This window comes from Lepisma saccharinum, chromosome 22 (assembly GCF_977018435.1).
Source record: "Lepisma saccharinum chromosome 22, izLepSacc3.1, whole genome shotgun sequence".
NCBI classification, from domain to species: Eukaryota; Metazoa; Arthropoda; class Insecta; order Zygentoma; family Lepismatidae; genus Lepisma; species Lepisma saccharinum.
In genome coordinates, this window is record NC_139250.1 from 33,045,170 (window position 1) to 33,117,258 (window position 72,089).

At 38.1% G+C, this 72,089-nt stretch overlaps 1 protein-coding gene across 1 annotated transcript; it reads right to left on the reverse strand.

Moving 5' to 3' along the window:
- Positions 1 to 1,704: 1,704 nt before the first annotated feature.
- Positions 1,705 to 53,776, reverse strand: Cyt-c1 (Cytochrome c1). Its single transcript, XM_083144191.1, has 8 exons — positions 53,637 to 53,776; positions 45,546 to 45,593; positions 43,955 to 44,103; positions 37,181 to 37,313; positions 33,781 to 33,945; positions 32,269 to 32,397; positions 28,317 to 28,436; positions 1,705 to 2,798 (listed from the first exon to the last, which is right to left on the reverse strand). The coding sequence occupies exons 1-8, from the start codon at positions 53,709 to 53,711 to the stop codon at positions 2,691 to 2,693; spliced, it is 927 nt and encodes a 308-aa protein (XP_083000317.1). The 5' UTR covers positions 53,712 to 53,776; the 3' UTR covers positions 1,705 to 2,690.
- Positions 53,777 to 72,089: the final 18,313 nt, after the last annotated feature.

Here is a 72,089-nt window from a genome sequence, read left to right on the forward strand (position 1 = left end):
AGACTGCACCTCCCTGTGTATGGCTGTGTGTCAAATATTTTCTGCTGAAACTTTGGATGTACATGTTTCCTCTAAAAAAAAATATAGCTCTGATATTTCATTGCTTACCTACTAAAAAAAATATCCTATACATTGATTTCCCTTCAAAATTGGATATCAGTCAGTTTTGACCTTAAATTTCAGCCATTTGCATTAGATGTGGTGAAAAAAGATATGGAACATAAAATGTAGCCTGAAATGTACTGAAAACAATGTTTTTTACCCCAGATTTCTACAATTTTTCTTAGCTGAGTAATCATAATTATCGCAACAGTCTGCATAGGCCAAAAATGTTGCAAGTCATGAAACAAAACGGCCACCATTTTCAAACGAAGTCTAGTTTTAGAAAAATATTGCCCGTTTTGAACTACCCTTGTACAGGGGTTACAATGAAAAACAAATGAAAATATTAAAAATGGTCGAGCGACCAGTGTTGGACAATTTGGTACGGATTGACCCTGAAATTTTAGGCAATTTCCAAGAAAACGTAAAATTTTCGTTAGAAGGAATAAAAAACCAAAAATTTTATTTTTTGTAGAGAAAGAGCATGTCTTTGCAATGATTTTCAACATCAAAAGTTTTTTGTTTCCATCATACCCACATGATGAAAATTCAGATTTTGGTAACCTAGTTTTCTCAACACAAAAATTAGGCTACAAATCCATTATTAGTTTTTTTATAGGCATTTGTAAAATTTTTTGAGTGCTGATGTGTTTTTTTCTGAAATCCTCATTATTTCGTTGAACTTTGTGTAAAATTTCAGAGAGATCTGATGATTGGTAAAGGAGAAAAGAAATAAAATGTAAGCAAGGGTATCTTGTGTCGAGGGTCTCAAGAGTGACAAGACAACACTGATTTGATGACATTTCAGTGCTGCAAAATGAAAACCGTTTGAGATAGTGAAAAAAAATTAGGGGGTTTCTTTCAACCATAAAGGAAAGGTGTATACCAAATTTCATCGAAATCGGAGTTGGTGGGTGTCAAAATCTTAGATTGTTGCGTTGATTTGATGTGGAATGATCCAAAGGTTAATGCAGTTTACTTTCTTTATATAGACTATGCAATCTGAATCTAACGTAAAATATGTATATAATATACATAGGCAACATAGTAGTGTACATCGCTGGTTGTAATTACAATTATGTTGATGCACAAAGTGTGAAGGAGGTGCTTTTTCTTCAAATCTTAAAAGTGAGGGAAGACTTGGCATAGAAGCAGACTTCTATAAATTATGAACATCCTACAATCTTTGCTGGACCTTCTATTTCAGATTGAAGCAGATTTCTATAAATTATGAACATCCTACGTTCTTTGGTGTACCATCTATTTCAGATTGAATCAGACTTCTATAAATTATGAACATCCTACGTTCTTTGCTGTACCATCTATTTCAGATTGAAGCAGACTTCTATAAATTATGAACATCCTACGTTCTTTGGTGTAACTTCTATTTTAGATTAAATCACACTTCTATAAATTATGAACATCCTACATTCTTTGCTGTACCATCTATTTCAGATTGAAGCAGACTTCTATAAATTATGAACATCCTACGTTCTTTGCTGTACCATCTATTTCAGATTGAAGCAGACTTCTATAAATTACAACCTTTGATCTTTGCTGTACCTTCTATTTCAGATTTAGAAAAATCAAGGAAATAACCAATAAAACATACTACATATTTTATTATGTACATATATCTCTCAATTTGTTTTAACTATTTGCAATTCCTTACAGAGTCTTTTCCCTTCAACTGTCATGACCTGCATGGAAAATAAATAATGACCCACTATCAATTTCAACGTGAAAAAAATTGTTCAACTTTTGTTTACTGGAGGATGAAACTGAAGAGAAACGTTAGTTTCCTTAATGTTTTTATTCTGGCCATCTTCCTTTTTTGTCACAGTTTTGACATGATCATGTACTCGTAGTAACTCTCATTGTAAGCTTTGCAGAAGCAATTAAAAAAAATCTTTGCATGACACTATATGCATTTACAGGAAACTACCTTCTTTTATTCATTAAAAACAAAACTCATAAATTGACATTTTGTTACATCATTAACAAACAACAAATTATATCAGCTGAGCATATTTCATTCATTGTAGTATAAAATTGCACATATGTCACTGCACAATGTCATCTGATATGAATTCTCAACTACCAAGTGGCATCAAAAAGGCAGTTTTAGTGTTAGGTTCCACTTAACATATAATACACACAAATACATACAAACACACACAAAAAACACAGATGGCTTTAAGGGATAACTTGCGAACATTACCATGAAAAGGGCTGCTTTATTAATATTAACAATTAAACCAACCCTATACAGGCATATTTGTGTGTTTGTTAGCATCTGTGCATATATTTGTATAAGTAATAAACATACAGATTGAAGAAAATGTCTGATCTACATGACACATTCTATCTAGTCCTCGTTTTGCACCATTCCTTCTTTGATGTTTAGGTTAGCTTATGTATAACTAAGTTCTCTGCAGCTTTTCCAAATGTTGATTAAACTTTGAGAATACTGTGAATGTCATCATCATATACATGTCTCACATCAAAACCTGTTGCTTTATAAATACACTCCTGTCATATGAAACACCATGATAACTACATAATTACATTCTACGTATTATAACTGCCTATTTTGAAGGAGGTTTATATACTATCTTTCGACTTTTTAATACAGACCACTTGTGTTTCTTGTAGTAGTATGACACGGCGATCAGGAAAGCAAGTATGATGGCTCCCTGCGAAAAAGAACCAATTCATTAACACACTGAAGCCAAATATAATAAGAAGCTAGCAAAATATTTTTTTCTATGGCTGAGACAGTACAGATACCAATGTACGTATTCATACCAGTCAATACTAAGGTGACCAGATTTTAAAAAACAACAAAATTCAACTTTTTCATGTTTTCCTGAAGAGAGAACAGGATGGCAAAATGTACACATTTCAATGTAAAAAGTGCTTCATCAATAGGGAGCGGAAGTTGATGAAATGTCATCTTTTTTCTGACATCTCGGACACGATGCCCATCAAATATACTTCGTCTAGAACCCCAAAAAGGTAATTTTAAACTGCATTTTTTTTTTTGCCAATTTTCAGGTTTTAGGTCATTTTCCCCTATTTTCGGCATTTTTCCGTCATATTTTGTCACTTCTTTAATTTTGGTAATATTCTTGAGTATTTTCACCAAGGTGAATATATGCCTATATATATCTCGCAGGATTGCAATTTACGAGCAAAAGAAATGCTGAACTGGTGACAGTCTTTGTTGTGTCGGGGGAAACTTCTAGGTGTCCGTCTGGGGCAAACTCAGATTTAAGATAAGATTTTTCCATTGGAAATTCTCATTGTATATTTTAATTGAATGTGCATGTGGTATCATTTGGTGCTTTTTTTTAAAAGCAAGATTGCATTTTGTTTAATTTCCTTTTCATTTCAATTTTTAACCTGAAACTAACAAATTTAATGGTAATTTTTTGCATCATTTTCCCCCATTTTTTAGGTCATCAACTTCCGCTCCCTATTCAACACAAATACTTCAGTTTGAAAACCAATTACATAAATAAGCACTGCGTAAATAACTTGCAAAATATGGTAATATGCTCTGTCTTCCAACCAAGCAGTTCTTTACAGATATTCTGGTTCTGCACCGAGACGTGTTGTCTAAGGCGTCATGCTTTGGGCTCTATGGGAAGCATGTAGGTTTGGCCTAAGAACTTTTCTCCTGAGATATCGGACCAGTGGCTACCCACCATAGTGAAAAAAATTGTGGTGTTATGAGAGTAGCATAACCTGGCCATGGAAACCTACAACGACTGGGGGGGTTCAACGTGCTGACTACACGTCACCCCATAACTAGTTGGATGTTCTCGCACCTCAGTAGGTGGAAGTGAGACCAAGAGTCTGTGGGTAGGTCCTGGCCCTCACGGGCTGTTGCACCACGGGTTATTATTACGTTATTGATATGTTGCCAAAGAATGGATATTCAGTACATCCTCGTTTTCAAATAACATTTTGTAAAAGTTTATGCACATGTGATTAAACTTCATCTTATTAATGAACATAGCTCTCAAAGTTTGTACTGAAAGAGCGTTCTTGTCACTTGTCCACAAGCCATTCATGTACGAAACCACTCATTCAGTGGGGGCGTTAGTTCCAGGTAAAAAGAGAAGACACTCCAATATTTTAAGAAAACTGGAATATGGCTCATTGTTGACATTGAAATGTGAAATAATTTAGTTCATAATGATTACTAGAGAAGATGTACTGTTTGCAGTAATTCTATGCGGATAAGTCACTGTCACGAAAGGACATTTTCGCATCTCATTTTACGTTTAAAAACATCAGGACAGAGACTGAGACAAAAAAAGGGACTGTCCCAGCTAATGCAGGACATCTGGTCACCTTAGCCAATACAGCTGATACTTTTCCAACATGATGGTCTTTCACAAGTCCCACACAAATGTAATGTGACACTTTCATTGAATCAAATTATTAATTCAAAATGGCACCAACTTTGCATGAAAAACTGGATACATAACACTTATTTCAACATGACACATCCTTTCCTCTTGTACAAATGTTTATTGTTCTATTCAATAGTTATTTAGACCTATCACTGATAATGTCAGGATAGTGACTGACCTTTATGTTCATATCTTGTAAGAGCTGTTGCCGTGGGAATTATGATTGTGTTTTCTCTTGACTTTTAGTTCAGGCTTTGAGTTTTAAAGAATGGGCAAGTTGAATTGTAAGAAGCTGTTATTTCTTTGGGCGAAATGGATTTTATGGACATAAGTATTTCTTTTGTTAAGAAGTAAATGGGTAATAATATCTCTGTTCGTTCGTTGGTCAAATAAAAATCAAAGTCAAGTTTTCACTAAGAGAAAAAAAGTATATTTTACTTCTTAGCAAAAGAAATAAAGGATGTTCCATATAGGATGCCGAATTTGAATCAAGTGCTATTGTTTTGTTTCGAGGTTGACAGACCTGTTGTTCTTACCAATGTTGGCATCTGTTGTCATGCCGATTAATGTAGCCTCAATTGTTTTTGACTAGTTTGTTGTGGTTTCCTTCCGAAAATGTTCGAATAATCCGTAGTGTGAAATCCATCCATCCGCTGAGAACGACTGTGTGGTGTGGGTTTTGGCAGGTGGAGTGTGATTTCTTCTTATGGGGGTTTGTGAAATCACAGGTGTACGCCAACAAACCACAAACCCTTTTGGAACTGAAGGCGGAAATCATATGGGTGATTGGAGGCATCGGGACAGACATCTGCGAGAGGGTTATCAATGATTTTGTGGAGCGTATAACTGCATGCAGACTCAGTAGGGGTGAACATATGCCTGACATTGTCTTTCATACGTAAATTGGAGATGTTACTGCTTACATATATGTGAAATATACCCATTTTCATGATATTTTCCATATTTTTATTTAATTTTCAAATTTCGGCATGCTATACAGAACACACTATACTTATGTGCATAAAATCCATTTCACCTAAAAAAATAACAGCTTCATAAAATTCAACTTGCCCACTCTTTAAAACTCAAAGCCTGAACTAAAAGTCACGACAAAACACAATCATAATTCCCACGGCAACAGCTCTTACAAGATATGGACATAAAGGTCAGTCACTATCATGAAATATGAAATAACTAGGGCTCGGAATTTGAGGAAAAATCATTTTTTTTCTAGTGTCCCGAAGACGAGGCTCAACATAATATATGTTCATTTTGGGTCATTGTAGGCCAGAAAAAGGTGGGTTTTATTTGTCCTTTTTTGCCTTTTTCGGCATTTTTTTGCAACTTCACCTTCCTTCGACTACGTTTTTACTGCCCATTCTCAATTCGAATCATCATCAGTTCATCACCTCTTAAACATCCTTTCTGTAGTAAAGAAATAATAATAAATATATATATATATATATTTGAACCATCCCTGAAACGAGAGAAAAACATTTTTGGATGTCTGAAGCAGGTACGGTACAAGGTCCTTTAACCGTAACTTGTCTGGAAGGTGGCGCTGTAAGTGGCAACTTCCTCTTGATTTGAAGCTTTCAGTTTTTTTGCACTGTGTGTTCCATACCACCAGAACTTCGTATTTTTTTATTCATTAAATATGCAATTAAAACTGGAGTTATTAATTAATTTGGATCACATTTATATGTCCTTTTACCCATTTTTAGGTCTTTTTTTGGCAATTTATAGGTCTTCAACTTCCGAGCCCTAGAAATAACTATTGACTAGAACAATAAACATTTGTACAACGAGAAAGGTAATTATAAACAATAAATATTTGTACAAGAGGAAAGGATGTGTCAAATATGCTGATGTAATTCTTTAATATTTTAAAGCAGAACTCTGAGTAAATTGATGCATTCGAGTGGAAGAGTTACGCACTAAAAAATTGATATTTTGAAAAGCTTTTAAATATGTATCACAATTTTCAAGCCTCAGTATTTTTGGGAATTGATAACAGTATTGGCACAGACTTAATTTTTTTATCACCAGAAATAAACAACATTAACAATATACTGACAACTGATATTAATCTACTATAAAATTACAAATGTCCTTGACATCAATGAATGGTTCCTAAACCACCTCCATTAGAGTCGACGAGCGATATGACCTTGACAAGTCCGCGCAGAGAGAGAGGGAGATACATTTACGCTGTTGCCACCTACTCACTGTTCGGGGTTCTCGCCAGCTCTTACAAAATAAAAAAACAACGGCTTACATTCGAACATTTGTAAATTGCCACTGCACGGCTATTATTGCAATAATCGATACCAATCCAGCACGATTATTACCAAAAAAATTTAGACAATCGTATTGTGCTGTAAATTAAACGTGTAGAATCTTGAAAGTAAGTTAAAGAAATGAAATATTTTATTGACTATTATTGTATAGAGAAAAAGTTCTCTTGCGAGCCGATTTTTATTAAATTAGATTTGAAATAACTTCCAGTGAGAAAGTTACAAAGAAAACTCCAAACTTTAAGTTTGTATAATATTTACAGCGATATGTTATTTGGTTACTGAGAAAAGGAGAGAAGAACTTGATTCATTCTTTCGCGGCGCGGCAAAGGCAACTTTGTTTGCCGCAGATACCATGCGCTGGTCTTGTGGCTCTCGCAATAACGAAACAACTGTCTGGCATGCATAATATGAACTGAAAAGAAACATTAAAATGCCATTTACTTACATAACGCTCATTCCGTACTGTTGTCAACCTCGTCACTTGATTCAAGTTCTTCGGAATCCGTGTCTTGCAAATTTATAATGACCTGGTCGATGACATCGTCTCTGACTATTTCACGCTGGAAGTCATCATCTTGTATTTTCTCTGCGTGAGCCACACAATCTCCGCACTCGGAAACACCTATTCTGTCTATTGCTTCGTGAGTCAGTTTCTCTACGTCAGCAATTTTGAAAGTCTTGTTCTTGTCAGCTACGTACCCCCTTCACCTGGGACCAAATCATTTCAGTCGGGTTGTACTGACAATGATAAGGTGGGAGACGAACAACTCTGTTGCCATATTCTCTTGCTATTATATCGATTTCGTAACTTTTGTGCGTTGGTGTATGATGTTTCACCAACTGCAACAATTCTGATCGGGTTTGCATGCTTGTGTGGGGAATGTTCTTGTTACAGAGCCATGCCATAATATCTGCCTTCCTTGTGTTCGAACAAGGTGTTTTATCCACTTGCAAGGAATGTATGCTCGCGTTGTCCATTACAATCATGGATTCAGGAGTGAGAAACGGCAAGAACTGCTCACGAAACCACTTTCGAAACATGGCAGACGTCATTTCTGAATGATAGTCAGTACTGTTTTTTTGGAGCAGAAAACCAATTGACTTTGGGGCACAAAGCCTGTAGCAGCTGAACCAGCATCACACACTATAAGACGAGCACATTTTCCTAATGGCACCTTTAACCCACCAGAACCATCACTCATTCTCCAGCAGCTCGTCTTCGTGTGATTCTGGTTGACCCAGGTTTAATCTAAATAGTATATACTTGTATTTGCAGTACCAGCTTTCCTGATTTCGTGCATGGTTCTGAGGAACATCACTCTCGCAGCTACAACATAACCCCTCTCCATTAAAAATTTCCTCCCGTTGATGCCTTTCCTATATCTGAACCGCATGTTTAAATTTTTTTTTAACACTGACTACGTATTGCCTGCAAACCCGATAGCTTCCTTCAATTTAGCCCTAAGTTTCACTGCAGTAGGAAATTCGCCGTTTGAGTACATATCCAATATATATAAAGACCCAATCCCACCACTGACTCACTGACATAAATGTTCTCCATGAAGGAAGCCCCGGAGGCAAAAAATGCCCGATTACGAACCCCCATGAAATTGTCCCAAAAGGCCGATAAAATTAAAAAATCACTCAATCGGCCCTTCCTTAAGAGTGAAAATGCCCTTTTCTCACGTCCTTAGCAACTGTTGCCACGGACATTTTTTTGCAGCACACATTGTTTCCTTCAATTCTTAATTGTCTAGCTACATTCTATTTCTCACAGATCAATAGCACACAGATGAATGAACTCATGACTTTGAAAAGGTGCCTGAAACAAGGGTGACATCTGCATAATAAGGAGTTTCAGCCCAGATACAATTACGTATATATTGTTATACTCAATGCGTAAATATCTACATCGTGCTTGTTTTAACTAAATGTTTAGGGTGTATAATGACATGCAATTCCTTAGAGCTTGCCGTGCCTGTTGTTGTCCATGGAAACGGATGTTGCTAGGGAACTTAAATAATGTTTATTTTCACCCCGAAAACTACTGTAAGCGAATTATGCTAGACTCTTCGAATTTCAAAATGCGACCATCAGAATTTATTACAGAGGCAAGGTAGGCATTTTAGGGGAATGACGGAAAACAGTTATTATCCAATTACGTTAAAAAATGTGAAAATGACAAAAGAAGTAAATATAACATTTTCAATTTAGTGTCGCAATTTAATTCGTAAATGCAAAACATCCAACTAATTATCTTGAAACGGTTATTACTTACTCAGTTCATTATGAAGAAAATTGACAATAATAGTTTGAATGTTTGTACCTTATTAGAGCCCATACACACATAAAGTTACTTTGTAAACTTTTCAAAGCTATACATATGTTCCCCATCATCCAATACAACATGCAGACATTTTCAAAGTCATTAAGATCATTGAGGAACCCCATCTATAATGTGATTGCGCCCACAACGTGGCCGAAGATCACCAATGCGAGCGTACAAGACGTGGCCAAAGGCCACATCGGAAGTACGCGAGTCAATATAATATTACGCAATACCCCTTTATCAAAATCGTCCAATTGTGTAACATTCTTTCGCCGATTACGACGTTTGCAAAGAAACCGACCCTGTATCACCGATCGATGACCTGGCTTCCTTCGCAATAGTCTGAACTGTACGTAGACCTATCCCACATGCAGCCGCTGTACGCTCCTGACATTTGGCAAACACTGCTCCCTGATGAACACGAGGCACTGTCTGCACTGCGAGATTCACTTTGGAAGAGCTGATACACTTTGTACACCATATCTCGCACTTGTTTGTGTAGAACACGACGCTTAGGTGTTTCTGTTGCCATCTTGCACATGTATATTGACAATTTTTTGTGATCATATTGAAGAAACACGAACAGTTACAACGAAAACCGAACAGATTTTTACCGCTCGAAAAACAAAAGAACGACATCGTGCATTTTCCACGGCAGTCTATACCACCTCCTTTTGCTACTGCACATCGAGGCTTGTTCAAGGTCAGCCGCTTTCATATAGCTCTTCGACTCTAATGAATGTAACTGGATGACTGTAGCCTAATGGGTTTGTTTATCCTTGCAAAAATAAGATAGAACATGCAGACTTTAATTTTATATATATAAAAAAAGATTATACCTATACATATAGTATTCATAATAATAATTTCCTAAATATGCATACCGTTCCCAAAACGGATACAACAAGAAAAGTGTAAAAAGTATTTACAATTGTAATTGTAAATGCTCCTAACATGGGGAACGCGTCTGACTACCATGCTAAAGGTCCCGGGTTCGATCCCCGGCCGGTTCAAATCCGGGAAATTTTCTAACATTGGAAGCAGCCCCGGCGCCCACCCAGCGTCGAATAACATGGGTACCTGGGGGAAACCCTGGGGGGTAAAGGTGGTCAGGGGCATGATGCTGATCACATCACCCCCACTCACGACCAGATCAAGAAAGTGTGGGGTGTTACCCCCACACCCCCTATACGCCTTCACGGCATGGTGCTAAGCACAGGGGAGTACTTTACCTTTTACCTAACATGGGGAACCATGCTGACTACCATGCTAAAGGTCCCGGGTTCGATCCCCGGCCGGTTCAAATCCGGGAACTTTTCTAACGTTGGAAGCGGTCCTGGCACCCACCCAGCTCAACAGCTATCAACAGCCAAGACCTACATTCGAAGCTATGTATGGTAGAACCTCAATTTTATGTTTTTCATTGTTGTTCCCTGAAAAATGTGGAATCAAGGTTCCACTGTGATGTGACCAAACATCTAATAAACCTTGAAGAACAAAACATGTGGTTTTCAAAAATGTGGGCAACTTTTGGCAGAGCTCCAAACCATAAATGCTTCGTAAACTTTTCGTGGTGTATAGCAGCATGGGACAATTTTGCACTAACCAGAACATGCAGCTTGAAAATATAAATACAATATGGACATTTACATCAATCTATATACAGGGTGTCTCATGTAACATTGCGACCTGAAATATTTCGTGAACAACAACAAATATCGAAAAACTGCTTTCGCAGATATATAGGTATGAGGGGCTCATGAAATTAGTGGACACAATACGTTCAACTACGTAAGGAAGTACGATTTTCAACACAAACTTAGTTTTTTTAATGGAAACCCCATTTTATTTTCAGCTCATTTGAAAGGATGGAAAAAATCATTAAGAATGGCATTCGTTACATTGTAATACGTCAAGTAGTTCTCAAGTAAATGTAACCTGAAGTTGAGCGTGAAGGAGCATTCATCACTATGCCGGTCGGCAGAGCCGAGCACAAATGTTGTCACGCATACAGCCTGCACGCATGTGCTGCATTTTTTCCTACATTCGCCATAGATAAGTATCATCCCGGCCTTTTCAGAGTCTGAAAATAACATTTTCTCAGCAACAGTTCTGATGTATGTACACTATCACAATCATCTGGTTAATCAGTGTACTTTGTTACGCCCTTGCTTCATTTGATAAAATTTATAAATCAATTTGAAGGCAAAATGTATAAGCTGCAAGTTTCAAAGTTGAAAACTTAAAGATTTGTCATGACCAAACGAGAAGAGTTGATTGTTCCAATGTACTAAAAATTATGACGTAAACAAATGAACGCCAATTCGTAACGAACGATAACGACTCTGTGTGTTTCGCGAAGCAAGCGGTTGGAGCGTCGTGCAAGATGGAACGGAATTCACAATGTTGTTTATATTCCACTTGATATAGACTCTTCAAACACATAAAAAAAAAAAACCTTAAAAAAGTGCACAAGTAAGTACACGTAAGTAAGCATGCAAAACATTGTCACATCTCACTGTTTTGTCCGTGTGAAAACCTGATCATATCAAAGTGCGTATGTTTTACGAACTACGTAGCTAGTGCACTCCTAACATCGTTGAATATATGAACTTGCATGGCTGTGTTGCACATTCCAATGTAGTATTATACACTATTCAATGTATATAATTGGTTACTCTGATAACTGTCGCTGGTAAAAACTTAATTATAGCGTTCCATTTTCTCTTCTACATTAATCTGTACACTGTATACATATATATGGCTTGGTGAATACCTTTGTATGTCTGCACACACATAAAAAAAAATAATCTTGCAGTATTTTATCAACTGTCTACTCTGATTAAAAATATCAGAAAATGTTCAATGTGCAATTGTATTTCTAATTATGTACCATATTGGTGAAACACAATTAACTATTTGGAAAAAACATTTGCATAAAACTAAAGCATACTGTCTGCAATGTTTGAAAGTACTGTAGCTATGCTTGTTATAGCTTGCATGTGCAATTGGATATCCATTGTAAAAGCTTCTTCTTAAAACAAAAATATGCACTAATTGATGCACTGATGCTTGTCGCTTCCTTGCAGTAAAATGTAAACTTAAATGCATATAAAACTAGTTCTTATGCATGACACAAAACTGAAAATGTATATAAGGACTATGGAAAAGTACTGTTTCCCATAATGCATGTTAAATGACCAAATAGATACACATGATAGGAGCTCACATGTGTATGTGTAGAAACACTGTAGCACAATTCTGTAATTATTGTTTGTGACCAGAACTGCTGTTTGTAGAATGTATGTTTTCTCTGCTTCCTCTTCTTTCTGGATTGCTTGTCGTCTTGACTGCATTGGGGCAATGTAAAAATGTAGTAAATTACCCGTAAAACTTCGGAGATGGGGAAAAGTTGTTGTTTTAACTGCAAACAGTGTGGAGGGGAATTTTATTTAGCTCCATCACTAGGTGTTGTTGATAATGTGTAGTCCGCTATATTGGGAAATGTATGGTTGTACATCCTTCATGTAAAAGGTAGTCTCCGTGCAGTAATAAGTAAAAATGTCTGCATGTCTCCCTCAAATTGGTGGTGACGAGTCTCTTCTTGAAATAGTACTTAAAATATCTGCATGTCTCCCTCGTAGAATGATACTCAGTCTTTCTGCCTGGTAATAGTAGACTGCTTGCGGATGTCCGTCATGAAAAATGCCCATGGATGGTGTAGGCATTGCTTGTCCATGGCGTTCCGTATAGACAGGTTAGGTTAAAAGGGAAAAATTATGACAAAGAAAGGAAATTGCAATAGGATGGGTATATATAATTCAAGTACGCATGTACACAAAACCAACTAATTTCCACTGCCTTTTCTTTTAAAATTAAATTAAATTGTCTCATCAAAAATAAAATATGATTAAAATAAATTGATAAAATAATTGCCATAACTTTTTGAAAATAAATAAGGAAAATTTAAATAAAATATCCAACCGTAATTAAAAATATTAATGTCCATGATTAATGTGTTGCCTTAACCTATTAATTATTACTGCGCTGCTCTGACTTAATCTGTTTAGAAAGCTGATAATGTTTATACAAATAATATCCTAGGGTTGCAGTTAATAAAACATTCCAAATAATAAAAACTAATATTGACATGGGCAAAGGGTTTAGAACTAATTCTTGAAATGAAATGTTCTTACTAATTGATTGATTAAGTTGTTTTAAAGCAAGTTCAAGCGGAGTCCATTGGGGAATAGTGAAATCAGATAAATTCTTGGGAATATTAGGTAGTAACTCAATTTCCTTCATATTGACTTGTTCGAAAGCTAACATTCTTGTGTGTAAAATTTGTTGATCCACAATAATTTGCGAAAAATCCTGATAATTAAAAAATAAAAATTGGCCTTCGGTAAGCTGAACTGATCTGTGCGTGTTCAAATTATTATTCAAATTCTGAATAACAATAAATTGACCTGAACCTGATATTAAAATACCATTGCGTGTCCTAATAAACTGAAATAATTTATTGTCAGTAATAGATTTCACTTCAAAATTACAAAATGTAGAATTAATAAACAAAGATAAGTGTTGCAAGCATGTTCTAAATTCTGTTTCTGAGTTTCGTTGAAACTCCAGGTGGTAACAAATATAGCATTAGGGAATTAAAAAAGGTGATATTCAAATTTTAAACACAATAAGAATAATAAAAAACTTTCTCAATTACAAATTTCCTTTAAACAAAAGAAATGTATCCACTCAAAACTTCTTGAGTCCGCCGTATACCTCAAATCACTTGGTCGTGTAAACAGACCCGCCGCGGAAAGGTATACTTGACTCATATAAGAATGGTGTGTCAATTCCTTAGGTATGTTTAAACAAAATAGATAGAGAATAGTTATGCAATATATTAAAATATAAATACAAATTACTAATATTACCTACTGTACTAACATTAACATGAAGTTAATCAGTAAGAAGTAATGAATTTATTGCTGCATTGTCGAATAAGGTGCAAATTGGGTAAGTGAGCTAAATTTCATAATAATAAATATTAATAATAATAATAAATTCTCAAATTATAACATTTGTGGTAAACCACACTGTTTAAATTCGGAAAGGCTAACGATGCCGTGGCGACTTTCGCTGCACGTGCCTGTGCTAATCACCGAGGCTTAGCCTGGGCCTGTTGCTAATAATCTTGATTACTCTATGTGCATAAAGTGCTAAAATTGCCCTTTTGTAAAATTTCCCTGATTGTATCAAAATTTCGTTTATCTCTATCCTGATTCTAATGAAAAAAATGCGTCAATGTCCCAAAAATTTTTACTTACTATAAATATATCTATGAAAACGGGAAAATTTTGCAAAAAAAAAATTCGTCTTGTTGTTCCTTTGTAAAATAATTGGTCGTGATTAACCTGAAGTGCATAAATGCGACGTTTTACGGAAAAAATTAATCTATATAGAACAAAATATCCCTAACATTGTTGACATAACGTTCTATCGTAAAAATCAAATTCTGATGGCTATATGCGTAACTAAACTGATCCCCTAAAATTTTAATGGACGACCGCCCCTGGCTGATGTAATCTCAATGCTAAGTGTTTCCTAAGCTTCTAGCGTGTTCAAAAGTACTCGGGAGAGCGCTTGAGTGCAGAAAAGAATTCGCTGATACCAGACATTCTAAATTGTGCAAGGTTGCATTTGTGGTTGCTGGACGTAACTGAAAATTTCTCTATGGTGACAACGAAAGCTCTGTCAAGTTCGCTGCCGTGATCGGCGACTTCGGGGAAGTTCGGGTTCCGTTCGGGAGGTGGAGGGGAAAAGGTCGCTGTTTCGAGCAGCAAGCAAAGGAACGGAGAGAGAAAATGCAAGGCGATGGTTCGCTGATACATTGAATGACGCGTAACTGTTTACAAAACTTTAACTTACTACGAACAAAGTCTAGTAAGCGCTGCGGGAGTTCGAAATAAAGTCAAGGACTTGAAATGACGTAATAAATTGGATGAGAGAGAAAAAAAAAAAACTTCGTTGCGCTTACGATAGCGTGTTACTAGAACACTTCCGTGCTCGTAAAATAACAACAGTTGGGAAGCTGTTAGCAAACTAAATGACTAATAAACCTTGCATAAGGTACAATCAAACGTAAAAAAAAATGAATAATACTTAAAATTTGAATCGTAATTAATATAAAATTCTAGGTGAACATGAAGTCGTAGAAAATGTGGTCTGTAAACGAAACAACAGGTTCGGGAACCTGAAAATTTGGCTTACTTTCTGCTTTTAAAGTAACACTTGAAACTTTCTCGACTTTTACTGGTGACTGATTCGCAAATAACTCTTTAATTTGTACAACTGGCTGAACACAGTGTGAAATAGGCAATTCACTTTCCATTTTGCGACTGTTTGGAACAAAATTAGGACCCTTGCTTACGGCAAATGTCTGAACTCTATCTTTAACGGATAACATATTCTTCGGCAAATCTATACTGTCGTCTTTAGTGACCAAACTATTTCTGGATGCATCCTGAACTTCTTCTTGTACCCTAGGTTGAATAATAATGGACTGAGGGAGTGGAGGCGGCAGCGGCGGATTTATTGTTTTCAATGGTACCACTTCAACAATTGGTGCAATATCGTCGTAAATCTGCTCAATGGGCGGTGAATCATTAAGTTTGCTTAACGGTAATTCGTTGGTACACTCATGGTCATAAGTAATAGATTTCTTGCGGTGACATTGAAAATAACAGATTATGAAAATTATAAAAATACTAATAATAAATGTTGTTAATAATAAAATTGTAATTATATTATAAGGATAGTCAAAGGACTTGTTCAACAGATAAATAAAATTAGAAGCTTTTACGTGTGGAAGTAATCCGTTTAAAATAACTAAAATCGCAATGATTTTCATGTTGCTTAGGCAATCAAAACAAACAGTTCTTCAAAGCTAACACGTACTTTAAGCCTGCCTAGTCTAATTAGTAAATATTTTAACTCAACTTTTAATTATTTCTGACTCTAGGCTCAAATTATCTGCGTGATTTATTTATTTAATATAATTTATTTATTCTCTAAATTTATTAGCACTGGTTAACTTATCTTATTTTCAGGTGTGAACTTTATGTTTAAATTCTTTGAAATCAATCGAACCGTACTGAGGTACAAGGTAAGGAAAAAATTGAGACTGATTTACTCCTGACTACCTGAAATAAAATAATAACTATTATTTATGCGATCTTTAAATGCATTAAAATACTAACATCACTGAAACTTGAAGAATCTTTAATTCTCTCTACTCATTCTAAAATATGCTTAGCATATTATTGTGGCAAAGCTTTAAACTAAAACCGTTGTGGTTTAATCATAATCATTCTGCGATGGCAGAATGGATTTCCAGGATTATCGGTTGCAATCCAATATCCGAAGGAAAATACTTGTTAGTGGAGCGCAATAAATCTTGACGTCGACGTCTACATATTCATATAATATAAATATTCTCATAACTGGCGCTTAAAAATAAACTTTGCTAATATAATCATATACCTTCTTCTGAAGAGTAACTATAAAATTCTAGTGATGTATTCGCTGAGCTAGTATTATTACATACTGCAAAAACTTTTGTGCCTAAAGCACATTATTAAATAATAAGTCTGCTTTTAATTATTAATATTATTAGTGCTATTTTATTATAAATTATTATTATGTCACGCAAGTGAATTAAAATGTTAAATCTGTTACTTATATAAATTTTCAATTTTAGTGACCATTGTCCGCGCGTGAGTCCGCGTTGTCCTCTTGCTGATCTTCATCTTCACCTGCCAAATTTTCTTCGCCTTCACCGTCATCTGGCGCATAATATTTTTTGAGTCTCTGGACGGCAATAGAGTCCACTACTGTCTTTCCGCGCTTATTTTGGAATTCCACCAGGTATGTATTCGGATTCTCTTCTCGAATAACTGTAGCTGGGCCTTTATAAATACCTGAAAAGCACCGTGCGGTTCCAATTTTCTGGGTGCTGTCAAAAATTAATACTTGATCGCCTGGTTGAAACTTGATCTGTTTCCTCTTCTGATCATAATATTTCTTCACTTCAACATGTCGTTTTGCTAAGTTATCCGTAGCATTGGTTCTTGCTTTCTCCAATACTCGGAACCGTACATCATTCTCCACATTTTCACAACTTGGTGTGTGCAATGCAAGCTCCCAGGGCAAAGTAGGTTGGAATCCATGTACTAAAAAGAATGGGCTATACCGCAAATTCTGATTCCTGGTAGTATTGTAACTAAATACACTTGGCTGTAAATATTGGACCCAATCTGTATGTTTTGAATTAACATAGCACTTCATTATACTCTGTAAGACCCCGTGGTTACGTTCCGAAAGACCTATAGAGTTATGAAGACCGACTGGTGAAAACTTGATGGTGATTCCCAATTTAGTGCCAAGTTCCTGGAAAAGCTTAGATTTAAATGCAGATCCCCGATCCGTGTAAATATCCTTTGGGGCTCCGTAGCGTAACACTATCTCTTCGTACACAAATTCTGCTGCTGTACTGGCCGTGCAATCTGCAACTGGTTTGGCTATTAAATAGCGCGTCCCAAAATCTGTGGCAGCGATTATGTATCGATGACGAAGATTGGATGAAGGAGGATATGGGCCTGAAAAGTCTAGACAAATCCTCTGGAATGGCTTCTGTGCGGGAAAGGTGCACAGTTCCCCTGCTGGTAGACCTGGACGGCGTTTATTCTGCTGGCATGTTATACATTCCCTAATTTTCCTCTGTATAAATAACTTCATATTTGGAAAATAAATTCTTGGTAAGGCCACATTATAACACTTGGTAAATCCAAGATGAGAACCTCCTATGGGTGAAGCGTGGAGTGTCTCAATCACAGAATCACGTAACGTCATGGGAATGCATAATAATTTCTTGGTAGTAGCTCCTAATTTCTGCTGTCTATACAATAATCCATCTTCCAACACATGATGATAGACCTGCCTCTGGATGTGTAAAGGTAATGTTCCATCGTCCCTGTCTGGGTCCTCCAAAACTTTAATAATTGGGCCAAAAAATGAATCCTGTCTCTGATGTACTGCGACATCTGTGCTTGCATCAAATAAAGTAAGTGTCCTGGGTTCGGGAATGTCCTCTTCAGTGTTGCCATCCTCTACATTTTCTCCACATTCTCTGCTGAGGGGATCGGCGATATTCTCCGTAGTTTTAACATGGATCGGTGTAAATGAAAAATCCTCCAAAAGGTTGCTCCATCGAAGAAGCTTTGAGCTCAAATTACGGGATGTCCTAATGTACGTAATTGCTTTGTTGTCCGTGTATAAATCAAAATGGCGCCCAACAAGATAAAATCTAAATGATTTGAAAGCATATAAAATTGCTGTTAATTCTTGCTCAATAACACTCAATCTTTTTTCAGTGTCGGTCAACGTTCTACTACAGTACGCACATGGCAAGTACTCTCCTTCTGCATTGGGCTGCATTAATACGCCACTGACCGCATGAGATGAAGCATCGGTGAAAACCTTGGTGTTCTTCGCTGGATCGTACGGTAACAAAACAGGTGCAGTAATTAGAGCTTCCTTTAATTTCTCAAATGCCGATTGTTGTTCAGGACCCCATGTAAATTTCTTGCCCTTACGAATTAAACCCTGTAATGGTGATGCAATATCAGAAAAATTCTTGACATATTTCCTCACGTAGCTGCAAAGACCTAAAAACATTTTAACCTTCTTCGTGGTGGTGGGAACCTTATAATTCTTAATGGATGACAGTATTCTATCACTTATACGATAGCCATATTTGCCCACATTGTGGCCCAAGGCAATTGTCTCATAGTATCCAAATGAACATTTAGGTACAGCCAATTTCAATCCGGCAGATCGTAAACATTGAAACATTTTCTCTAAATTGACCAACATATCCTTAAATGTATTGGCAAAAACAAACATGTCATCGATATAAAAGGCGAAATTATTGTCGTTCATCCCCGCTGTAGCGAGCTGAACACATCGGGTCATTGCCGCAGGAGAAGTCACATGTCCCATAGGTGTAAAGTTCATCGCAAATTGTCCCCTGGCTGGTATAGTAAAGGCAGTGTACTTTTTCGATTGTTCTTCTAATGGTATTTGAAAAAATCCCTGTTTCAAGTCAGCACTACAGTAGTAGCTCTTACCGGCCATATTGTGCAATATCTCTGAGATGTTTCCAATTGAAACTGCGTCGAAAACGGACCTGGCATTCAGTAATCGAAAATCTTGCACCATGCGATAAGCTCCTGATTTCTTCTTGACAAGAAAAACTGGTGAATTGTACGGTGATGTCGTAGGACTGATGACCCCTGCTTCTAGCAAGTTGTCAATTTGCTGGTTAATTTCCTTACGCAGGTGAACTGGTATAGGGTAGGCTGGGACGTGAAATTCCGAATCGTCCTTTAACTTTATACGATGCGTATAATTAGTGGCACAACCAATGTCTTGCTCAGACCAAGAAAATACATCTACATACTTCTCTAATAATTGCCTAAGTTGCAATTTCTGATCGGGTTCTAATGCTGGATTTATGTCAAATTTAGTAATGTCGTGCACTGGTTTTGTCACGGTGCCAGTCTCCTTGGTCACCATAACGTTAGGTCCTTCGTCGTCTGCAATATGACGCGAAGCTGGTACTGGATTTTGCCATGCCTCTGCGGTACCTAAGCGTGCCCCTTTTCTAATTTTAACTTTGTAAGAATTTGGATTAGTAATCCAAATTAAAAATAACTCCGGATTTACAATGGCTCGAGGCACCATTAAGCCTGTGTCCATTTGAAACTGTAAATCTGGCTCCAAATAAGTTAAATTTTGATTACTAGAATTTGTCAATTTGACAGGAATGCACAAATGAGATCTAGGTTTGATTCTTATTTGTCTGGAAGTTACAAATTCCGGCACATATAAATCCCTGATCAGACTAGCAACTTTTATGGAAACGTCAAAGGTCTTTCGGTGTTCCGTCCTTAATTGGTTTCGCGGAGGAGTACCAAATCTCCTCAATGTGAGTCGATTTTGATCAAAATCCAAATTTGCCTTATGCGCTCTTAAGAAATCGTTTCCCAGGATTGTCCCATGTTCAAAATTTGGAATCATCCGAAAAGGATGGGTAAAATTGCGGCCGTTTATTGCAAAAGTTAATAGGACAATCTCTTTAATTTCAATCTGTTCTTTGGCAACTCCCCGTATGGCCGTATGAATTTTGAAACGTTTGGCGGTTGTAGGAATGCCTCGATCACTGGTGACGGATACTTGGCTTCCGGAATCCACGAGAAACCTCTGACGTTGTCCCCCTAATACTGCGTTAATATAAATTAATTCCTCATAGGGGAAAGTAGAGACTGATATCTGTTTACCAACGAAATCTGCGCATACGTCTCTTCTATGGGCAGTCATTGTTCGTTTAAAGCCTCCGTGTTCTGAAAACAAGTGGCTGCTGTGTGATTAGGGTAATTACAAATTGAGCAGCGTGGTCTCCCCCGTTGCTCTTCCCTGTGTTCCTGGTCTCGCCCTGCTGAAGACGAGGAACCCCGCGAGTTCTGTCCGCGGAAGTTTCCACGTCCTCGCCATTGTTGGGTATTACCGTATCGCCTATTGCGATCTGAGTTGTTACCATTATGATTACGTCCATTCCTGTACCCCCTGTTGTATTGTCGTCTATTATTATTACCCCGATAGGAGCCTCTATAGTTATTACTTGACTGATGATTATCCTTATAAAAAGGTTCTCTAAACTGTTGTGGAGTAGATGAGTCGGTGCCAGGGTTCTGTTTTTGATCCTCCATGCTGTTCAATCTCAAAGTGAGACTGGCTAATCTCGCTTCCAGACCAGTTTCCTGAGCCTGGACTTGAGCTTTGGTATTGTGAGGATTGTTAAATAACTTAAGTTGCTCAACCTCCTTTTGCAATGCTTTAAATTTTGCCTCAATGTCTGAAGTGGGTCGCGCTTGCGCTGACTCAGCAGTAGCCAGATTGTTACTCTGCAGTAAAATCTGCTGCTGTTGCGAAAGTGCTGGTGTATTATGCAAAGGAGAGAATAAACTCTCTCTTTGCTCTTCGTACCTCAATTCCTTCAGCTTGCGCTGTCTCATCAAAAATTGGAGTTTCTCAAAGGATTTTAAATCCTTAAGCAACCCATGCACAGACTCATACTCTTTATGGTGGATATCTTTCATGTAATCCACCTGTAAGCCTAATATGATCTGCTTGATCTGTTGTTGAATACTCATTTTGGGGTCTGCCTTGAGTAGAAGTAATTGTTTGTCCCGAACATAATTCGTAACTGGCTCAGTTTCTTTGTGTAACCTATATCGAATTTGCTCCTCGATCTGGAGTTGATCCAAGGACCCTGTAAATTCGTCTTTAAATTTTTTCTGTATCTCCTCGTAAGTAACTTCCTGATTGTCTGTACCATCTTTCCAGGATTGGTACCACCGTAATGCTGGCCCGGCCAGAAGGGCTGGAAATAATTCTAGTTTACGGGCATTATTCCATCCATTTAATATGGCAAGGCTATCTACTTTATCTAAAAATTTTGAAACGTCCTCCCCGGCTATCCCCTGAAATGGGATACCCTCTAAAATAGTTGGGGGAACAAACTGCGACTGAGCCATTGTTGCGAATTGTGTTTGGTCTAAATCTCTAAAATCCTGATCCTGTTGCTCTAATTGTGGTTCACATCTCTGTTTTTCCAATAATTCTCGCTGAAGGCGTCTAGTTAAAATTGGGCTACGTTTAAACTTGGGGGTGGAACTTGCAGCTGGGCCGCTGACATCTAAATTAAAACTTGTAGTTCCTCGTGCTATATCCAATAATTTGTCTAATGTTTCGTCGAGTTCGTCAGCAAGGTGAAAGCTCGACATCTATCATGGCACCAATAACTTCTTCTCCCCCCATAAATGCAAAAGCTTTAAGCCCTATGTATTTTCAAAATAAAATATGGCAAGGACATACTAACAAAACTACATAAATGAGCAAAATATTAGGGTGAGTTTGAATTTAAAACCATGTAACAAAATTTGGGGTGGGGTTGAATTTAAACTGGTTAAAACTTTAACTGTAACTCTTTTCATTTTCTGAAAAAAAATGAAAAGACCCGCTAATCTCCACCACGTAACGAAAGTTGGGGTGGGGTTGAATTTTTAAACTGGCTAACGAACTCTTTTCTCATCGCATTTCCGAAAAAATGCATGAGAAGCCCCAGCAAATCCACCACGTAACGAACCTTAAAGTTCGTGGGATCTGAACCAGTTAACTGATGGGGTGATGTAAACTACTCATCATTCATCCTCTTGATGAGACCACTCGTCATTGACATGACGAGTTATTGCTTGGCATGCGAAAGGTACAAATTACTCAAAGGAATTAAACTACTGAAAAGACAATGGCAACTCGTTGGATTTTGTGAACCGTTGAACCTGTATCATGGCTGGGTGTAGGATAATTACCTGTCTAACTGAAGTCTCTGAGCTGAATCGAAAATAGCGAAGTCCTCTGTAAGCTTCTCTCTAAGTGTTGACCAAAGCGTGCTTCCACTATCGACCTCCTGTCTTGCTGACCTCCTCTCTCTACCAACTCAATTCCCAAAGTCCAGTCCCTTCCCAGCTTGTCTCACCTCTATATTCCCTGGCCATCGAGCTCTTCCTCGATGCCGAATCGCCGAATCGTGTTTATTATCATAATTGCTACCATGCAAACCGCTGACACCAAACCCAGAAGTGTTACCTATTTCCTGAATGCTCAGGAGGTTTGCATGGCACAACACAATGCATTGTAAACATGCCTAAGAGGCTTGAGACAGCTGAGAGAAAAACAAGTGAATGCCCTGGTCAACATGAAGCGTTCAGAGAGACTTAATAAAATAAACATACAATCCTATGGATTGATACGAATTAAAAATTAGAAAGATGTTAATGTACTAACATTTATGTATGTAACTGATGGCGGAATGTTTAAAATTTATACTTTTTAATAAACCCTTATTTGATAACTCAGGAAGATGTATCAGAACCTTTTAGATAATTTGTCAGAGTTTACTTATGTACAACCCACAGTTGTTGGGAACATAACAACTTTCCTAAGCACAACGCATAGTATGCAGAAGAGTAACACATTTGTTATGATACATGAATGGCGTCAAAAGGGGTATATGCATGTTACGACACACGAATCAACTTGTGAGAATGTTTGTTTCAAGCGTCAACTTCAGATTACATTTTCTTGAGAACTACTTGACGTATTACAATGTAACAAACGCCATTCTTAATGATTTTTTCTGTACTTTCAAATGAGCTAAAAATAAAATTGGGTTTCCATTAAAAAAAAAAAACTAAGTTTGTGTTGAAAATCGTACTTCCTCATGTAGTTGAACATATTGTCTGCACTAATTTCATGAGCCCCTCTTACACCTATATATCTGCGAAAGCAGTTTTTCAATATTTGTTGTTGTTCACAAAATATTTCAGGTCGCAATGTTAGATCAGACACCCTGTATATAAAAATGGATTTATGTACAGTCAACTCTCGATTCTACGACCCCGGGTATAACGACCCTTTTCCCAGGAACCATGAAAAATTTAGAAAAAATTAGAAAAAAATTGGGGAAAAAAGTTGAAAAATTGAAGGAAATCGGCCGAAAAATGCGTTTTTTCCTCCACTCATTCCCTTTACGAGCGCTCTACCACTCACAATTAGGTCTGAACTAAAAATAGACACCACCACACTATGCTTGAGTGATATCCAATAGCACTTGACCTCTGCCCTCCCCTCCCTCAAGCGCACCAATGTTACCCCGCACCCGACGGCCGCTACCCAACGTGCCAGGCTTGCTCTTGGATACGCGAGAAAAGAAGATTGAATGTGCTTGGATGTTATTTTAAATCGACTAGACTTGTTTCCTTGTCCTAAGTGCTGCTCAAAACTCGCGGAGGAGGGGGGAGCAGCCTGAAATGACTGCTGGACTTGCAGACTTTGCCAATGTGTATGGCAGGTCAAGCTCTTTCATCGATAAATACACCACCTTGAGAAATAAGATCGCAGGAATGTTCGAAAATACAGATGCGTGGCACCTGGAAGTCTGGCCCATCTGTCCAGCTCTGACCTAGAGTTCAGCAGGTTCCCGTGAGTGAGCAACTCTCGGCCTTGTAGACGACAACTTCAGGTAACAGCTTTCATTCAAAAAGTGTTCTTTGTTTCCTGCGACACTTCATAAAAAAGCGAAACTTTTAGAGATAATCAAAACCACATTGGTGAACTAAAGATCGTCAAGCCGCTTAATGCGTTGTCATCCAGGTTTCCACAAAAGTTTACTTCGATCTTACGTGCATCATAACTCCCGTTTCCCACTTCATACGTTTTCCTAATTGTGTCGATGTCGTAACATCTGCCAAAAAAAGTGTTCCGTTGGCTGACTGACTTCTCCCTCTTTTCCTGTCAGCAAACATAGGGGGGGGGGGGATAGGTGCGATGCAGATTGTTTCAGCCCCGATTTTCTTGCTGATGCGGGCTGATTACAGGCGAGGGTGGAAAAGGACCCACCCCTCTTTCTTTCCTTTGACGTCTAAAATGGGGCGACCAGTTCTGGATATATTCTTGAAACGAACAAAAACCATAGAACAAGTAATAAAAAAAAGTGACCCAACTTCCTTTCCCCAGCTCATTCTCCGCCACTGGTGTGCACGGCAATGTTGATAATTGCAGAATTGTTTTTTTTTTTAATGCTGTTGTCTGCATAGGAAATATTGCCCCTATTATTGTCTGTTGCAATAATAAAGCAAGGGTCATTTCTTTCTTCTTTACACTGCTGTTAAAAGTTCCTGTCTTCGACAGTTGCGTTATCTTTAAAATGCTGGGACTTTTCTCTTCCGCCACCTGTTGCTCGAACTTCCAGCCGGTCTCCTTGTTTTTACGATGCAGCTGGCGCCAGTGTTTTTTCTAGCGTCTGCAAAGCTCTTGCTTGCCGATAACAGCGATGACTCATCCAGTGTGAAGGAAAAAGTTATTGTTTTGAATCTCGCAAAGCTGTTTTGATTTGACGATAACGAAATTCGATCTCCAGAAAGGAAAACAAGAGTTAAAATAACTTCATGTTCTGCGCCTTCTGATAAGCAAATCTTTAATTTAATTTGCATCCACTTTTTTTCAGAACCATTCATGTGGAGGAAAAAAAAAAAGAGTTCAATGTAGGAATGGTCGCTGAGACCGATTAAAAAGACATTATTCAAGGGGAAAACGTTTGGAGGGGTGGGTGTTTGACATCGAGAATACTCCTAAATCCAACTGTCGATTAACGTGAGAGTAAATAACTATCTACCATTTTGATATGTGAAAATGCGCAGTTTCATAAAGCTTGTTTTCAGTTCATTTTATGCTGATGGGCTAATCGGGACTAAATATACAGTTTAAAGTGACATTAAATTCCAAACCCGAATGATTATCGACTGCCACGCTGTTTAATGACGTGTCGTAGAATACGCATTGGGTGAAAACAGATCGCAAGTTGCGCGTTTCCTTTTTCACGCTGGATTACAATGCAAGTCAAGGAAGGAGTTTGGACTGCTCCATTTAATTGGGAAGGAGGGTGAATGAAGTTGGTTGAAGCAAAGAAAAGTGACTTTTTTACGATGTATTTTACACAGCCGAACCAGAACGAAAATTACAGCCCTGCCTTTATTTTTTTTGTCTGGTACCTAGAGAGGTTGTGTTGTTTCTCCGAGAGATCTAATCTTACCAGTTAATCTTGTAACAGACAATGCTCCAGTGAACCTGTATAAAATCCAACATTCATTCTGCCCGATTATCTCCCGACTTTTGCTGGCACCAGTCTGACTGGTGTCAAGATTCTTCGAGTTTCGCTTGCAATAAGCGAGAGATTGTTTTCCTTTCCATTGGTCTCGGTGCAAACGGGTTTCTCATGAACTAAAATTGTAAGAATTTCCTGGAAAAGCAACGACTGTGCACAATTGAAACAAAGTAACATTATTTTAAATTCTCGTTTGTGAAAACTTTTTCATGTTCTATTTTCCTTCTCACAACACGCATCCTGTGCATAACAGGTTGTATAACTACCAGGTACCAGGATAAATGGTGTTACCATCTCCTAGGCATCTTTCTGTCCGTTTCAGATCCCTTTAAGCTGAAAATTGGTGCAAATTCCAATAACGACCCCTTCGAAATAACGACCCTTTTCCAGGGAACTGTGAAAGGTCGTTGAATCGAGAGTTGACTGTATGTGTGTGTGTTTGTTCAGCAATAACTCTCGAACGCCTGGAGCGATTTCAACCAAACTTGGTACACGTATCACTTCCAATCTCGAAAGAAATACTGTGGGGGTGGGAAGGGGACATAAAATAGCATTCTGTTGCGTGGCATTTTCGTGCCATATCCTGCAAAGTTATGCTTCCTGCAACACAGCATGGCGAAGTTGGTTGCCTACACAGAAGGTGCGATATTGCTATCCTCGAGCAATTTCAACACATATCACTTTCAATCTTGAAGGAAAGAAATACTGTGGGGGTAAGACACCCCTGGGACTTCTAGGGGTGGGGGTGGGAAGGGGGTGACGTAGAAATAATAGAAAATGACCGATATTAGTGTGGAATCAATAGTTTTCGGGGTCACTAAGACGAATAGTGACACTCCTAATGCCGTTCAACTCCAAGTTAATTTTACACTATAGTGACAATTCATTATTTTCCTGTCTAATAGAATATTGGGATAAATAAATACTTGGGCAATACTGGACAATCATCTAGTAAACTAAATAAAATAAAAAAAGGAGCAAAAACAAGAAAATAAACCTGTGACAATCTCAACATCAGATCTATCACCTTCTTTATCACCTAAGGAGGCTGTTTGATATTGTAACAATATTGCGTTTAAAAGAAAACACCAATACAGGGTGGCTACTCTGGGATCTTGATAAAATTCAAGTATAATTCCCGGTTTTCAAGACTAACTTTCCAAAAATTCAAGGGTACAAGAAGATGTTTTCTCTGTTTCAACCTTACGTATTACTACTGTCTCTCACCACCCATACATAGACATGCACAAATATATTAACAATACAAAGGGTCTGCGTGATTCCAATTTATCCAAAAATTCTAATTTAATTTAACGGTCTATACATCTGTTTATATATAATTTAAGGTGCGGAGTTTACATTTGCCTTTTCACATACAATTCCCAGAGCCAATAATTCATGCATAATTCCTGGAATTCAAAGAATTCCCGGTGAGTAGCCACCCTGCAATAATAAAAATCGGTGGAAACTAATCAGTTTTATTCGTACTAATGTTGGCATAAGCAGTTTGGGATTGTAATGAACAAGACAAAGACAATGGTCACCAGGTAAAAACCCACAAGGTGAAAGAATCACATAAGTTGATGGATCCAGATACCTGGGACACATCATGAACAGTAACATGAATTGCAGTCAGAAATCCCAGGTAAAATAGCACTGTCAAAGGAGATCTTTAATATGAGTGTGACATTAGACCCGCAATATAACTAAAATAAAATTCTACTTCACTAATTACTAACGACAAGGCTCGTGTTACAAACTAAACATATATCTCCAAACATTATCCGAGACACAGTATGTTTCAAAATTAACATACTACTTGAAGGTACTGCTTGGTACAAATATGTCCAGCTCGGTGTTGGTGAACATACCTACTTGGTATACTCATTTGTGCCATTTAAAGGATAATGGGAAAAGGGTCCAGAAAAAATGTTGGCTAGCAGACGATATCACATTAAGAGACTTCTAGACTAAAATTAAGAGTTAATTTTCTTGTAAACAAATCTGTTCCATACAACAAAATCTACATTAAGGACAACAACAAATTTATAGATTTATATGGAAGTGAGTCACAAGTTTGTTGACACACACATCAGATTTAAAATTATACGCACATATCTTGTAGTGTACAGTTATTACAAGAATAAAAACACAGTTTCTCTTTGTGACGTTTTAGGAGAACACGAAACACTGTGTTTTTATGCCTGTAATAACCGTAGACTACAAGAGAAATAATTCTACAGTGCATACAAGAAAAATTATTATTAACTAATTGCTAACAAATTAAGAGGGAATAGAAGTATTTCAAGGATACGCACCTTCACAGCCATCCTCTTACGGTCATCATGTTCTGGCTCCCCAGCCCACTTGAGGAAAGTGCACACGTCTTTGGCTGTTTGACTGGCAGTAGCTGGAGTTCCATCTGAATACTCAAGTACCTGTTTGGAAGAAAACAAAATCAGGTTCTAATCACTTGCAAAAGTACTTACACAGGCTGGCTGCTTTATGGTTGGATATAATTCCGGATTTTCAAGGTGATTTTTCCAAACAATTCCAGTGAAAGCAAAAAAAAAAAAAAAGTATTAATATTTTACATGAAACATACATGGGTTGGACAAAATAATGTGAACACCCACCTAATATGGTGTGGGACCACCTTTGACTTTGAGAACAGCCTCAATCCTCCTAGGAATGGATGCATACAAATCCTGGATGGTAGTCAGTGGGATGCTATACCATTCCTCAACAAGAAACTGGTTGAGATTGGATGGCGGAGAGAAACAGGGCCCATACCCTGGTTTCCAATACGGACCACAATGGCTCGATAATATTTAAATCAGGCGATTGTGCAGGCCAGGTAAGATGTGTAAGTGGGTCATCGTGCTCATCAAACCAATCTTGGACAGCCAGCCAGCGCCATTGGATGGACATGGTCACCTAAAATGCCTTCATACACCTTGGCAGTTACCCTTCCTTTCAGTGAGACAGTAGGACCCAGTGAATGCCATGAAATGACCATCCATACCATTACACTACCGCCACCATGCTTCACTGTTTGCACCAGACAGTCTGGATTGTATGATTCGGCTGGTGTTCGCCATACGTAAACACATCCACTGGTGGGGAAAAGTGTGAAGGTTGATTTGTCGGACATCATGGCATGTTTCCATTGGTCGGTAATCAAGGTTTTGAGCTCCTGACACCATTGATGTCTCAGTTTGGCATTGTCCTGCGTTACAAGAGGTTTGGCAATAGCGGCTCTGCCATGGATATTCTGTTTATGCAGATGTTCAGCTCAGCAGTCACTTTGGTTGCGGTGGTCTTCCTCTGAAAGCCAATAATCCTCCTTAATGCCCTCCTGTCTCTCTCTCTCTGTCACTATTCTGTTTTGCAGACATCGTTTTCCCCTGCACTTTGTTTGCTGTCATGACGGCAGATACAGTAGATACCCTACTAACTTTGCGACTGTTGTTACACGTGCACCAACTAATCGGGCACAAAACAATTTGCCCTCGTTGGAAGTCTGTAAGCTCAGACATAATGGTAGCGCAACACAACACAAAGCCACTCACAGGTTTACTGGTGGCTCATACCTCTAGCAGAGGGATCATAGGCCACAGAGAAAACAAAAGACTTGTACCGTGCGTGCCAGTGCAGTCAGCACACAACTCTGAAAATAGGGCTCATCTAATCGGGTGTTCATATTATTTTGTCCAACCCCTATATATTAACAGTTCCTTGTACATTTACTATGCGTGTGAATACAATTTAAGGGCCTCCTTCCCACATACATTGAAAAATAACAATTAACATAAATAGTAAATTACAGTACAACTTTCTCCCCATCTAGCATCTAAAACACTCTTTCTGTTTACTTTCTAAACTTAAAAAATAAGAAATCACCTAACCTGAGTAATCTAAAACAAACAAAAATACCTTGCGACACATACAGTGCTTATCTTGATCAAAGCACCCAACTACCGTAGTTATGAGTAGGGCCTGGGACTTTATGTCCTATACAACTGTAAAATATGTATGTAATTATGTCATATAAATTGGAAAATAGGTCATGAAAAATTACAAATATGTCAGAAAAATGCAGAAATATTCCCAGTAAAGCCAAAAATATGCACAACAGTACTCTCGAATTTCTCCCATACCCGATAGAGTAGAGTAGGGGCTGTAATGTAGCTAATGTTATTTATACTTTTGACTGATTTTTGTGAAAAGCGAAAAAGGCAAAGAAATGAAAACGAAACTTCTTTACTTCCCGTGCAACAATGAGAGAGAACATTTTGCCTCAATAATGTTTGCATGGTTATCAATTGTCGGCGGGATAAAAAATTGGGGTATTATATTGTTCTGTACTAAGAAAAGACTGCACCTTTCTTCCTCCGTAATTTCCATATCCTGCCATCGACAATAAGAACTATATATTGTGCTAAAGCTACGAAGAAAAAAATTATGAAATAACCAATTATGCACGAGAGAATTACGAAATTATACAGAAATATGTCATATTACAACAAAATTGAAGAAATATGTTGTAAAAACACGAAATAGGTGAAATATGTCAAAATATGCTTTGTCAAGTTTTTTGGCTGATTTTCATCAGATATGTAAAGATCTCACCCCAATAATAGATCCGAAGCCAATTGAAAAATATGTTATAACATAAAGTCCCGGCCCCTAGTGATGAGTATATAATGCGCATCCTGGTTTTCGATGGGAAAAAGCAACCAAAAATTATATCTCGCATATAATGCACTGTACAATTCAGGTTCAAGAAATGGCTTTCTTAGTTGTAGGTTGCAAAGCTGTTACAAGAGCAAATAACATCATACCTGTTCAATGAGTCACTAATCCCCCCTTCCCGTCTACTTTGAATCCAAAAGCTTTCACTTTCGTAACCACCTTGTTTATTCTGTAGTAGAAGAAAGTGAGATCAAAATGTGAAACAGGGCAAGCTTTCCTGCTGCTTTCAGATTGAAAGTTCTGTGGTGGTATATGCAGGAAAATGACAACAAGGTTGTGGCTCAAAATCTCGACAAGGTGAGCCAAGTGTAAGAGAATCGTGAAAGCAAGAAAAGTTTAAGGCAGTTCCATCCAAGAATCAGACTTTTCAGAAGTGGAGCAGCAGCTACATAATTATGTTATGGATTTGCAGCACTCGGGAAGAACACTTGTAACTTACCAATGTAAACTTCAGGACGTACTCTTCAAACCATGTAAGTATTTCAGACCAATTATTAAAACTCTTCTTTCTGTAAAACTTTGAAAGTGTCTACAGTCGAACCTCGATTTTGAGTTTCTCAGGGGACCGGGCTGAAAAAACTTAAAATGCGGGAAAATGTTATAACATTTCGCTATGTTGGGACCATCAACATGAATGCATAATGTGGGAAAATGTAAAATCCTGGAAAGTAAAATTGGAATTCCACTGTTTTGGCTAACCCTGCATAATTCTGAATGACTGAAAATACAGCCACTCCAGAGGAAGAATGGCGGATAAGATAGCACATGCATTGCTGGGGTGAGAAGCTTAGCATATATGTTCACACATGAAACAGACTTGGACACGTTTGGGCATGCAGTGTTGTTACTGTTCCGTTTCAGTTAGATGTAAGTGTTGGTCATTTGATGCAATGTTGTAATTTGAACAGGGTATGCAGCAGCCATGAAATTAGGCAGGTGGCAGAAGTTCTGGCTGTTGCCACATCGGAGCACAATCCCTTGTGTTAGGAGATTTAAGAAAATGAAAGATCTCGTAGAGTTGGTCTTTGTAATCCATGTGATACAAACCGAGAGCATTTGCTCAAAAGGACAGGGATGACAAAAAGTGACCCCGGAGAGGTTGGTTTGATGCTGTGTGGAAAACAGCGACTTTTGTCTCGCTCTCGCCTTGCTTTTCCCATATGTGACACCAGCACAATTTTGCACAGCCACCCATTTTCATGGCTGTGCATTTAGTCACGCACCACTTATTATTCTTTGCTGACAAAATAATTTCTGTAACTGCTGAACAAGCACACTCTCTGGATCTCGTTCAGAGTGATTTTTGGCTGCCTTTTTGCTCTGAATATAAGCATCAAGGGGGACAGATTTTGCAAAAAATCGAATGTGACAGCCCAACTCTAGATTATACGAACAGAAGCCTTCCACCAGTGCTTCCAACAATGCCAATGAGAATGGTGGCAGCAAAAAACAGCTTTGCAGAAAAGTGAATATAGGTTCTCTGAGTTTATGCACTTGCTGTTAGAATTAACATACCTCATTGTACAAAGCTTTAGCCATGCTGATAGCACCACCTGGGAAGTAGGGATTGTAGTACTGTCCATCTCTTAATGGTACGCCTGCTGGGGCATCACAGTATCCTGTTAGTAGTGAAAATATATAGTCCTGCAAAGAAAAGTTACACAGATGATCATCTCAGTCTCTGGAAACTTACTTCTTAAAAGTAACTCAGATGCTTCATTCTAGACATTTTAGAATGCACTGCATGTAGTAACTGTAGTGAGCTCTTTACTTTTACAGATGACCATGTAAAATTTACACAAATTTTCATTAAGTTTTAAATATGAAAATCTAGAGGCAAGAAAATGTAAAGGAGTATGTATTTCCAACATTGGATTTATACTTACAGAGTGGCAAAAAAGGTCTGCGACTTTTCAAAAATATTTGAACAGCATAAAACTGCTCTATAAATACATGTGAATCTAAATCACTTTTCAAAAACTTTTATTAGACTAGTAATAACAAGGAAAAATAAATAAAAATTACAATAAGTGCTCAAAGTTGTTTCCTTTGGCTTCAATACATTTGTGAAGTAGTCTCAGAAAATTATGAACATTGGTGACACACTTTTTGACAGTAATTTCATCTCTTGAATGTCGTAAAGCTATTTGTAGTGTCTCTACTGATTTGTATGGAACAAAAGAATTCCAAAAGAACTCCTCCAAAATTGACCACATGGAGAAATCCACGACATTCAAATCTCAGCAAATTAGAAGGCAAAATGCCCTTGCCCCTAAAACCATGAAACAGCTCTTCACATACTGCAATTGTTGATCGAACGGAATGCACTGGAGTCCATTCTTGCTGAAGTGTGAATCCATCTTCGCCGATAAGGGATTCGATACTCGGTGGACACACAAGTGGTTTGGATCTTACTTTAAACTGTAGGTCCAGTCCCAATTAGCCTTATTGTGCATAAAGTGGACTTAAAACAACAAATCAATTAATCAATCAACCATCTTCGCCGAAAAGCTCTGCTGTCCACAGTTCTAAAATGTCATGGAGAATGATTTGCTGATGGATTTTAACATTCTGCTTGAGGAACACTAAAGGTATTTTTCCCATTACACAAATACTGCCCAAAACCATCACAGATGCCGCAAAATAACAACGAGCAACAGCTTTTGCAGCAATGGAATTCTTCTGACCCTTCTTCAGTAATTGACTGCAGTTTTGACATTTGTGCACACGATCCACGATAAAAATCTTCTCATCAACAAAAATAACTTTATGAAGACAGTCACCAGCAACCAATGACACGCTTTTTCCACCTGCTATTGTTTCATTTCATCGGCAAGGAAGTGAACATGATCACACTTTCTAGTTTAAAATTATATGGGGAATTGAAGAAAAAAAAAATGAACATTAAAAATAAAATCATGAGAAAAATAGCTCAAAACAAGTCTCCAAACTTCTTTGTCACCCTGCATGGTCATGCACATCATTCTGGTGTCTCAAAGAGAAAATGAAAAATGGGAATGTACTTACCTCCCCACCATGGCGTGCAAGAACAATGTAAGTAAGATCTGGTGGAAAGGCACCATTGTTGGCAGCTCTGGCAGCTTCCTCATTGGGATAGGGGCTGGGGAAGCGATCAGACAACTTTCCAGGTCTCTCGAACATATTGCCTTGCTCATCGGGACCATCCACAACCTGCATAAAAAACATACTCTTTCAAAACCAACATTAAATCAATAAAATTACTTCATGAAAAATTACTGAAACTCATCAGAAAGTGAGAAATGCAATGTAATACCGATAAACGTGTTTACATGCAATTCCTCAAAAAGGAAGTTCCACAGTGTAGAAAAACTTCCGTCGGTTCATAAAAGAAGCCAGCAGCATATTCTTCATGCCAAAACCAATTTTCCTCAAATTCTACATTATCTGTTGTCAAAATTGTTGGTTACAATATTATTCATGTGACCAATTCAATTAGTCACTGTGTATCTTTCCTCGGACAATAATGTTATAAGTTACAAGAAATTATTATACAGGGTGTTCATAAAGTCCCGGTATCATTAAAAAAAAAAAACTTAGCTTGAACAGTATCTTCTTCCTCAGTTGGAGGAATTACAGCCAAACATAATTTTTCAACAAGATGGAGCACCCCCTCATTGGTTCAAGGATGTTCAAGGTCTTTTGGATAGGCATTTCCCTGGCCACCGCACTCTCCTGATATCACACCCTTGGATTTCTTCTTCTGGGTGTATGTGAAACATTGTGTTTACCTTACTCCTGTTCCAGATGTTGCTACTCTTCGAAGAAGAATAACGGAGAGTGCCCTAACTGTTACTGGTGATATGCTGGGGCGTGTATGGGTAGAAGTGGATTACCGCCTTGATGTTCTGAGAGCAACTAGAGGGGCACACATTGAGGTGTATGGCATATAAACGTGGAGAGTTGTAGCTCATTTTGCTTGATTGAATTGCTTTATTTTACTTCACTTCTTATGCCACTTTTGGCTAATTTGCGAAGATGGGGATGAGTGATGACATGATGAAATTGATGAATGGACACAAACATCCATGCCCAGGCCAAGATTCGAACCTGGGACCCCTGGCATCGTAGCACGATGTGCTAACCACTCTGCAACGGGGCCGGCATAGCTCATTTTGCAATCAACAGCATTGTTCTATTGCATTGCATGTAGTTTCCAAGCTATGTTTTTTGTAATGGTACCGGGACTTTATGAACACCCTGTTATTTGTGTAAGAAGTGAATGTTGATTTTCCTGGTGTATTTCAAGGTTACTGTTCTTTCCTTTGCAAATACAGGCTAAGAAAGCAATTAATCCAACTAAGATAAAATATGAAATGTGATGTTAAAACTTTTAATTTATTAATTGATACAAGATTGGATGAAAAGTAATTAATTCTTGCACTGGAGTGACTTTCATAAGGATACATCCTACACAATACATTATAATCAGGGTGTCTACTATTTTGTGAAAACAAAATTCCCTGACTTTTCCAGGTATTTCAAAAAAAATTTCCAGACCAAGTTATTAGGGCAATTAATGTACATGAACATGTATGTACAGTAGCAGCAATTAGGGGAGCGTGGGGGGGATTATCCCCCTAATATTTGCCCCACCAGTATGGTCTCTTAATGCTGTCCCTTATCTACCAATAAAAAAAATAACTGTCCTTGCCCAAACCCCTAAGTTTTGGCACCCAGTCACAAAGATGATATATGCAAGAAAATGAGAGCACTTGGATGAAAATTCACACTCAAGTTTAAAAACATAAACTGTAGTACATCAGATTAATCTTTTACTCTTGTACCTGTATATGTATGGGAATTTACCAATATACTAGCAAGTTTTCATTATCACATTATGTGAAATTATTGATGGCCTCCCTTCACCCCTTATAGCCATCCGATCCACCCACACATTATAAAATAATAGTTTTACCAATTTTTTGGAGTTAATTTATTTCCATAACAATTCAGTAGTCACAATAAAAGTAATATATATGTTTATGAACTGAATGTAATTTTGCATAACAGTTTTCTTCCTTTAAAATAAATTTGAATACTTGAAATGTTTTTCTAACATATGTGTAGAATTAGCATTCATTAACATGTGAAAGTTTTAAAAGAACATATTACTCGAAAAAACACAACTACGCAATTTTCTTCTTTAATGCTTTCATCTTTTCATCAACTTCTTCGATTTCCTTTGCAGATCTCTCGAGGCTTTTAGCTTTCTTTGTACTCAGTTCTTTCATACTTCTTTTCCTCTCTTCTAAATGAGTCTTCTGAGTTTCTGTTGTCATAGGCGTAACTTTGTGGGGGCAAGGGTTTATTAAAATTTACAAGTTATGGGGCCTAAGGAGCAAAGTAATAAAATTGTACACTGCTCTTAAGAGTACCACTATGTTCCAACCAGAACTCTGAAAAGATGATTTGAAAGCACCATGAAGAACATGAAGTCTGCAGCTTCCTATTTCCAGCAATGTTGTACTTTCTAGCTCATTAATAGTTATGTTTTCCTTGAAAAAGGTGAGAAATTTCCAGTTAACTGCTGCACCATCCATGGATATTTGCACTTTGTTTTTCAAATTGATACCTTTTACACCTTCTTGAAATGCCAGGAGCAAGTCACTAGCTTTGGCATGGCCCAGAAACAAAAATACAAATTTTTCCAGAAAAATAGTAAATTTCCCTGACTTTTCCAGACTGGTCGACACCCTGATAATATATGGTAGCCTATCATATCACTGCAAATTTTAAAATTTGGCTAGCAATACTGCAAAAATGTATAATGATTTAATGATACGGAAAACATACAAACATTATAAAACACATACTGTACTCATTATTTTTTTTTTAAAATGAAAATTTTTGTAAGTGAACTCTCTCTCTCTCTCTCTCTCTCTCTCTCTCTCTCTCTATATATATATATATATATATATATATATATATATATATATATATATATATATATATAATGGATAAAAGCAAGGAGGGCCAAAAGGGCTAAGTAAAAATCAAATAAGGTAAAAGGAAACACTCACCGGACAGTAGGAAAATTCAAAATTTTCGCTAATTTATAGCATCATCGGTGTGAGAAGAAACAGAAGACGGAACCGGAAGTTGGGGTCCTGCAGAGTTGCCAGGTCCCTGCTTCTTTTTCAATGGGGACCTGGCAACTCTGCAGGACCCCAACTTCCGGTTCCGTCTTCTGTTTCTTCTCACACCGATGATGCTATAAATTAGCGAAAATTTTGAATTTTCCTACTGTCCGGTGAGTGTTTCCTTTTACCTTATTTGATTTTTATATATATATATATATATAACTTTAACAGCTGATACCAAGTTCCATCCCTATTTTTAAAATATTTCAACGAAATAACGTGGATAGTAATGTTGATGATCCTACCTGTACTTCCTCAGCCTCAGCTTTAGCCTCTGCCTCTGTGTGGGACACTCCAACCAAGTTTCTGTAGCACATGAACCTCATGCTGTGGCATGCTGCACACACTTGCTTGTAGACTTCGTACCCACGGCGGATACTGGGGAAAAAATATGAGAGTTACAAAGGTGGAAACAAGTCAAAGAGCGAAAATTACTGACACCGATATAATGAGCCTTGCATTCACACACTGCATCATATACACCTGGGTTATCAAGGGGGGAGAGGAAGTACCGTTTGTGTTTGTTCAGTTTATCAGCTATTTTGGAATTGGGTTTGTGCGCAACTTTGATGCCATACGGGAGAAAGGCTTTGGATATGCAGTTGGAAGTGGTGGGATGGTAGGGGAAGGCAAACCATTTATATTGGCCGCTGGGGGTTGGTTGTGGCTGGGTTGGTTGCGGATGGGTTGATTGTGGTTGGTTAGGATGTCTGACCTGTATTTCCGCTTTACTGCACCAAGTGGAAAGTTGTGATTCAGTGTAGCCATGTTTCAGGGTTATCGCCCAGAAATAGCAGACACAACCCCAGACGCACAGTTAACAACAGCGCACCTAGCGGGAGCCAGAGAACTACGAACAAAAGACTCACGCCAAGCAACAGTACAGCAAAGTCCCAACGAGGATGGTGGCAGTGGCCACTGAAATTAATCGAAAAAGAAGAAAAAACAGCTACGCGGATAAAAGTGAGTACTAGTTTCTCCGTATTTATATACTACCGCGTCTCTCTCTTCCCAATTATGAATAAAAAATAATGTGATCAAAATTTTTCTTATCTTAATTAAAAATAAAACAGACTGCTTCTTTTCACAGCTAGGTTGCTATATTACAACAATGTAACATTGACAACATCCATTATATAACGGATTCTTTTTGTTAAAAAAAAATTGTTAACCATTCTTATACCTGTATCTTAGTCAAAATGAAAATAAATGTCTGATGAAGGGAGCGTGTGTTCTCCTGAAACGTCACAAAGAAAAACTGTTTTCTTATGCTTGTAATAACCGTAAACTATAGGAATAACTTCTACAATGCAAACAATGCATACATACAAGAAAAACTAGGACTGATTTAAACGAAAATTTTGGGTGCATCAGCATTCAGGCTATTTCGAATCTGCCAAATTATATATTAAAAGTGCTCCCCTGTGTTTTGCCATTAAGGCATATAGGGTGTGTGAAGTTAGGGAACCACAATTTCTTGATCTTGGCCGAAGGTGATGTTATCAGCACCACACCCCTGCAACCTTTACCACAAGGTTTCCTCCAGATAGCCACTTTATACGATGCCAGGGCCTCTTGAGCAGGTGGAAAAAATCCCTATTCTTCCTTGCCGGGGATTGAACCCGGGTGTCAAATGCCTAACGACTGAGCTAGGGCAGCTACAGGGCCCAACTGTAGCTAAAATCAGCATGTCTCCCAGGAATATAAGCTCCTTACCTAATTATAAGCTGAGGCTGTATAGGGCACTCAGCCCACATAAGGACAAACACACAGCCTTACAGATGATTATACTGGCCATACGTCCAGATGCCAGAGACTCGTTGGCCAGGGTATACTATGTAGAAGTGAGGCTGACATTTGTGTGTCTTCTCAAATGTCGCTCCTTACACCCAGAAGCAGAGAAGCAACATGGCCCCAAAACATATTTAAATTTTTCAGCAATCAACCCAATCCACAAAAAACATCATGACACAGTAAGTCTGGGAAAATGAAAAAAAAAAAAATGCCTTAATTGAACTTAAAAAGGTATCATCTCAATGGAAAAGTATGTATCCTGCTAAATGCAATAACAAATAACAACAACAACAACATCTGAAAAAATCTACTGACTCCTCTCTGAAACTAATACAGTAAAACTTCTCAATAACAGACAGGCCTGGGGGGAAAATAAATATCTGTCATTAAGAAGTGTTCGCTATTCAGAAAAAAGTGTAGGACAGTACGTCCTTTACAAACATTTTTTTTCTTACATTCAAGGAACAAAATACTGTACTACATACGGTGAATTTAAATTTACTAAAGTATTCCTACATACATTAGAAATTTCAACAAAGAAAATACAGTACACATAGTGTAATCCACTTCTCAAGATAACCACAAAGAATACTGTCTACTGTCTGCACTTTTAAAAATAAATACATTGGGTGTAACATGAAACAATGCTTGCTAGTTCGAAGTACTGGCCATTGTTGTGTCGAATTCCAGGAATTGCAACCGCTTTCTTTCAGGCTGTCTGTTATTAAGAAGTTTTATTTGCGTTGGGGAAGTAGTTTTCAGTGCTTGCGTCCATTATTGAGAAGTATTGCCATTAAACCCCATGTATTTCTGCCGGGGAATTTAAAAATGTCAGTTAGGAGAAGTTTTACAGTAGTACCAGTATTAAGAATTACACCTTTTTACTTTCAGTATGGATAATGTTATAAGGTCATGTTCATAAAGAATGAGTAGGTTAAAAATAGAATTAAAAGCCAAAAAACAAAAATTAGGGCTTCTCCAAGGGCATAGTAGTAACGCTGTTTGCTTGAAATCACAAGGTTCCAGGTTTCTTTCTGGTGGAGGCACATTACACACTAGTTCAGATTCCTCTTTTAAGTGTAGCCTATCTGAGCATGAAGTGGACTTACACAAGCAAACAAGAAAACTGTGGACAAATAAGTGAAGAGAAAACATGAAAATGGAAAAATTGTGAATGTTTCTCGAAGAACATTATTGGGTTTTGAATTTGAGTCTGAATTATTTTTTTACATCCACTTTATGCACAGCTAGGCAAATCGGGACTGGACCCAGTTTAAAGTATAAGTATATGTACACTATGTTGCCATTCGTCACCGGACACCGCATACCATTACGCTAATCCGGTCGCAGCACCGCATCATTATTGTGTAGGGCCACCTTTCGCCGTAATGACGTCCGCAATCCTTCGAGGAAGACTTTCCACCAATTTGCGATACGTGTCGATGGGAATCTTGCCCCATTCCTCCTGCAAAGCGGCAAACAGCTCAGTGGTGTTTTTTGGGCAGCATGGCCTAGCTCTCAAGCGGTGCTCCAACTCATCCCAAAGGTGTTCAATGAGGTTGGTATCTGGACTTTGGGCTGGCCAATCAAGCTCTTGCACACCCATGTCCTCGAACCACGTTTTGATAATGCCTGCTGTATGACATGGAGCATTGTCGTGCTGAAACAGGTATGGGCCAATACCGAATTGTTCCCACAATGTCGGTAGCACAGAATTGTCCAGAACTTTTTGGTACGCATCGGCATTCATGTTTTCCCGAACTAAAACAAGAGGACCAAGATCATACCATGAAAAGGAGGACCACACCATGATGCCACCTCCGCCGAATTTCACTGTGGGTACAAGACAGTCCTGTAAACAGCGTTCACTGTGCATAAGCCACACCCACACACATCCATCGGACTGCCACATCTGGTAGTGCAATTCATCACTCCATCGGACGGATTTCAATTGTTCGAGAGTCCAATGGCAGCCTTCCTGGCACCACTGTAACCGGCGGATCGCATTGCGGGCTGTGATATGTAGATTGTGAACTGCTGCGCGACTATAAAAACCAAGTGCAACGATCTCCCAGCGGACAGTACGATCACTTGCAGCACTACTGGAAGCCGATCGAAACTCCTGTGCCACCATCTGTAACGACACCTTCCAGTTTGACTTCACCACACGTTTCAAGCATCGACAGTCACGATCTATTAATATTTTCTGTTTACTGGGTCTGGGTCAGCATGTCATGACCCCCTCTCGCTTCAACTTCACGATAACATCACTCACTCTCGAACGGGGTATCTGAAATTTGTTGGAAATCTCTCAGGTCGAATGCCCAAACCTATGGGCTCCAATGATCATCCCTCTTTCTGCCTCACTCAGTTCGCATCGTCTGTCCATATTGACTGGTATGAGTGTATTCTCAACCGGAAACAACTTTCATAGGTTGTATGACGTGTACAGATGATCTCAAGCACTTTTTGAGGGGTGTCCGGTGACGAATGGCAACATAGTGTATATGCCCAGGTGACTGAGGTGGACTTTGCTTGAAAATAAACATTTATACATTTTACAAAACCAAGACATACATGTTCATATTCAAAAAAGTAATAACAAAACGACAGAATTTTACACAAAATTACAATTACATGAGATCAGTAAAATTATAGGCAATTGTACCAATATACTGCTATACATTTGTCAGTCAATACTGATGGACTAGTACTTCATCCGCCCCCTCCCTTTTCATATTATTATTTAACAAGTATTAGCCAGGGTTGTTAGAGATTCAGGAACCTCATTGGTTCTACTAGGTTCCGCAACAGGACGTGACTCTTTCCTAGTTCAATTTAAATTCAGTCCAAGTTGCTTATGGTTTTATTTCACAGAACTTGGACTGGATTTAAATTGATCCGTAAGAAAGGTTTTTGGACTGTATTTAAATTGATCTGGAAAAAAGATTCCTGGATAGGGTGACCATAACATTTCGCTTCCAAAACGGGACATCCCAAGGAGCTCAGTTTAACCCCCCAACCCTCTGATTTCTGAAAAGTACGTTACATCTAATTATTAAATTATTGTCATTATTGATGTATTAAATATATTAATTATGGATTATATGAATACATTGATCACATCACAAACAATAAATAAAATATGATCTCATGTTGCAAAATTGTATTTACAATTTTTTTATAATAATTGTTTGGCTACTTACATACAGACATCCCTGGTCCCTTCGGATCACCCTTTGATATAAATATCACACAGAAGTTGAAGTTGAAGACTGCCAAAAGTAAAAAAGTTTCTTCAGAACAGCACATTATGATACGCAAAAACTCCTTCACTAGCGGAAACTTTCTCGTCTTGCACTTTCTCAAAGAGTGATGTGACACTAGTGGTGCTACATTTTCTTTTTCAGCCTCTTTGTGTTTCGTGAGAATAAGCAAAAAACAAAACCAGCCGAGGCACGAGCTAACTTCACAATGTAAGCTACTCGACGACAATGATTCCTTCCTTCTTAGGTTGAGGCTTACGGCCGATCGACGATTGATTGATTGATTTAGTTGATTTTACTTTGCGTTTTGTGCCTCTTGGGTAGTTTGCGAAGATGGGGATGAGTGATGAAATTGATGAATGGACATTCACAAACAACAAGCCCGAGTGGGATTTGAACCCGGGACCCTTGGCGTCACAGCGCGATGTGCTAACCAGTCGGCCATACGGTCTGGCGACCGATCGACCACAATGAACAGAACATTTCGATTGTTATGAAGTGCTTAAAAAACAGTCAGCTGTGTTGTCATGGTGCGGTGTTGCAATACTGCTATTGCATCACTTTCTTAGTTGAAATATCTCCCAAATTTAGAATTGGGTTTCACATTAACTTTTAGACTGTTATTAACACATTGGGGTCTCACGACGGGCAGAGCCCGCAGTGCACTTAAAGTCAATGTGGACGAACGACGGGCATAGCCCGTCCTGCGGTATGCAATCGCTTTGCCGATTGAACAACGGGCTATGCTCGTACTTCGTCATGCGCGTGTTCATTCAAGCCCCTCTGTTGAAATTCCGACCGCTAGGTGACTCATGTGCTATTTTTATCTGGCACCTGTGACTGTTTGTTGTCGGGTTGATGTACTGTGCATTGTTTAGAATGGCGTCGTTAGATCCAGACTGCATAGAGGATTCTGCCTCAGAGTTTGAAGTTAGCGACGATTTTGATGATCCAGATGAATTTGAAGATTTGGAAGGTAGGTTATAATCGTAATAATTATTATCGACAATATAAACAGTGTTGCAAACTCTAGTATTTTATGAATGAAGTGAGAAGAAGTAATTGTTTTGGGTCTATTCATCTTGCCTCTTGCTTGATTCTCCTACATGTACTGATGTATTTTTAGTTTTTCCATTTATTATTTTGTATAGTGTATGTAAAATGAAAATTTATTTTGTTTATTTAATTTATTTATTTATTTGTTTAATTTTTACAGATGACGCAGAACCAACTGATGCATCGTCTGGTCCTGTCCTGCAGCCACTTTTTCATACAAAAGATAATTACTTGTAATTTGTAATTATTTTTTGTTATTTGCACATAAGAAGTATTCTTATGCAAGATTCAAAAGATGTATTGATAGTTTATGTAGTTAATTATTGAAATTTCCAGATTATGAACATAAAATATCTCTATATTCACATTTGTTACAATGTTGTACTTTTTTCTTCTTCACAAAACATTGCTGAAAAAAATATTAAAAAACGTCTGAAAATGACAATAAAATTTAACAAATTTTTGTTCATTGAAAAGAGTAAGTTTTGTAGATTTAGGAAAAATTTTATAAATAAAAACAAATTAAAAATATTTTTTTCTATGATTTTTTGAAAAACAACGAAAAACCGCAGACCAGAGGTAACAATGCTGTATTATGAGGCCAGACCCAAATGTGTTAAACGAGACAAACAGCACTTTTTAAATAAAACGAACGGGACATGCCTCGAAAACGGGATGTATGGTCACCCTATTCCTGGACTGTATTTAAATTGATACGGAAAAAAGGTTCCTGGACTGAATTGAAATATTTTACACATAAAAAGGTTCTTTACGGCCCAGAACCAATTTACGCTGGCTGATTCTCTCTCCTGAACCAGAACTGAATTATTTTTAAAATTCCTGGATCTTTAACAACCCAGGTATTGGTGCATAAGTTGTTTGTAAATAATAGAAATAGTTTACCTTGCATGATCCAAGGCCTTGAAATAGCCATTATGATTCCAAGGGAACTGTTGAGGATGCAGCTCAAGGTCCGAAGCCTTCACTGATTGATTTAAAGCCAATGCAAGTCCGGCCGCTCCTCCAGAAAGAACTCCTAGAGTGGCAAGGAGCTGCAATGAAAACAAATGAGCATCTCTACCAATAAAAATCCAAGAATTTGATGACATCAGAAAAATCACAATTGAATTAATACTAAAACAAGAGAGTTAATATTATAAGGCTTGGTCACACCAAAACTGGAAATTGTTGCAGTACGTGCCTGTCGTTTGTATCCTTAAATAATCATGTGGTATTTACAATTGATGCACATTAATGATATAACAAACTCCTACCTTACTGCAACTATTATAGGTCGACCAAAATTCTTCTCCCTCTTCACTTCTTTTGATATATACGGTTTAATTATGAAGTAGCTAACATCATGCTTTTAATAATATACAGGGTGTTCATAAAGTCCCGGTACCATTACAAATATAATGTACATTTATGAACAGGTTTTATTACCTCTTGTCCTTTGGTTTGTGCAAAAAGTAATCACGTCAGCAAATATAAGAAACACTAATTTTTTAATTTATGATTACTTTTGAAGACAACTGTTTTCAAACTGTACCTTATAAATCATCTGGACATCAGATGAAACAAGAGAAATATGCAAGTAGGATTCTCTGGCATGGTAAACAATTAGGCCTACTGCTATGATCTGAAAATTCAATAATTTGCACAGAGTTTTAATTTGCTTGTAGAAATATGTAGCTATTTTTAAAAATATAAATTACACATAAAATGGCAAAAAAAGGCACCTAGCAGGGAATCTATCCACACCGCTTCCGCTGACTATTTCTTTGAATGGGTTCATTTCAATTTGCATCTCTGCCGCTTTTGGCTAATCACGAAGATGACCATGAGTGATGATATGGTGAAATTAATGAAGGGATATTCACAAAGAATACCCACGCCAGGATTGAAACCTGGGACCTTGGTGTTTTAGCCTGCTGTGCTAACCACTCTGCCACAGAGGCCAACTATCTCTCTTTTCATTTTTGCAATATGTACATAAAATCAATAAACTTGGTTATGTGTAACGAAAATAATCTCTCATAGTGATTTGGTGTTTTAAGTCCACTTTATGCACAGTAAGGCCAATCGGGACTGGACCTACAATTTAAAGGGGGATCCGAACCACCATGTGCCTCCACTGGGTATTGAACCCAGGACCCCTTGATTACAAGGCGACGACGCTATCACTGCGTCCCATAGGAAAAAGGAATTACACTTTAAAATATGTGGTGGGAGTTAGAATATAGAACATAACAAGAGTTTACCTATTAAAAAGTTATGAACGGATGTATCCATTAATAATAATAAAACATTGACAAAAGAACCTTCTAGTTTCTATTTATGACAATGCAGTATGCAAATGAAAGTCAAGTTAAATGTGTAAAAGAACAAGCACATGCGTACGGGCTTGGATAACTAAACTGAATATGAGACATTCCCTTGTACACAGAGTTTAAATTAAAGGAATTACATTCTACTGATTAATGGTACTTACCGTTTTACGACCCCTGGACCATCCTTTTGTTGTAGAAAAGTTGGCAGTCTGCAAAGAAATGTACATTCATATGAAGTACTTTCTCAGCAATGTTCCTTTTTTTTTAGAAGCTTTACTGTTACAAGCATATATGTCAGTGTGAGTACAGAGTTGCATACAAAATGTTTCTTTATAACATTTCAGTCACACTGTTGATAGTCATGTACTTTAAATGCACATATAACTGTAGTGATAAATAAAAAGTTTGTTATATTCTGTCCTGGGAATGTGTGGAGGCTGCACATACTGGTAGACAAGGGGAGAAAACCAGTGAATGGAGTGAAGCAGTACGACGCACTGCTCCTAATAGCTGGTAGCTGCAGATGCATTTCCCTCTTTATGCACTCACATCCCCAATCACATGTTCACTGGTTGAGCCCTATAAAGTCACTACTTGCGCAGATTTCTTTTTGTCTGCTTGCTCCAGAAATCCTGGGATAGAGTGTAGGACCAAACTCTAGTTGTGTAGCCATAAGGGGTCATTCTCACAAAATGACTGATACGGGATGGCTGACTGTTAAACTGAGCAAAATTGGCAATTTTTTAAATGCAGATTGAAGAGCGACTGCGACACATACATCATTGTACTAAGCTGGCTCCTGCTGAAAACAGCAGCTTGATAAGTTAAAATGTACAGCTTCCATGCTGGGAAATACTATAAGTGTGCCGGGCCAGGAACTGGTGCAGAGTGACCCCCCTGTTGCCATGTTTACCTGCGAAGGAACTTGCGGTCAAACAGCCAATTATGCCCACCACTTGGGCAATAAGTGACAACATTAAAATTCCCCCTCCCCAAAGCAGTCATTAGGGAAACAGGATTTTCGTCACAATAACCATTCTGCGCTGAGATTGCACACCGGTTAGTAAGAGCGGCTCCATAATATAGTTACTGCCAATGCATCAGGTTCGAAGGCACCGACAGACAATTCCACACAAGGAAAGGAGTGGAAGTGAACAATTAGGGGAAACCAGGGATGGGTCGACCCAGGGGTTTCTGAAAATTTTCACCTGGGACATGAATTTTCAAATTCAGTTCAAAGAAATATTTTTTTTAAAAATACTTGCTTATGGAAATTTCCATTACTTTTTTAAGGTTTGTGTGTTTTCGGTATCATGCGTATCATTAAATCAGAATAATAAACATTATAAATATTTTAATTGTTGCTAGACACATTTTAAAATCTGCAGCAATATGATAGAGCCAGTCATATATTAGAATGCATTGTATAGTATTTCATGTTGTGGTACTAGTTTACTATCCTTCGGACACATTTATTTATTTTTACAGAAGAAACTACTTACTGTAATAAGTTCCTGTAGCATTGTCGAACATCGGGAAGGTGTTTTGTGTGATGTGGGAATGTTTCATAGCTGAAATTCATGTTGTTCGTTGAAAATTAATTCTCCGACGGAGAATAGCTAGCCCCACGAACCATTGGCGCGTGGATAGGTTAGTTCTGTTAGGTTAGGAAACATAGTTAAAATTTGGTGTCGTGTTAGTATCAGTATCTAGAAATTGGAAATAATTGCGAACCATTGGCGCTAGCCCCACGAACCATTGGCAGGTTAGGAAACATAGTTAAAATTTCATCAAAACAACGTTGATACACCTTCAGGAATGTTCCGAGAAGCAGATACGTAAGTACGAATGTCAAAAATTGACGAAATGAAAAAACTAGAGGTGTCCGAAGGATAGTAAATTTTTACCAAAAAAAAGTATTTAAAAGTCATGTTTTAAAATGTGTAGTGTTATCTTAGTTGGATTCATGACTTTCTTAGCCTGCATTTTAAAAAGAAAATTGATGGCTCCTGTTTATTTCTAGTTTTGTCTACCCTGGTTGATCAGCTGGTAAGACAATGACAAGGTATGCTAGAGACCCAGGTTTGAGCACTGGACAAGCCTGCACTTTTTGCTTAAATTTCTACAAAGAAAGAGATAGTGTTGCAACTGAAACCTCGAATTATCAGACCTTTCTTCTTTCATAAAACAGTCAATGCTAATATCCTATCACAAAACTCACTGCAGAATGGACCTTTTGGTGAAAGAGTGTTGCCACCTCAGATCAATCCTTGTAATTATTTGCTTTGAGGATTCGTAAGAGAGAACCTGTTTAGTCGGAAATTTCACACACTGTTGGATCCTGGAAACCACATCGCGCAACTGGACAGCAGTTGAAAATCTGAAGGTCTAGTGAGTAGTGCAGAATGTGAACGTTCATCTTAAAGAGCTGGTGTCACAAAATTGTGGTCACATTGAACATGACCTTCGGTACAAATTTATATTTATCATGGTTCCATTTTGATTTACTTCTGTTAATACATACTGCATAGTTTTAGAGATTACTTAAAACTTTGTTTTTAGGTTAGGCAGGACAGGTTTGGTTCTCTTAGCATTAAAACAACATCTCTAAATGCATTCTACCAAGGTTCCCATTCACTTCTACATTAATTCCCACTGGTCTACGATACATGCAGTAGTTTGTCAACGAAAAATACATTGTCCATGGGAAGAGCGCATGTTTGCGTAAGGTAAGTTGTATTTTTCAACAGAAATAACTCTTTTCAAAATCCAAACAGTGCTCATTACTTTAAAGAAGGTTCAAATTTAGTGTGACAATGTGATTGACAAAGTTCTACGATAATTAGTCTTCCTGCTAGGAGAATTTGAAAAAAAATCATAAAAGAATCAGAACTGTTAACCTTCTCTGCATTGACAGGGTTTTTTTTTTACAATGCCAATACCAGACAAAATTTACTCAACCAGACTACAATCTAATGGACTGAAAAGTTTCTCATTCTCCCGTGAAATGAGAAACTGGGCGCCGCACACTTCTATCTGTGAGAGATATTCACAAAATAAGTTTCGCGAGTATTCATTTCCCATGATTTTCTTTCCGTTATCAGTAACAAAAGATACATACCACTTCTACTTTTCCACATAGTTTATGTGAACATTGGGACACATTTATCACATAACTGCATTAGATTCGAAAATCTGTTCTCATAAAACTCCTTGCACTGCTTACAGCGGAAGATGGTAATTGTGTATTCTGTGTACTGGTTAGATGTGCATCAGTGTTCACTGAGCTCCATTTTTAGGCTGGGAACAAGTGAAGTCGGTTATAAGAATGGTTTACAAGTTCCCAACCAAACCATAACAGAAGAGATGCTCTTTTGCCTACTTTGGGGGGGTATTGCAGAACACCAGAAGTCAGCAAGCCCGACCTTTTTGAATAATGATAGTTTTCAACTGCCTCATTTCATTTTTCATCCACCATCATCACTTATTGCACAAGTACGTTCTGAACATTCGCTGCTTACTATCACCTGCTCTTGTGCATTGTGCAGCATGTACCCTGGAGACCGAAGTATACTCGGTGAGACAGATGAATGGGTGTCCCTTAACCACACTAAACTTATTTGTGGAATCACCCTCGTATATACGAGATGAGTTGTGTAAACATATACAATAAACCTATTTACTTCACGGCAAACCAACTCTTATTTTCACAATCTCCCTGATCAGGCAACCCTAGTGTAATTTACTCTATACACATTTTCTTTCCATATGACAAGAAAATTTTGCAGCAAAGAACATGCATTGAATGATAAAACAATGATGAAAATAAAACACTGCTATCTGAAATAATAGTATGTACCCAGGCTAAGTGAAGACAAAACTGTAAATACCAAGGCAATCAATCCTAACCTACTGAAAATGTAAGATGAACTTTTCATAACACATTTCCTCATAAATTAATAGTTTCAGAGCTTTTCAAGTGTAAGAAATAGTTTCCCCAAATTTACTTCCACTTTTCACCTACTTCATCAATACCAAACAAAACATTACAGAACTGTCAACGTTCAGGAAAAAAATGGAGTGATTTTACAATACCGGTCCCTTCTTCAATTTCATTCATATTTTGCATACTCACTAATTTAGGGCTCCTAATGACGAATTTGAAGTAAAAATTTGGCGCTCACGTGGAACTTGCAAAATAAGGGGGTCAATGAACGCAACCGACAATTGCTCATTATTTATCGCAAGATTTTGCATTTCGAATACTTAAAGAACGAAATATATATTCCTGATATTACTACAACCCCAAAATTTAACTGTTTGCCTAACCTAACCTTGCCGTGCATGGTTTGTGGGGCAACCCGTGCATTGTTCGAGGGGTTTAAGGCTAATTGCGACCAGGCACCGTCAAAAAATGTCAGTTTCGTACCACTTGAGCGACAAATTTTAACCACAGAATTGTGATCAAGTGTCCTATATTAATGAGTATGCGAAATATGAACGAATGCACCAATATTATTAATATTTACCCAACCAAAACTGACTAAAATATGGCTTTTTCCAAAGCAAAACTTACAGAAAAATGTACACTACTTCCTTCCTTCAAAAGACACCATCTTCCTCACGTGAATAACTGACGAACTGAAGGTCTCGCTTATCGCACAGCACTTTATCAACCTTCTTGTGTACTGAACGCAACTTAATTAATAACGGGTCTCACTTTCTGAACGCAACGTAACGAGTTGTGAACGTCACTTGTTCACATGAGAAAACATGGCTTCTTCCTTGTTTATGTATCGACAATCACCGTGGTAATTCACAATGCTATTTTACAACTTCTACACGTTAATTTACAATTTCTACATGGGATAATTAGTGAGTATTAGAATTATTAACGAAATTATGCCTTTTTTCGCTATTGTAAAATTACAACCTTCTACACGTTTATTTGAAAGTTACACACGAGAGTGCCAAATTTTAACTGCAGATTCGTGATTAGGAGCCCTAAATTAGTCAGTATATGAAATATGGATGGAATTGGAGAAGGGTCTGGCATTGTAAAATCATACCAAAAAAATTATTGGTAAGACTGCAGAATATGGGCTGCTTAGGAGGAACGCGGTTCATAATTTTTTGGTAATGTTTTGTAGTTAGTTTTAAGGTGCAGAAATTTTTCTTTAACAAAACCAGAAAATCGTGTCCAGGTTGGGCGGTATTGAAATCGTAGCAACGAAGGAAAAGGCATATTCCTGCACAAATCTAGTGAAAGCAAAAAATGCCTATGTTGTTAGGTAGCTACGTTTAGTTCACTTAGCGTAAGTAATAATTAGTCACTGTATTTATGCTAATGAAACCTAACCTAACCTTGTAGGCATTCCTCGAAGAAATAATGAAAGAAACTGTGCGTAAACAATATGGCGAACGAATGGAAAAATGCATTTATTTTAGTAGCAGGAAAAAACATTTTTCATTGTGTTTATGCTATTGGAACCCAACCTAACAGGCCTAACCTTGTAAGCATTCCTCGTCTGAAATAATGAAAGAAACCGTGCATCTGTGGGTGGAATCTGGAGCGAGAAATCAACTTGAATGCCGCGAAATGAAGGGTCTCACTTATCGCACAACACTTGAGCACGTAAACAATATGAACGCGAACAAATGGAGAAATGAATTGCTTTTAGTAGCAGGAAAAACATTTTTTACGTGCAATAATATACTAGTAATCGTAAAAGGAACACCGGAAAATGGAAGTAGAAGGTACGTACTTTCAGGGGATATAAATTTTGTTAGTCTATTTAGAGGAAAAAATCCTTTAAAATCGAAATAAATATACAGCTAAAACACTAATTACTTAGCTTTTGTACAGTTCAAACTAGTTCTAGGGCCCAAGTTCTTTATATGCTTTCGTAGTTAGGTTAGGCAGGACAGGTTTGGTTCTCTCAGCATTAAAATAAAGTCCCTAAATGCATTCCACTAAGGTTCCGATTTACTTCTACATTAATTCCCACTAGTCTACGATACTTACAGTCGCTTGTCAACGGAAAATACATTGACCATGGGAAGGGTGCATGCTTGCATAATGTAATTTTTAAGTTGTAACTTAAATAATAACTTCTTCTCGAAATCCAAAAAGTGCTCATTACTTTATAAAGAAGGTTCAAATTTCAAATGACAAAGATTGCCAAAATTCTACAATAATTAGTCTTCCTGCTAGGAGAATTTTAAAAAATCAGAAAAAAGTCAGAACCGTTACCAGTTCTAGTTCACAGCAATTTTCCATCTGGATTATTATTTACAAATCTTCAGAATATTTTCGCCAAGAGTAAGTTTCCAAATCAGAGGTCAGCCAATAGGTCTCACTGCAGAACATGGGCTGCTTTTTTCCTATATAGACAAACAAAATTTATATCCCCTGAAGGTACGTACATTCTGCTTCCATTTTCCGGTGTTGTTTTTCCGATTACTATTATATTTTTGTGCGAAAAAAAGTTTTTCCTGCTACTAAAAGCAATGCATTTCTCGGCTCATTTATTCATTCTATCACGTCCATATTGATTACACACAGTTTCTTTCATTATTTCAGACGAGGAATGCCTACAAGGTTAGGTTAGGTTCCAATAGCATAAATACAATGAAAAATGTTTTTCATGCTACTAAAAGCTATGCATTTCTCCATTTGTTCGCGTCCATATTGTTTACACACAGTTTCTTCCATTATTTCGACGAGGAATGCCTACAAGGTTAGGTTAGGTTTCATTAGCATAAATACAATGACAAATTATTATTTAGGCTACAATGAAAAATGCATTTTATGCTACTAAAAGCTATGCATGTCTCCATTTGTGTACGTCCATATTGTTTACGCACAGTTTCTTTTATTATTTCGACAAGGAATGCCTACAAGGTTAGGTTAGGTTTCACTAGCATAAATACAATGACAAATTATGATTTAGGCTAACAGAACTAAACCTAGCTACCTAACAACGTAGGCATTTTTTTTTTTTTTGCTTTCACTAGATTTTTGCAGTGCCACGATTTCAAGAGCCCCCATCCTGAACTTGTATTTCTAGTTTTTTATCGAAAATTACACATTTCCGCACCTTGAAAGTTACTTTTCCCGATTACTAACTTCAAACCATTACCATAAAATTAGGAATCGCGTTCCTCCTAAGCAGCATATATTCTGCAGTCTTACCCAGTCAATAAACAATTATATTCTAAAAACATACAACAAAAAGCTGAGTATAGTGGTGATTTAGGGACGTATAACATTAGCTTGAGCGGAGGAAATTGATTTTATTGTAAACAGGATGAACAAGGTACATTATCTGGCAATTATGAAGGAAAATTTAAGCAGTGTACTGAAAAACTGGGGATCACAGATAATTTCAAATTCTATCAATACATTGACCTCAAGCACCAGTCATATTTGGTGAGGAAGCATCTGCTCTTTAACTGTAATAAGGTTCTAGAAACGACACTACAGTCTTTCGACATTAACCCCTTTAAACACTTGGAGAATGGATAAAAGAGGGAGGAAATATCCAACTAAGTCGAAAGCTGATTTACAAGGTGGGTATTGGAAAATATTTGATGGGATTTCACAAAGGTTGAAGAACCTATTAAGCAAAAGGGGTATGCTACAAATTATTGGTTTCATTTTGCTGATTCTTACATATTTATTTTACTCTGGGTGTCTAATATTAAAGTGATTGGGATATCAACAACAACGTTTTTATTTCCGACTTTAAATTGTATTTCTTTATAATTTTCATTCGTTCATAATATCCTAACCATATTTTTTTGAATATTAGTTCGTTTAAAATGTGCGCAACATGACTTAAAATGAAAATTTCATGTCCGTCCTAATATTTATATAAGCCACTGTACATTAAAAAAAGGGGGAGCAAAGCAATGGTTCATACTTAGAATGGATGCAAGGTACGAACAGCTGATAAAAGGTTCGAGTTTTCGTTAATTTAATAATTTTTAAGTAAAAATATTTAGAATTTAAATACATGGACATTTGCATCTCATAAAGTATATTTCGTTTATGACTATAATATGCCGATTACAAGTTCCCTCAATTTAGCATCCATCTAAAGCTAGGAGCAGTAACATTAGATCAGGAAAGGAGAGTTACACGAGTGTAAAACGGAAGTTATCGTAATGTTAACCATATAAACATTAAACTGTTTTTCCGATAAATATGCGATATTATACTGTTACTAAGGATTAAATTTAGCGCATACCTGACAAAATAACGGGCTGCGGGTCACTTTCAACATTCCAGCCTGGCTCACCTTGCCGACCGCAGCCGCCATCATTGGTAGAAGGTATCAATGTTGTCAGAATCTGTAGACAATTTTCTCTCGCATAGTGTAAATTCCTCCAAAGGTAAGGTTTCTTTCAGTTTTACGAGGTTTTCGTGCAGTTTTGTTCATCTACCATTTTCTTGACAATACGTAAAATGAAATATTTTCCCACGTATTATGAAAAGACAGTGACTGCGATTAGGAGGGGGCAGTTGCCCCTATACTTTTCGCCGCTTTTACACTGCTACAAATGGAAATATACTGTCTTTGCCCCCCCCCCCCAGTTTTGGCAACTTGCTCCCCGGTTTTGGAACCCAATCGCCGACACTGTAAAAATATATATTTCTTGATTCATCAGTTCCTGTATATTTAACGCATTAGATAAGATCTAGCGTTTTTGACAATATAATAAATTCACGTTTGCTTGAAGACCAGACGAGACGGTTGAAATATATCAAAATTGTAAGATAAATTTTATAAATTGCTTTTTGTCAAGAGGTTAAGACTTTATTCTCGCAGCTACTGTCGATTCGCGTAGATGCAGAGAAAGTTTCGATTTTTCCTGCCTCAGGAGTTTGTGGAGCAAGTGAATGAAAACAAATCTCCTGCGCAAGTAGTAACTCGGAGGGCTCGCTCGACCAATAAACAGTTCGAAGGAAGAGGATTGCTTTGAGAGGGCAACGCGACTGCACCTACCAGACGTTTGAAGCAGCTTTCACTTCTTTGCTCCTCTTCACTGGCTTCCAGTGACATGCACTGAGGAGTAGCTAGTCTAGCAGAGATAGATCAATCTTAGTCTATGGATCAATCAATCTCACATCTCTAATTAGTTTCAAATCACAATATTTATTGTCTTATTGAAGCCACAGTTAACATACAACACTTCTTTTGTCACGGACTTCTCGTCCCTCAGCGGGCAAGACTGGAAGGAGCTACTCTAGCTTGCTCTTCCTCCGCCTCACCAGTTACAGGTAGAAACAGCCGCCAGAAGGAAAAGGGAAGATTTTTGCCTCTACTTCCCTTGCACCCTCGCTCCCCGCAGCAAGTTGAAATGTCGTGGTTTATGGTACCCCAATATATCTCCTATAGGAACAGATAGGGGATTGGTTTCCCCTCGATTCCTTTATAAATCCTCTGAAGAACTCAGGGAAGAAATTTATTCAGTACTCATGTTCTCTGTATTTACACCACAACTTTATACACGTTGTATATGTATGTATAATCATAGACTATGGCATTACTGTTCATTTTTGGAACATAACCTGCGAAAGAAGAGGGGCACTTTCTGCTGAATCCTCTCATCATTTTGCAGGACAAACCTGTGGTTGATTTGTTAGCTCGATGGGGCTGGCAGATGCTCTACTATCCCCTGTGACTTTGATTTGATCACTAAGATGAAGCTTTCGAACTGTTCCAGAGATTCTTCAGGTAACAGACCGCTCCATTCAAACCATCAACAGAAAAACCACTGCTACAGAAATACTATGAACTCCACATCGCTGGCAACGGTTGTACACAATACTGGTGGCTACATCGAAGGGCTGTAAAAGTTTCACAGAAGAGGTATCTCTTTTGTATCATTTGAGAATAAATAGTTGGCACTATTAAATTTCCAACCCACGTATATTTCTTCACTATATATTGAAAGGAGATATATCAACCAGGAACACATTGATACCAAATGAGAAAAACAAAGGAGCTGCGATCATTTCAAGCAATTCACAACAATGAAATGCAATAAATGTGATGTAGATAGATCTACACAGGAAATGATTTGTGGTTTTCCACACATACAGAAATGTCACAAATGCCAATTTTGACTAATGTACTATATTGTTTATGAAGGAATAATGACATGGGCGCCCGCAATGGAAAATACCATGTAATTCGAGTGGTGATATTTAATTGCAAATAATACTGTTTTCTGTGATTTTCAGACTGTAAGTTGCAGCAATTACTGCCATGTCGAACAAAATAAGGAAAGAATGTTTTCATCACAGACATTAGAATAATCTTGACTCCCGTCCGTAACTATAGGTGTGCAGGACGAACATTTTTTGGTCGGAACGGGATTGGAAAGGGAAATTTTCATAATCCCGTCGTTGGGGACTGGAAAAAAAATCGCCATTTATGGTGTAGTTCCGGGACGGGAAACTTTCGAAATTTACGGACGCACTGAAACTTCCCTTCCCTTAAAGTGATTGTTTTTGCACTTCTGAAATACGCGTATAAACCATTAATTTCATTATTTTACACACTTTTAGAGCAGTGCAATAACTAACCTCTTTCCAATACGATCCCTTGGAACTTTTCGACTGTTCTAGATCCCGAGAAGTCGTAAATAATTTTCCAAAGTCGGCACTTGAGGTCGATAATTCACGCGCCGTCGTTTTGAATTAGTTTTTTTTTATACAACAAACATGGATCGTATATGCCATGATGGAGAGCAGATTCTGTTTGATATCTTAAAAAAGTACAATAATATAAGTAATTGTTTATCACCAAAGTGACAGATGTTTACAAGGAAACAAGGCGAATCCAGTTTCTATTTAAATAGTGGACTCAAGCCGGTTTCACTCAATTTCAATTTTAAGGTTTGAAAAATAAATCTAATAATTAGAGCCCGGAAGTTCAGGCATTTATTTTCGTTAAAATAGGCAGGCAAAATGGCATTTATAATGTGGAAAATAGGCACTAAAAATGAAAAAAAGGCAAAATAAACAAAAAAAAAGGCACATTTGGAAGTCACTTACTTTTATCTATAATTTCTGGCAAAATGTTAAAATCTACATTGGGAAGAGCATTTCAATTTTCTCCGTCTTTATTGCACATAACTACAAGGTGTTTTTTTTAAGTTCTCAACATTCATTGATAGTCGTCTGTCAGAGAGAATGTTTTTCATAATAGAAAATGATCTTTCTACTTCGACAGAAGTTATTGGAGCATACATAAAACAAGCTAATGTAGCTGGACTCATTTTGGTAACAGCATTTTCACCTTTTAGAATATCACAAATTGTTTTCAATTGTTTCAAGTCCTCATTTGCACTTTTCCGCAACAGCTGAGCCCTTTTCTCCTGGCACTTCCATCATCTGCTGCATAGATTCCTCGTACATTTTCATGGATGCTATAATTGTAATTGTCTCTGGCAATGCACCATACTGTGCAAAAATAAACTTCAATAGCACAGGAGTTCTCCCACTGAAGCCGCTTCATTTTCTGGAAGAGCATCTATCACCTCACTGATTTTTTCAAGGTCGTTAGCAATATATAACTGCTGATATCCAGGTTCCCCATCTGGTCAAGACTGGTTGCGGAGGTAAACTAAGCTCAGATGCAACTTCCTTAAATTTTCGGGTTCAAGAGGGAGATTTCAAAAATATCTTCTTTGTGTTCGAAATCAACCTGTCCACTTCAGCAGTCAATCATGCACAAGGAAATGTTAACCGAAAGGCAATATCCTAACTGAGCATGAAATACATTTTTTTCCACACTTTTCTCCTTCAGCAATGTTGAAACATGCATGAGTTCAATATTACTTAAATAAGACGAAAATTACTCACATAATAAACGGAACAAAAATAAATGCCGACAACGTTTTTTCAGAGGAAAATTAATTTATATACACATTTTTTTTTAAAAAAAATTCAAATTTCATTGAAAAAGGCAAAAAAAGGCATTATAATTAAAAATAGGCAGTGGGGTAGCAAATAGGCAAAATGAAAAGGCTTCTAAAACATTCGAAACAACATAAGAAACGTATATCCGGAAAAATTTTATCAATATATGCAGTAGATAAAAAAAGGCATTTTGCCAAACTTCCGGGCTCTACTAATAATAAACGGTAGAGTACAAGTTCTATGACAGAGGGGCAAGATATGAAATCTTACCCTGCTCCCACAGAAAAAAATCCTGCGTGCACCCTTGAACAATGACACAAGTTTATTGCTTAATTTGCTTAGAGGGATGTAAAGATTGTAAATGTAAATATAATATAGCTACACACACACACACACACACACACACACACACACACACACACACACACACACACACACACACACACACAATATGAACGCCTGTACCCGTCGCAACCGTGCTACTGACTGCTAAGATCCCTCTTCGGCATCTCTGAAGACGCAAGGGGACAGGGACCCAGCTATATTCCTTTTCCAGAATGTCTGGAGTAGCGACGCGCAGAGGCGAAAGCTTGTGGGCGGGGCCAGACTATGCGGCGCTCTCCTGAATGTAGAATTCCCACAGAACTACTGGACCGCGAATGACCAGTCGAGCCGTCCCCTCCCGCGCGACCCTTCCCCTCCCGCGCGACCCTTCCCCTCCTCGCGTTCATTGGACGAGGCACACATCGGAACATGCGCCCAGAACGCATTCGCGTCCGCTTACTCCAGACATTCCGGAAAAGAAATATAGTTTCGCGTATCATTTAGTGGCTACCCCACCCCTCTCAACACACACACTTCTGGGAGAATTTTAGAATTTTATTAACTTTAAATTGTAGATGTAACGTCTAACACGTTACTTATTGTTGCTTTAACATCTGAATGTGCATATATTTTTTTTTATTGTTTGGATCCAATAGGTATTATCAAAAATTCCGATCATATGCGTTGAAGAAAAGGTAACGAAGTAGTCAGTGGCGTACGCAAGGGGGGTTAAAGGGTTTAATAATAATAATAATGATAACAATACTAATAATAATAATTTGCAGCATGGAGAAAAGCACAACATTCCAAACACAATCTAAGCTGCCGCAAAGTTCAATTTTGCAATTTTTTGGCAGCAAGTCGCGCAGTGACTCTCGTGCGAATTATGAAAATCCCTTGCTTCGTCGCAGCGTGCCGACGTTATTGCGAACGTTCTTCCCGGTACTGATTTCGCATCCCCTTGTGAACTCTCAAGTGATGCACATCATTAAATAATGTTGAAGAAGTGCTTTGTGAATCACCTAGATGTGATAAATGTGTTGGAATGTCTATAAACTTACTTTGAATGAAAACATAGACTCAGTGGAATTTAGCAACACGTATTCTTGGGCTTCATTATCCTGGGTGAGTTCCGTAGGTAAAGGTAAATTTCCACGTGCATATAGCACCGTGCCATGAAGGCACATGTAGTGGTGTGGTGGGCCCCACACATTCTCGATCTCGGCCATTCTCGGGTGATGTGATCAGCACCATGCTTCAGCGTCCTCTCAGGTACCCATTGATATGAGGCTGGGTGCGGAGACAAGGCTGTATAAATTCCAACCAATTCCGGGAATCGAACCCGGATCTCCCACGAGGCTGTCAGACGAGACCACCGGGGCTCCTTGAATGAGTTTCATATTTTTATTATTTCAATTAATTTAATATATTTGCTTGTTTTTATGGATTTTCTTCACACTTAAAATGACTCACATATCATATACAAGCCGGACCCTGTGGCCGAGTGGTGAGTCTCGCGCCTAGTGCGGAACAGGTAGGTCGTGCCGTATGAGTTCTGTGCTTTGAGGAAAAGTGAAAGTTCAGCGCGATATCGGTTCGTACGTGTGGGAGAGGGTGTGCTGTTGAACTGTGCTAGTGAAGAATTGGACAAAAGTAAAGTATAGAATGGATCGCTAAAATACGATACAAATCAGTTTTGAAACGGGAACTTTGAAACCTAGTCCTTTGGAAGTACATGAATTTATTCATGATAAATTCAAACTGAGTGTGGACGAAATTGCAGCCATACAAATTCCCACGACGATTAAATGTGTATTTTTTAAATTAGCGCGTCCTGGAAAAATGAGAAAAATAGAAGAAAATACTGGTGAATTGAATTTTTATTATATTAGTGGAGCTGTGACACAAGTGAAACTGAGTGATGCGAATCGAATTGTGAAGCCGGTTCGAATGTTTAATCTTCCTTTGGAAGTGCCAGAACGACAAATTCGTGAAAAACTGAGTGAATATGGGACAATCGATGAATTGAAAGCAGAAACTTGGAGTGACAAATTCAGGTACAATGTGTATAATGGGGTGCGTCAGGTTTTGATGGCAATTAAGAAGCCAATTCCCTCCTTTGTGAAAATAGGCCAATACACGGCACACGTAGTATAAAATTGTCAAATCCCGACTTGTGAATGGTGTGGTAGTAGTGACCACATGCGGTTTAATTGTAACTTACGGAAACCAACAGTGTTCAAAGTCATGGGTCGTGCAGTTCGGTCCTATAACGAAGCAATTGCACCGTCTACATCTACACACGAAGGTATAAATGTGGGTCACCATAATACGACACAGAGTCAAGAATCAGCACAACTGACGGTGATAGAAGGGCTTCAACAGGGAATACATATACAGGAAGAGAAAAATATTCACAAGAATGATCAACAGACTTTGACGAAGGAAGGAACTGAAGAAAATATGCAAGAGCAACCAAAAGAACCTGTGTTAAATGTTCAACTTACGCGACAAAGTGAAGAAATGTCCCTGGTTACTATGGAGCAGAAGAAGGGTGGACCACTAAGACGACAAGAAGACATAACTAAAGTGCAAGAGGAATCGAGTGATGAAGTGCTACAGAGCAAGAAGGAGAGGAAGCAGAATCAGACCAAGCAAAAGGATTTCCGACAAGAAGCTGAACAGGAAAAAGATTCGGAAACTGATAGTGAAAGTGGAAGTGTCCAAAGTAGTACGGGTCGTTCGGTTTTCGGCTCACAAAAACGACCGAAGAGTATAAGGAAAGCGTCAGGCAGCAATCGGACGAAAAGACGATCATTGGAACATGGAAAAACAAATGTACAAGAAATGGTTATTGATTCGAGTCCGATAGGCCATGAAAGTTTGTGAATACTGGGTACAGGTAATCACTTTAAGATTAGAAAATAGTATTATTTGGAATGAATATTTTTATATGGACTGTCAGTAAGTTAATGATATTGAATTGCGTGGTGGTAGTTATTTATGGATTAAGGTATATAAAGGGAAGGGGTATTTCCTCCCCCCTACTAAAATAATATTGTTAGTCTGTTTGTTAATTTTTGGTGTATAACATTAGGGGTATATAAAAATAGTGTAAGAATTTTTATTCTTAGATGGGGCAAAAGTGGGAGTATAAGTATTGGGAATACCCAATCCCAAAAATTTTGATCATACCATTTATGATGACGACCCTTCGTTTTACGACGATAAATATAAACAAAATGAAATCCCATACAAAACAGGCGGCGTTAGAGGACTTTATTATACAAGCATCATTAGATATTGTATTTCTCCAAGAATGTGGACAAATGAATTTCAATTTTTCCCCAACGATAAGAGTTCGTAATAATTCGAATTTTCAATCAACAGGAACAGCTTTGTTAACACGTAATACGGTTCCCCTCACAAATGTGGTGTCATCCTAATAATAGAATCATATCAGCAAAAGTTGCAAATGTATGGATATACAACTTATATGCCCCATCCGGGTCACAGTGTAGGAAACAAAGGGATGAGTTTTTTTTGCGCAGGAAGTTGCGGTTGAAATGCAGGGTAGGAGAGAACACATAATATGTGGGGGAGATTTCAATTGTGTATTGTATCCGCAGGATCAAAGACCCTGATTTAACACGTCGAATTCATTGCAAAAATTAGTAACTGGCTTTAACTTTACAGATGTCTGGAGTGACAAAAATTTTGAGCAGAGAGGTTTCACGTATATACGTGACAATTGTGCATCCCGTTTGGATAGATTTTATGTAACACCCACATTACGTCAGAATGTAAAGTCCATCAGTATAACACCTTCATGTATTTCAGATCACAGTGCTGTCCTTATGATGATAAATGTGGACATTCCAATAGTTCCTAGAGGGTACGGTTGTTGGAAATTAAATGCTTCAATTCTTAATGAGAAAAATTTCCAACAAGCATTTAATGACCAATGGTCGAGATGGATAACACACCGTCTGAGGAGGATAGATATAATCCGCTGGTGGAAGGAGATTCTCAAACAGATTGGAGAAATGAATATAATTTTTACTACAGGGTGTTGTGTGAACAAATTCAGCAAGCAACAGACGGGAAAAAAGTGCAAACTGAAGTCAAACGTATACAAGCTGTATTGTTAAAAATGACTGCAGAAAGGCATCAAGGGGATAAAATTCGTAGTAGACTTCCTCATTTTGACAACGATGAGGTCGCCTCTATCGGCCATGTAATTCATGAAAGAAAAAATGCTAAAAGAAAATGTATTAGTGAAATATTTGATAATGGGGGAACAAAGATAAATTCAGCCCCTGAAATACGTAATTGCATTTATAATTATTTTGAGCAACAATATTCCCAACCAGCGTCACATAATGGAGCTTTGATGGATGCATTGACATCCGAGTCAGAGGTTTTTAGAGATGAAGAAAGTGAAAATTTAAACAAAGAATACACAAGTGAGGAAGTGTTTCGAGCGGTTAAGGTAGGCCTATCATTTTCAGCTCCTGGTTGGGATGGGATACCCAATAAGTTTTATCAAACCTTTTGGAAATTGATGGGTTAAACAATAACGGACTGGATAAATGCAGTGTTTAGCAAGTATCAAATGGGTAAATCTTCCAATACGGGTATTATAATTCTAATCCCAAAATGTCCAAAACCAAGCAAAGCTGGTCATTATAGACCCATCACCCTCCTATGTACGGATTACAAAATATTGGCGCGATGTATGCTTTGCAGACTTATGCCTTATGTCGACAAATTAGTAGACGAGGATCAATATGTTTTTGGTTTAAATAAGAAAATCACAAATGTTTTACAAACGATGCGTGAAGTAATTACATGTTATAGACTACAGAACAATAATTCTGAAAATGCTATATTAGCATTAGACTTTGAACGTGCTTTTGACTCGATAAATCATGAATATCTATTTAACGTTTTGCAGGGCTACGGTATACGTGGACATTTTCTTACAGTATTTAAAAGTCTTTATAGTCATGCAACAGCAAAAATTCAAATAAATGGTTTTCTGACAAAAGAACTCTATATTTATAAAGGTGTAAGACAAGGAGATCCATTGTCGATGTTAGCGTTTTGTATTGCACTGAGACCCATTCTTTCTGAATTAGGCCGAAAAGTTCAAGGAATTAACATACACTCGACTACCATTAAGGTGTTAGCGTATGCTGACGATATTACTGTATTAATAAATGAACAGTCTGATATCGATGCAATGTGTCAAGTATTACAGAAATTTTGAAAATGGTCGGGATTAAAAATGAACCAAGAAAAGTCGTCACTTTTGAATTTAAATTTGGGCCATTCTCACTCGCAGCGAGGTAATTTTAAGGTTGTGCAAACGATACGTATACTAGGTATAATATATGCGCACTCTATTCAAAGTATGATCCAATTAAATTATGGTAGAGTAATAACTGGGGTTAAAGCGATATTACAAACAAATAAATTTCGCAGCCTTAGTTTACAGTCAAGGGTGACCTTTGTACAGGTGTATGCACTCTCAAAGGTATGGTACATGGCAAAAATCCTCCCACTACGGAAGTTAGATATAAATAAACTTAAGAGTGCAGTAAATTAGTTTATTTGGAACGGTCAGATATTGAGGGTAAAACATGTGTTACTTTGTTTGCCTTTTGCCGAGGGAGGAATGAATCTTGTGAACATAGAACTCAAATGCCAGGCTTTACGTATTCAAGCTGACACGCAGACATTGATTCAGCATCCACTCAGCCTCACAAGTAAAGTTTTGAGAAGCGCTTTGGACTATATTTCACTAGAGGCTCCTATTGATATTACTAGACTGGTAGACACTTTATGGTATTTTAAGTCAACAATAGTGGATATTAGTTATGCCCTATTACAATCTCCGATATTAACAATACCAGTGACATCGGAAATACATCGCAGATTATGTAAATTAGAACAACCAAAGTGTAAAATTATTGAGCAAAATCCCAGAATGAAGTGGAGAGAAATATGGAATAATATTCAGGCTCACCATCTTACATCACGAATCCGATCAGCATGGTATATAATTGTCCACCAAAAATTAATCACTGGAGAGAGACTCTATGATCTAAAATTAATAAATACGCCAATGTGTGCTAGATGTAATGTATCTGATAGTTTAGTCCATAGACTGAGTGAATGCCAAATAATACAAATATCATGGCTCTATATAAGGAAACTTGTGAGTACAATTTGTCGAACACAGTGTATAACATCTCTGTAGATATTCTTTTATATCCAGCTTTTGCCTATTACCCAAAAACAAAACGTAAAAGTGTACAATGGCTCTTAGGACACTATGCCTATTTCCTATCGACATATCGGCAACCAGATTTTAATATACAATTTGTAAATTACCTCCATCAAGAATACCACAGGATACTTCACTGTAAAAGAAATAGATTGTATGCTAATTTTCTTACTGTAATGTTTACTTGCCCAATAAGTTGAAATGTAAATTGCAAATATATGTAATAAAAAAAAAGTGGTTAGCACATCGCGCTGCGACGCCAAGGGTCCTGGGTTCGAATCCCGCTCGGGCTTGGTTGTTTGTGAATGTCCATTCATCAATTTCATAATTTCATCACTCATCCCCATCTTCGCAAATTAGCCAAGAGGCACAAAACGCGAAGTAAAATAAACTAAATCAATCAAATCATATACAAATAACAGTTTACTAGACAATTATTTCGTAACAAAGAGACAAAAAATGCTCCTAGAATTTGTTGACATTCGAATGACTAGAAAGTAATTTTGTTCTATTGCTTGATAAATATATTTATGTATATTTATATTACTTTATAATAGCAGTGATATTAGTAGTAACAGCAGTTGCATTAGTAGTATTATTAGTAGTAATTCAATTAATAAATTAATTAATTATAAGTATTATTAATTAATTATGAGTATCATTAATTAATTAAAGTAACAATGGTAATGTGAAGTTGTAGAAAGTTTTAGAAATAACTCCCCCTTTTATAAAATCCTGCGTACGCTACTGGAAGCAGTATATGCTATTTGAAACAATCACAATGGAGGAAAGGATGTTTTATGATAAGCCAGTAGCGTACGCAGGATTTCATCAAGGGAAGGGGGGAGGTTATTTCTAAAACTTTATCCAAATTCACATTACCAGTGTTTTATTACACTTTAATTAATTAATATAACTTATAATTAATTAATTAGTTTAATTACTAATAATACTACTAATGCAGCTGCTCTTACTACTAATACCACTGCTACTATTAAGTCGTAGAGATCTTCATAACTATATATAACACCATTAAGCCTTGTTTGCATGATATGAAAAACACAATATGCAGACCAAGGCAGAAATTTATTTTATTATAAAACATCAACTAAACGTAACGTTTCAACCCTCTAGCAAGGTCTTCTTCAGACTCTGTACCAAGTACAAATGTAACAAGGTACAAAACAGGACGATGTACACAAAAATTACTCCCCTCAAATTCAAACCCTCAAAGTGAAACGCACCTCTCCCCCACAGTCTATTTACTCGCAAGAATATATTTCCCACACACTCCTTCTATAATCACCCCTACTCTCGGTTAAGGGACAGACGTCATTCCATCCGGAAGCAGCCCAGAGGAGTACCAACATCTTGGACGCCAGGACTCTAACCCCTCCCCCCCACCTGTGTTTCATTCAGTGCATCGAAACGGAGCTACGTGTCGTCACCCTTGGCGACACACTTAAGGCTATTTTATGCCACACGATGGCATACAAACACCAGTGTTTAAGTGCTCCGAACAAACAGTAGACAAGTGCTTCAAAACAGTGTATAAGTGCTTCGATTCACAGTGTGTAAACAACAAAAGAAAAGAAAAATAACAAGTCGTTATTTCTTTATGCAAATAAGCTCGAAACAATTATTTTAAGCTTAACGACTTCCACCTCACCACATGCAGTTTGAACAATTAACAGTATCCTAAACAAATAATACTGCAAAACTGATGTAAAAAAAATGGATTAGGGTATTATAAATAAGGTAAATACAACAAAAACAAAAACACAAATATAATCAGTGCCACAAGGTCAGGAACACTACTAGTAAATGGACACTGCCAACAAAAACAAAAACAAAGTAATTTCTTCGGTGTATATCTGTTCTCTCGCTTATCTACAAAAGAAATGCATTCCAAATGCATGAACACTGTAACATAAGCGATAATTTCTTTTGTGCATATCAACAGGTGAATTTACAATCAATTATATAATCCATCGGTCAACGGGTACCTTACTTCATACTTTTATGTAATATTTTTTTTGTTGGGTCAAATAAATTAACCTCATACAATCTTTCTCAAGGCTCTGGGTAACCACAAGCCTGTGAATACTCTACGAGCAGGGGAATGTGGAACGATTCAAGGGAGACTCTGTAATAAAGGTAAAATCTCTCGCTAGACATCAGTGCTCGGTCAAGCGACAATTTACAAACACAAGGTAACATTCCACACATAGGGGAAACACATGAAGCCAGGAGACACGGCAGTCTTCGATACCACCGGGTTCAAGCCCGTCATCGGCTGGCAAATACGCAAGTGCTGTTCAAGCAGCTAGAAAGTATTTGCCAGCAGCTTAAAAGAGCTAAGCACCAGAATTCGAGCCCCAGTCAAGTCTCGGAATTCAAGGACCTCCAGAAGAATACCAGCTACCAGACGAAGACCTCGACACCTTTCTGGTCTCAGCCTGGCTCGGGAAACCGAGACGAAGCTCTCGCCTAAGGCAACCGCAGTACATTCGCAAGTTGACTATCTTCAGTACCATGGCCTGCAACTTGTAGCCGTCGGTCAGACCATCGTCCCGGAGCCTTTTCTAGGGCCGATACTTCAAGAGCAGCGTGTGCTTCGTCGCCAGCCACGGACAAGAAGACCGAGATTGTATGGGTCATTTCTGCAATGAAAAGGGAGTTCAGATTAATAATTGGGAGACCCAGGTTCAATTCATTGAGTGAATAATTTCAGGTTGGATCTTTTCCGTTAATGTTCTGTTCAACTACTGTTAAGGTTAAATCGCCAAACTATATCCTCTTCCACCAATTCAGTGAAGTGGAAACAGTTCATTTAACAATTCATAAAACATCGACACCGTGAAGCGGTGTATTGTCGAGTTAGAGGTATCCTAGAAATGCAAACTTCGTGTAATATGTATGGCAACATTTTTTTTTTCTCGAGAATGCAGGATCGGCACAAAAATTCTAAATATTCAAATGGAAGAACACTGCATGAAACTGAACAATACAGGTCTTGTGTGCCAGGGGTTAGTAGCGAGATGCCAAACAATATTTTAAAGAAGCATCGTTATACCTGCGTATATTAGTCACAAGACTACATGCAATACTACTACTACAAAACAAGATGGAAGATACTTGGCGTGAACAGCGTTCTTATGTGGAAAGAGCCGTTCTGCGCGGGCGAACTGCACGAGAATGCCACAGGGAATTGATGGAAGCAATTAGGGACAACATCCTGGTCCTTTGGAATATGCCATCATTCCTCACGACAACGCATAAAACAGCGTGCATACTGGAGCTTCTTGACCTTTGGGAATGGCAGGTAGTAGAGCACCCACCGTACTCACCGGACGTTTCCACGTATGAGCCCGACCCTGTGGACGAGTGGTTAGCACATCGCGCTGCGACGCCAAGGATCCCGGGTTCGAATCCCGCTCGGGCTTGGTCGTTTGTGAATGTCCATTCATGAATTTCATCATTTCATCACTCATCCCCATCTTCGCAAATTAGCCAAGAGGCACAAAACGCGAAGTAAAATAAACTAAATCAATCAATCAATCCACGTATGATTTCGACCTCATGCGCAGAGTAAAGAGGCCACCGAGATGGTTTCTGACTCGAGAGAGCATTGCTATCGCCGATGTCCCGACTCACACCTGATGAGGTGGATGGTATTCGACGCCTCCCACATCGTTGACAGCGTGTTGTGGACGTTCTGTGGAACTACTTTGAGGGTTCATAGGGCGCTTTGTGCGGCCCTTTTTGTTTTTGTACTGACAATGTAGCTTTGTGACCGACACTCATGTGATACGATAATTACATTAATGTTTCTTGGCACTTCGCTACCAATCTCTGGTACAGTGAATTGTTCATCCATTGTTCAGTTTGTATTTCGAATTTTTATGTCGGTCCTGCATTCTCGACCTGTCATGGTTTAGTAGTTTTAACATAGACGTTCACGTGTCCATTAACGAGAGCCAGAGCCTTCCTCGATTGCAGGGACACTAACGAAAATATATCCAACCTGAGGTCACCTGTCTAAAGAATCGAACCAGCGTCTACGGCATTGCAGGCTGAACCAAACTCTTTGCTATGGTCATATTTACCTCCTGCCATGAAAAGTAAGAGTTTTAAAATCTTACAATGTATGGGCGAACAACCCATGTGGAAAGAGAGAGAGAGAGAGAGAATTCATCTGTGCTTGACGTTTGTAAAAATTGATCTGTAGGATTGCTGTTCAAGCAGTGGCGGAAGTTAGGGGGCAAAGGGGGCAATTGCCAACCGCTTTTCGGCGTTTTTGCCCCCGCACTATGCTAAACCTTATCTACAAAGGGAAATATACTGTCTTTGCCCCCCAGTTTTGGCACCTTGACCCCCCCGGTTTTGGAACCCAATCGCTGCCACTGTGTTCAGGTATAGGGCCCCCTCCCTCGCTTTAAATAAAATGCTAGCTGCTCTACTGTCCTATCCGTATAAGGCTATGCTCCAGAAACAATCAATTCACGTAATTTCAGGTTATAGCAAGTTAGAGTTGCATTTAGTGTAGAGATGACAATCAACAATATGTCGATATTCCGAGGTCATTCTTTAAGAATTTAGAACGAGTCGACTAATTAGGATAGTTTAGTACACAATTTTATAGTATTTGTACATGATAGTTTTCTAAATAGTTCACTCCCAAAAGACTAACATTACATGAAATTCTCATCCTATTGGCACTTAGTAACTTCAAAAGTATCTACATTTTGATGTTCCCTGTCACAAATAATATACTTTTACTACCAGTTCGAACCGTGTGGTATGCATTGACCACTCCCATGCAGAGCGCATTATAAATAGCTCCAAATAACAAAAAAATAGCCACGAGCTGGCTATAACCCGTGTTCATATAAACTTTTTGTTATGTTTTGATGTCACGAATAAATCCTTAAAGTTTCTGACACATGTTTATATACATCCTGTATTCCTTACATAAGGATGGCTGAGGATTATCCTTCGTTCAAGAACTATTTTGAAATAAATAGCACCAGAATACCCCATGGTTGCCTATTTAACGTATATGAGAAGAAAACACACTGAATCACATTCACTACGTACTAAGGGTTAAAGTGGAGCATTGAGTGTAGCCTCAGTTTGTGCCAAACACTAGAAAAACCTCAACTCCCATACTCCACGATGATAATCAAATGTATTACATGAGTTCTCCCTTGAATCCAGTTCCGTAGGGAACAAGGGTTTTATGTTGGCCAACAATCTAGAAACTGTCTTTTTAATTATGTCAGCGGTCTCCTCTGTTACATTCCAGGTCTCTTGGCAAGCGTCATCGCCCAAGCTCCGGTGCGTGAAGAACTTCTTGAAGATAAGTCGGCTGCTGCTCTCGATAGCCTCGTGGAAACTCCACATGCTATATGTCTTTTCTATTCTTACGGCGGCCGGTCCTAGCTGTAGCAAGGGAAGTGGGGAGCGGGGATCATGCCACAGACCAACCAGACAACAGCAGTGGCGCCGAGAGACACGACGCGGCGGAAAAAAGTACTACGTGAACCTCGTTCTACTGGCTGCTGCGTTTCTTATCGTGCTGGATTGGTCGCTTTCCCGCTCCCCACTTCCCTTGCCAGCATTGGGATCGGCCGCCGTAACAGTAGAAAATACCTTTAAGCACCATGGCCTTAAGCTTCTCTGTTTCGTCATCTTCACAGTCCAGAACTTCGGGCAACCAATCTGTGCTCGATACCGTCCACCTACCAGGCAGGCAACAGATTTCGTAGCAAGTTTGTCAACTCATGATTGGCTAATTACTTACTATCAAACGATCAGTGGCTTAGTGGCCACAGCTGCCCACCTCCTTGATTTTAGATCGCCTGCAGGGGATGGACTCCATTAGTGGTGACGTCACAGCAGACGACAAACCAGGATTTGAGTATACACAAGGAGAATACGTGTTTTCTTCGTATCAAATCAATGCTATTTTCGTTCGGAAGGTTTAGCTTTAATTATTGTGACAGCAGTTGAGAAACAATTTAGAGATATGGCAGACTATGAGGCAGAAGGGATGTCAAAATAAAGACCCTTCAGCAAATGCTTGCACTCGTTGAAACATTCAGAATTTCCTTTTACGAACTTCATTACCTTTGTGCTATTGAAATGTGCATACCCACATCGACGTCTGCTTGCAACAAATCAAGTGTTACCTTCGTAATCGAACTGGTAACGAGAGGTTGAGTGTTCTATCTGTTCAATCCTTTGAGGAGCTTGCAAAATCTTTGGATTAATTAATTTATTTATTTGCTATATTTTATTTTGGTTTTTGTGCCACTTTTGGTTAATTTGCGAAGATGGGGATGAGTGATGATATGATGAAATTTGATGAATGGACACTAACATCACAAATATCCAGGCCCAGGCCAGGATTCGAACCCTGGACCCCTGGTGTCGTAGCGGGATGTGCTAACCATTCCGCCAAGGGGACCTGCCAAATCTTTGGATTTAAACAAGGTTGTAGCTGCTTATAAAAATAGACGTATCTTACCGTAGTTCTTGCTGTGGTTTATTTTCTCATTTTAGCAAAAAAGTACTCACACTCTTTACATAGTCCGGCGAGTTGATAATGAGTGTAGTTTTTATGGTGTATTTTGTACAGTTCATATTAAGAGTAAGACTGTGATAATATTCCACTCAATAATGTCTTAAGAACAGAAAATAATTTGATTATTACATTGTATTTTACATAAAAGATTCGTGACTAAAAGAAATTTTGTATATTATGGGAAAAACTGCAACATCTCGGCTCTGACTTGTTCTGACTGTAACATAATATCACTGGTAAAATTATACCGTAGTAAACCTACTCGTTTTAGCTGGTATTAGTTAGCCCCCTGAGAATTTGACTCCGAAATCTGTAGTCCCCCCCATTTCGGACTGGCGCCGTCACTGGTCCCGCTTCCTCTTCTTATGATGGGGCGATTGCGTCCAGTTGCGCTTTGTCGACACGTTTCTAGGAGGTTCCCTCTTCAGGTGTAGCTCTGGGATTCTCAGGTTCCCCTTCGTCGAACAATCAACGAGGCTTTCTGCTGCATCCCCATCAACGCTTTCAACGAGACGATCTTCGACGCTGCCTTCCTCTGGTTTGTGACTTTTGGTGTCGTCATTTGCCTGTCAATATGCCTCGACCTTGATCCCCTGATAAATTACCCCAAAGGAAACAATCCATTGGTGTTAGGTCTGGAGACCGCGTCGTCCATGCCACATCCACATCCACCCCTGGAGAACGGGATTGAGTCAGAAGATGCGATGAACAACAAAGATGCAGAGCTCGACATTTTCACTCATGGCTCAACAAACAAACTGAAGCAGGTCTTCAGGCCAATCACGACAAAGAAATAGGCGTCCCACTCCTTGCGGCCCCTATAGAACTAAATGCATCATATTGATTGATGCACTAAAGTATGTTTTATGGCTTCTTCAAAGAATCAGATTCACATGTGATGGGTGCATTTTTGTATGTCGTGAAAGAAACACCAAAGTGCATCATTTGATTCAGGTGAGGATTCCTTTCAGTCGAGATGCAATTCAATGCATCAGTTGATGCACCTTGATGCGTTTTGATGCACCAGAATGCATCTTCTTTGATGATACACTTAAACGTTTCGTCTGAGCTACATAAACTCTGTAGCTCAGACCAAAAGTTTAAGTGCATCATTCAAAAAGATGCAGGAAGGTGCATGAAGGAACATCAACTGATGCATTGAAGTGCATCTTGACTGAAATAAATCCTCACTTGAATCAAATTATGCACTTTGGTGTTTCTTTCACGACATACAAAAATGCACCCAAATGCATCAAATGTGAATCTGATTCATTGAAGAAGCCATAAAACACACTTTAGTGCATCAATCGATATGATGCATTTAGTTCTCTGAGTGTAAGCTGGTCAACTGTAAATAATTTCCACGATATACATGGGGAGTCAAAAGTCTGGTCACGTAGGGATTTATAGTATGTCTTTAATGTGTGCACCTTGAACATCAATGCATTTGTGCACGCAACGTTTCCAGTTCTCCAGAACCTTTTGCAGAACGTCCGGCATAATCATATCTTCACATTGAAAAATTCGTTCATTCAGATACTGGATGTTCTTAATCTCAACTGAGT

What these genes read in the sequence shown, in the direction of transcription:
- Cyt-c1 (XM_083144191.1), bottom strand. Translation starts at nt 53,711, where the DNA reads ATGATGGCGGCTGCGGTCGGCAAGGTGAGCCAGGCTGGAATGTTGAAA. An exon ending in GCAGCCCGTTATTTTGTCAG is followed by an intron (nt 45,594 to 53,636) that starts GTATGCGCTAAA and finishes ATTTCTTTGCAG; the next exon opens with ACTGCCAACTTTTCTACAAC. An exon ending in TTGCACGCCATGGTGGGGAG is followed by an intron (nt 32,398 to 33,780) that starts GTAAGTACATTC and finishes TTTTCTTTGCAG; the next exon opens with GACTATATATTTTCACTACT.